Consider the following 69096-nt stretch of genomic DNA (forward strand, 5'->3'; position numbering starts at 1 on the left):
ACCGTGTGAAAAAAAAATATGAAACACCCACCATTTTAATCGGTAGGGCTTTTGCTTTAAAAAAACACTACATGTTTGGGGGTTCAAAGTAATTTTCTTGCAAAAAAAAATATTTTTTCATGTAAACAAAAAGTGTCAGAAAGGGCTTTTTCTTCAAGTGGTTAGAAGAGTGGGTGATGTGTGACATAAGCTTCTAAATGTTGTGCATAAAATGCCAGGACAGTTCAAAACCCCCCCAAATGACCCCATTTTAGAAAGTAGACACCCCAAGCTATTTGCTGAGAGGCAGGTCGAGTCCATGGAATATTTTATATTTTGACAAAAGTTGTGGAAAAAATACATTATTATTATTTTTTTTTTTTTTTGCACAAAGTTGTCATTTAAATGATATATTGCTCAAACATGCCATGGTTATATGTAAAATTACACCCCAAAATACATTCTGTTGCTTCTCCTGAGTACGGGGATACCACAAGTGTGAGACCTTTTGGGAGCCTAACCGCGTACGGTACCCCAAAATCCAAGCACCACCTTCAGGATTTCTAAGGGTGTAAATTTTAGATTTCATTCCTCACTGCCTATCACAGTTTCGGAGGCCATGGAATGCCCAGATAGCACAAAATCCCCCCAAGTGACCCCATTTTGGAAAGGAGACACCCCAAGCTATTTGCCGAGAGGTATGGTTAGTATTTTGCAGACCTTCATTTTTGTCACAAAGTTTTGAAAATTGAAAAAAAGAAAAAAAATATACATTATTTTTTTTTTTCTTCATTTTCAAAAACAAATGAGAGCTGCAAAATACTCACCATGCCTCTCGGCAAATAGCTTGGGGTGTCTACTTTCCAAAATGGGGTCATTTTGGGGGGTTTTGTGCTATTTTGGCATTTTATGGCCTTCAAAACTGTGATAGGTAGTGAGGTGTAAAATCCAAAATTTACACCCTTAGAAATCCTGAAGGCGGTTCTTGGTTTTCGGGGCCCCGTACGCGACTAGGCTCCCAAAAAGTCCCACACATGTGGTATCCCCGTACTCAGGAGAAGCAGCAGAATTTATTTTGGGGTGTCATTTCACATATGTCCCTGGCATGTGTGAGCAATATATCATTTAGTGACAACTTTGTGAAAAAAAAATAAAAGTTTGTAATTTTCCCGCAACTTGTGGCAAAATATAAAATATTCCATGGACTCAACATGCCTCTCAGCAAATAGCTTGGGGTGTCTACTTTCTAAAATGGGGTCATTTGTGGGGGTTTTGTGCCATCTTGGCATTTTATGGCCTTCAAAACTGTAATAGGTAGTGAGGCGTGAAATCAAAGATTTACGCCCTTAGAAAGCCTGAAGGCGGTTCTTGGCTTTCGGGGCCCCGTACGCACCTAGGCTCCCAAAAAATCCCACACATGTGGTATCCCCGTACTCAGGAGAAGCAGCAGAATTTATTTTGGGGTGTCATTTTACATATGCCCATGGCATGCATGAGCAATATATCATTTAGTGACAACTTTGTGAAAAAAAAAATAAAAAAAAAAAAGTTTGTAAATTTCCCGCAACTTGCGGCAAAATATAAAATATTCCATGGACTCAACATGCCTCTCAGCAAATAGCTTGGGGTGTCTACTTTCTAAAATGGGGTCATTTGTGGGTGTTTTGTGCCATCTTGGCATTTTATGGCCTTCAAAACTGTAATAGGTAGTGAGGCGTGAAATCAAAGATTTACGCCCTTAGAAAGCCTGAAGGCGGTTCTTGGCTTTTGGGGCCCCGTACGCAGCTAGGCTCCCAAAAAGTCCCACATATGTGGTATCCCCGTACTCAGGAGAAGCAGCAGAATTTATTTTGGGGTGTCATTTCACATATGCCCATGGCATGCGTGAGCAATATATCATTTAGTGACAACTTTGTGAAAAAAAAAAATAAAATAAAAAAAGTTTGTAAATTTCCCGCAACTTGCGGCAAAATATAAAATATTCCATGGACTCAACATGCCTCTCAGCAAATAGCTTGGGGTGTCTACTTTCTAAAATGGGGTCATTTGTGGGGGTTTTGTGCCATCTTGGCATTTTATGGCCTTCAAAACTGTAATAGGTAGTGAGGCGTGAAATTAAAAATTTACGGCCTTAGAAAGCCTGAAGGCGGTGCTTGGTTTTCGGGGCCCCGTACGCGGCTAGGCTCCCAAAAAATCCCACACATGTGGTATCCCCGTACTCAGGAGAAGCAGCAGAATTTATTTTGGGGTGTAATTTCACATATGCCCATAGCATGTGTAAGCAATATATCATTTAGTGACAACTTTGTGAAAAATTTATAAAGTTTGTCATTTTCCCGCAACTTGTGGCAAAATATAAAATATTCCATGGACTCAACATGCCTCTCAGCAAATAGCTTGGGGTGTCTACTTTCTAAAATGGGGTCATTTGTGGGGGTTTTGTGCCATCTTGGCATTTTATGGCCTTCAAAACTGTGATAGGTAGTGAGGAGTAAAATGACATATGTATGCCCTTAGAAATCCTGAAGGCGGTGCTTGGCTTTCGGGGCCCCGTACGCGGCTAGGCTTCCAAAAAGTCGACCACATGTGGTATCCCCGTACTCAGGAGAAGCAGCAGAATGTATTTTGGGGTACAATTCCACATATAACCATGGCATGTGTGAGCAATATATCATTTAGTGACAACTTTGTGTAAAAAAAAAAAAAAATTTTTTTTTTTGTCATTATTCAATCGCTTGCGGCAAAAAAATAAAATATTCAATGGGCTCAACATGCCTCTTATCAATTTCCTTAGGGTGTCTACTTTCCAAAATGGGGTCATTTGGGGGGGTTTTGTACTGCCCTGCCATTTTAGCACCTCAAGAAATGAGATAGGCAGTCATAAAATAAAAGCTGCGTAAATTCCAGAAAATGTACCTTAGTTTGTAGATGTGACAACTTTTGCGCAAACCAATAAATATACAATTATTGACTTTTTTTTTACCAAAGACATGTGGCTGAATACATTTTGGCCTAAATGTATGACTAAAATTGAGTTTATTGGATTTTTCTAATAACAAAAAGTAGAAAATATCATTTTTTTTCAAAATTTGCGGTCTTTTTACGTTTATATCGCAAAAAATAAAAATCGCAGAGTCAGTCAAATACCTTTAAAAGAAAGCTCTATTTGTGGGAAGAAAAGGACGCAAATTTCGTTTGGGTACAACATTGCATGACCGCGCAATTACCAGTTAAAGCAGCGCAGTGCCAAAGTGTAAAAAGACCTCTGGTCATTTACCAGCAAAATGGTCCGGTCTGAAAGTGGTTAACTCGGTAACTTGTACGATTCTTTAACTCGGTGTACTGTCTACTCCTGGCTCTTGTTTTAAGTTTGTATCCAGTTCCTGAGTGTCACTGTGCTTTGAGTCAGCTGATTGGTTGCAGGGAGGGGCCGAGCTCTCTCACTCTAGGATCATATTACAACTCTGCTGCTCTGCTATGTACTGAGTGCAGAGTGAACTGTTTCAAACGAATCAGTTACTGAAAAGAATCGATTCATCCAGTTCACTAAAAAGAACCGGTTCAAAAGAACGATTCGTTCATGAACTGGACATCACTAATTCTCAGTGTATCTTTGTAACAGGGAAGAGTTATCATGTCTGGTCGCGGTAAAGGAGGGAAGGGTCTGGGGAAAGGAGGTGCCAAGCGGCACAGGAAGGTGCTCCGGGACAACATCCAGGGCATCACCAAACCCGCCATCCGACGTTTGGCCCGCAGAGGGGGTGTCAAGCGCATCTCCGGACTCATCTATGAGGAGACCCGCGGGGTGCTCAAAGTCTTCCTGGAGAATGTCATCCGCGATGCCGTCACCTACACCGAGCACGCCAAGAGGAAGACCGTCACCGCCATGGATGTCGTCTATGCTCTCAAACGCCAGGGCCGCACTCTCTACGGATTCGGAGGCTAAACCCTCATAGACACCTACCCACTTCACCGAAACAAAGGTCCTTCTCAGGGCCACCCACCTTCTCATACAAAGGGCTATCATTATCTGTACATTTCTGGAATTATAACGATTTAGTATGTGGGGAAGGGAGTTCTTTTTAGCTAACCATAAACTATACAATCCGATTGCACGATTTTCTTTAGATGTAATATAACTGATCTGTATTACAATATTATCTCACTTTTGTTTTTCAGGTGGATTGTTCCGCCGATAAACACCACTTTCCATAGAAAATTAAAATCTTGATGTCTGTGGTTCTCATTTTGTCCACATGTTTCACCTGGGCAGTCGTTGGAATAAAAATAGAACATATTTAAATGATTGATTTAATAATTTGAAGTCCTTCCTGTCTGACTGAAATTTAAAATGTCGGATTTGGCGGTATAAAAGGGATGAGTTTTGTCTGTAATCTACACATTTCTGTCGGGTACAATGTGAGATTTTGTCCCCACAGCCAGCAATGTTTTATTGGAGAGTCCAAAAAGTCTCTGCTTTCTCAGAGGAGAAAACACGTGTTCAGGAGACTTTCTAGTGATCTCCACTCTGCAGTACAAACAATACAACGGACCTTACCAATTCCCGCCTATGTATTATTGTTGGGGGATTGCACGGTGTGAAGTGACAGGGGTCTAATATCGCAATTGTCGGATCAATCCATAGAACTCCGGCGGGGGAGTGAAGATGGGATGAGATCAGTTGGGAGAATGATTTGTGATGATCATCGGAAGAGAATGAAGAGTCCCTGTAATGAAAGCTGCCCGTATAAAATCTATCGCCATTTCTTATTAGTAACACGTGTCATCCTGACACATCGTCCCCCATCGGGATCTCACAGGAAACATTTTATTTCCAACATGTAAAAAGAAAATCTTTTTTCGGTTGTCTATTTTTACAATCCGATCTCCCGATAACAATGTATGCGAGTCTTTGTATGGAGAGGTATAATAACACAGCTGAATATTCCTACTGACCCGATCAGGGAGGAGTGTGAATGAATACAAAGTAATTGATTTTAGAGTGAACTTATGAATCCTATTAAAAAACAAAAAACATAGAAGTGAATAGTAAAGGAAGCGATGTATGCGGGGCTCTTTGTATGGGGAGGTGGGTGGCTCTGAGAAGAGCCGTTGTGTTGGGTAATAGAGGCGGGCGGATTGTCGGGATTACTTGGATTTGGCGGCCTTGTGGCTCTCGGTCTTCTTGGGCAGCAGCACGGCCTGGATGTTGGGCAGGACTCCTCCCTGGGCGATGGTGACTCCGCCCAGCAGCTTGTTGAGCTCCTCGTCGTTGCGGACAGCCAGCTGGAGGTGTCGGGGGATGATGCGGGTCTTCTTGTTGTCGCGGGCGGCGTTGCCGGCCAGCTCGAGGATCTCAGCCGTCAGATACTCGAGGACGGCGGCCAGATAGACGGGAGCTCCGGCCCCGACCCGCTCCGCATAGTTGCCCTTCCTCAGCAGGCGGTGAACACGACCGACTGGGAACTGCAGACCAGCCCGGGATGATCGGGTCTTGGCCTTAGCCCGAACCTTGCCTCCTTGTTTGCCGCGTCCTGACATGATATCTGGATGATCGGGTTATTCACTGGTAGAATATCACCCCACAGCCACTCCCCTTCATTTATACACTCAGTGCTCTGACATCACACGCTATGATTGGTCACCCTTGAATCCAGCCAATAGTGTCCTGACTTGTCTCTAAACCAATCTGTAAAGGAGAAAAGTAAGCATGACGTCACTCCCCATCACATGCTCGAATTCTCCAATAGAAGAGTGAGGAGGGATGAGATTCATTTGCATAGGACGCCTATATAAGCAGCACACGGGGGCGGCTCCAGCACATTGTTTCATTCGACAGCGCAGAATTTACAGTTCCCTGAATCATGCCTGAGCCAGCCAAGTCAGCCCCGGCGCCCAAGAAGGGCTCCAAGAAAGCCGTGACCAAGAGCCAGAAGAAGGACGGCAAGAAGCGGAGGAAGAGCAGGAAGGAGAGTTATGCCATCTACGTGTACAAGGTGCTCAAGCAGGTCCACCCCGACACCGGCATCTCGTCCAAGGCCATGGGCATCATGAACTCCTTCGTCAATGACATCTTCGAGCGCATCGCCGGCGAAGCTTCCCGCCTGGCTCATTACAACAAGCGCCGCACCATCACCTCCCGGGAGATCCAGACCGCCGTCCGCCTCCTCCTGCCCGGAGAGCTGGCCAAGCACGCCGTCTCCGAGGGCACCAAGGCCGTCACCAAGTACACCAGCGCCAAGTAATCCCCCATCCCCCCATCATCATCCCAACACAAGACACAAAGGCTCTTCTAAGAGCCACCCACCATTTCCATCAATGAGCTCTCATCACATCGCAATTCTCAGCCCGTTATACATGCAGAATACTCTGCACAGAATTCCATTTACTTAGACACACTGATAACATGTTGCTGGTTTCTAGTTACAAAGAGGAGACACATCTGATTCTTCAGACATGAAATATTTGTTTTATTGATTCATTGTACAAATGTCATGATTTCTACCAGTAATCTCACTGTATAATTCTAGTTCTACTATGGGGGGGGGGGGGGATCTGTAACTGGTACATATCTGATAGAGGTCAGTCCCATCATCCTATACAGATCTAATGATGAAACGTGGAATACTTTATTTCCCATCATATAGAAAGGTAGAGATCTATGAGAGAATTCATCTCGCTATCCTGTTCTGTATGGGGGGAGGGGATTCTGCATTTTGAGGACTTGACATAAAAAGAACACATGGAAATGTTTTACGTTATTCGGTAACATTTAGAATCCATTTCTATTTATTCCAGACTAATCAATGCACATAAAGCATAGATGAGACATTTATCCGAGAAATATCATCTGATCTCCGTGTCGGATTTGGCGGTATAAAAGGGCTGATTGTTTGTCTGTAACGTTCTTCACTATTCAGGCGGGAAGATTTGAAATCTGAGCCAATCAGAGCAGTGGGCGTTTAATAACCCTAATAATAAGGCTCTTTAGATGAGGAGCAGATTGGGAGGGGAATTAATGAACCTTCCTTCTATTCCCATCCCGATTCTTCATGGATTGCGGAGATCATCTCCACATTCCTCTATTCCTCGCCTTGTACTGCACTCACACCCCGTGTTCTACCAGAAATGACCAGGAGGTGGCAGAGCTGAGTAAACACTTATGCCGCACTCACACATTGTTACAATAAAAGATCCTCCACAATCTCCCGCCTTACATTGTTACTTTATCTGAAAAGACACATTGAGACAATCGTGGTGTTCTTAACCTACATCACAATGGAGGAAAGAAACAAGAAAACAAAACATTGTATCTACTCAATCAGCCCAGTCAAACCTTTGTCTATTTGTATCTATTTCAATCATCAACATCAGATCAATGTACAAAGATAAATCCTGCCTGATAGGTAAATAACACAAAATATATACAAAGTATCAGCTACATGGAAATCTGATCACAATATCACCTCGGACAGCACACATTCCTTTATAGAAGGTAGAGGTGGAGAATTGTCCCTAGGGCATTAGACATATTTATCACCGTTACTAATATATAGTGTAAACATTAGCAGGGTCGGGACAAGGGGTGGGCAGGAGGGACAGCTGCCCCTGGCGCAATGGTATATTGCAGGGGTAGGGGGCACCCTGAGCCTAACCCTAAGGGAAAGGGGGAGGGGGCGCTGTTTGGCATCTTTGCCCTGGGCGCTGGATGACCTTGTCCCGGCACTGGATATTAGTAAAGGTGATAAACATGCCCAGTGCCATAGGGACAATTTTAATAATAATAATAAATGTGACAATCTACACATTTATAGGTAGAGGTTGAATTGAGTACAACAAAAACAAGATCTGCATATTGCAATCAATGTGAATGTTTAGCCCTTTATTTATTTATTTTTGATTGCCATTAGGAAAGGTTACAACCTCTGTCAGGTTTTTACGACTTCAACACATTCCATATAGAGGTGCAGGGCTTCAGCTGTAAACTTAAAAACAACAATGTGTGCACCCCATACACTCTACAATCTGATTTCCTCCACTAACAATTACATAGAGCAGCTTACCAGACAGACCTGATATGTTGGGGAGTCAAACAGAGCTTTGGTCTTGATTAGGGATGAGACAAAAAAAACCCGGTTCGGTTTGCACCAGAACCTGCAAAAATGTGCGAAAAACGTAGAACCCCGTTAAAGTTTATGGGACTCGAATGTTCAAAATCAAAAGTGCTAATTATAAAGGCTAATATGCTAGTTATTATCCTAAAAAGGGCGTGGGTACCCGAGTCTTGCCCCAGGGGACATGTATCAATGCAAAAAAAAAAAAAAAAAAAGTTTTAAAAATGACCGTTTTTTTTTTCAGGAGCACTGATTTTAATGACACTTAAAGTGAGAAAAAAAAAAAAAAAAGTTAAATATTCCTTTAAATATCATACCTGGGGGTGTCTATAGTATGCCTGTAAAGTCGTGGGTGTTTCTCGTGCTTAGAACAGTCCCTGCACAAAATGACATTTTTAAAGGAATGAAAGTCATTTAAAACTGCCTGCGGCTTTAATGTAATGTCTGGTCCTGGCAATATAGATGAAAATCAGTGAGTCAAGCGGCATAGGTAAACACCCCCCCCCCCCAGTTCATTACCAGGCCCTTTGGGTCTTGAATGGATATTAAGGGGAACCCTGCACCCCCCCCCCCAAAAAAAAAATGAAAGGTGTGGGGCCTCCAGGCCCTATATTCTCTGAACAGCAGAATATAGGCGGTGCAAGCAAGGCAGGGACTGTGTAGGTTTGTTGTGAAGTGGAATCTGCATTTTTTTAAAGCTTTTTGGAAAACATAGGGAAGGGTTATCACCCCTGTAACATTTTTTTTTTTTTTTTTGCTGTCTATGCACTTCTTCAGAAGATTCCACCTCCCTTTCTGTCCCAATGCCTTTTTTTTTTTTTTTTTTTTTTTTAATTTGGGGTTTCTAGTGAAACAAGAATTGGTGATAAAGCATCAGTGGAGAGTGAAAGGTTATGCTAAGCATCCATCTTGTTTCTGTCAGCCATCTTAATATTCACAAACTTCCATTTCACAATATGTACAGTTTGAACACCCCTTTAACTTCTCAGATAACTGTCTCAACATGAGATTCTTCTAACCCGTGTGTTCTCACACACTTATCTATAACCTTCACACTGTTTCTCAGCATCTTTTTGCTACAAAAGAAATTATGTATCTTTTCTTATATTAATTCAGCTAGCTTAGAACAAAGAACAATAGCGATTTGTCTTGACCAGCTGTAATCGTCTTGATGTCTACTGCGCATGTCTTATTCTGTATGACGTAAAATACACTATATTATTTGCTTTGTAAAATCTCAATACAATTAGTTCTCGAAGGACGCCATGGTGTGTGTGTGAATTTATTTGTCCTTTGAGAATTGATTCCAGAGTACTCTGAATTTATACAATACATTGGATCTAAGGTCTGAGAGGTTGAAGGGACCCCCCTAGACACAGAATTAACCCTAACAGAACTGGGGGCTCGTCCGGGATGGATGTTAACCCTTAATAGACTTGGAAAGCTACTAACGGCTCGGTAAGTGAATTCTATTCTTATTGAGTGAAATTGACTTGCCGCAGTCCAGGTGTCAGGTGTGTGACTTGGCTTTCATCCCACAGAGATTGCTGTTGGGTTATAGAACCTCTCATAAGTATACATAAGTTGACCGGTCATGACCTTGGAGGTCATATAGTGTTTTGGGGACACTTGTAAAGGTTTTGGTGACCTTAAAAGAAAAGGTTTTGGTGACCTTAAAAGAATAGGTTTTGGGGACCTAGGAAAATTTACAGAGTACTCTAGAGTTTTCGTTCTGTTCGGCACAGAACTGGTGACTGACGATCAATGTATTGTGTAAACTTTGTGTATGATTGTATAACTGCTTTGCTTTAAAAGTATCACGCTGAATGAATTGCGCTGAGTGTGTATATGTGGACTGCTATTTTGTTTCCAGAACCAAAAGGCATACTTGGTGAGTAGTATTCCTGGAGGTTAAAAAGTTACAATTTGGGTAAAGCTATTTTGTGAAAGGTAAACAGATCCATGTACATTGCAAAGTGAAATTCATCTGTGGTTTAAATTTGTCTGAAACAAAACAGCAGGTCCATGAGCAAGATTGTGTGTTTATTGTATCTGAAATACTCTTGAACTTGTTCCAAATGTATTCTGTTACAGTCTTGAAGTGATTGTAGCTGTATTAGTATAAAAAAAAAGTATCACGGACAGTACTGATTTCTTTTTGGTAAAGGAATCTAAGTTGAGGTATTGTCTAATTGTCTGATTCACACCGTTGTCTGATTGTCTGCACCGCTAGGTGGCAGTCAAGCAAGTAAATTGTTTTGTTTTCATAGGAACACTAAATGTACGGAGCGTTACCTAGTTAACTCTTAGGTGGTTCATATGGCAGGATGGACAGAAAGCCGGTTTGGGCATTCTGACAACTTTGGATCCATTATTGATCCAGACTTTCCTGAGTAATCTCAAACCCCATTTAGTGGTCCCAGTCAAACAAATGATTACTGAATGGTCAACACTTTCTAGAACTGACTTTGGCAAAGCTCTTTCACAGAAAGATGTCTCCACACAACATTTCCAAGGGAATACGAAGGGGAACTTTAGAGGCAGAGGAAATTTTAGAGGCAGATTTAGAGGCAGAAATGGAAGAGGGATGAGTCGCTCTAGAAACAATGGATGTTTCAATTGCGGTGCTGAAGACCACTGGGTAAGTCAGTGTCCTCACCCCACCCCTTCTCAGACTCCCGATTCCAGTTCTGTCCCTAACCAGACAACAACCACAGGCATCCATCCAACAAGGTCCAACATTTCCAATCAAATGGGGAAATCAACAACAATGATGTTGCCCGGAGGGTAGTGTCCCAGCTTTTCCTTTTGTCTCAGATGATTTCACTGACAGTCCAATGGTTGCTATTTCAATAAATGGGAGACTCCTCCCCTATCTTGTTGATAGCGGGGCCACTAGGAGTACTATTTGTGAAGATCATTTCAGAGGCAAATGGGAACCAGCGGAACCCTCTTTGGGAATTAATGGGATACTGACAAAAACATATAGGACTCCACCCCTACCAATAGAAGATGATGAAGGGTACACCATATGCACACATTCTTTCAGGATAATACCAAGGTGTCCTGTAAATTTGTTGGGAAGAGACTTGTTTGGGCCACTAGGAATCACAATTAGAACCAACTCAGAAGGAGGTCTAGACATTTCCTCAGATAAAATCACTATAGTAGCATGCAAATCAGGTTCATTGATGCTGTCACAACAAAATAGTGAAGAAGATTTTGAGGATATAGACCCCCAGGTCTGGTCTACATCAGATCTGGATGTAGGACTTGTTTCATGCACACCATACAAGGCCACTCTCAAAGAAGGTGCATTTCCTATCTATCACAAACAGTATCCACTCTCTAAAGAAAAGATGGATGGCATAGTGCCAATGGTGAAAAAGTTTCTGCAGGATGGAATCCTGGAGGAAATTATTTCTCCATACAACACACCTGTTAACCCTGTAAAGAAGCCGGATGGCTCCTTCAGATTTGTACAGGACTTGAGGGCCATAACTGACCTCATAGTCCCAATAGCACCCATTGTACCTGATGTTCCATCTCTGCTGTCCTCCATTCCAGCAACAGCCAAATGTTTTACTGTGATTGATTTAAAGAATGCTTTTTTCTCTGTCCTTGTAGACAAGGAGACAAGGCCACTCTTTGCTTTTACTGTGTCGATTGACCAACACAATCGCCAGTTTACCTGGTGTAGAATGCCCCAGGGATATATAGACTCACCTGTGGTCTATTCTATAGTACTCCAAGCCACCCTCAGGCCTTGGACTGCCCCTCATGGTTCTGTACTGTTGCAATATGTTGATGATCTTTTGATTTGTAGTTCTTCAGAGGAGGACTGCCGAGCTGATAGCCTATCCTTATTGAGATGGTTACATACGTGTGGTCACAAAGTGTCTAAGAAAAAATTACAATGGTGTAAACAGGAGGTTGAGTACCTAGGGTTTGTGCTGTCTCCGGGAGTTAGGAAAGTCAGTCACAAAAGAATTGTTGCTATAGTGGGTCTGCCCCGCCCACTTACCAAGAAAGACCTGCTAACCTTTCTTGGAATGATTGGTTACTGCCGCCAATGGATACCTGACTGCTCTTTCTATGACAATATATTGAGACAAGCAACCCTCTCTGAAATGTCTGATATTGTAAAATGGTCTGATGAAATGTTAAATGCTTTTACCATGTTGAAAAGTGCAATGGTTACCAGCCCGAGCCTCGGCCTCCCTGATTTTAGCAAAATGTTTCACTTGTTTGCTAGGGAAAATTGCAGAACCATGGCAGGAGTACTGGCCCAGGAACATGGTGGGAGACTGTGCCCTGTAGCTTTTTTTTCAAAGGTGGTTCCAGTACAGGTGCAAGGCATGCCTGCTTGCCTCAGAGCGTTGGCTTCTTGTTCTATGGTCGCAGAGTTGGCAGCACCATTTACCTTGGGCCATAACACTACTTTATACACCTCACACAACGTTACCACACTCCTCAAAACTTTACATACTCAGCATATGTCAGCACAAAGATTGAGTGGGTATGAAGTCATCCTCCTGTCCAATCCAAACCTGAAAATAAAAAGTTCAAACATAAACTCTGGCCCAGCTCCAATTTTGAATGCCTTATTAGGTCTTAAAGGAGAACAGGATGACTTACCACCACCTCATGACTGTACACAATCAATACATCAGGACACTTCACCTAGAGCAGATATGCTTTCAGTACCAATTCCTACTGCACAAACAGTTTTTGTTGATGGCTCTTGCAGCAGACCGAGTGATAATGTCTATCATGCAGGATATGCTGTTGTCCAACTGCCGGATACTGTCCTCGAGGCCAATCCAATACCCTATCAGTCTGCACAAGCTGCTGAATTGATAGCATTAACCCGTGCATGCCAGCTGTTTGCAGGAAAAGAGGTAAACATTTACACTGATTCCAGGTATGCTCATGGTGTGGTTTGGGACCATGGTGTGATATGGCTTCGCAGAGGATATGTGGCAGCAGATGGAAAGAGCATCTCACACTCTCACCTAGTCACAGCATTACTAGATGCAATTCAGTTGCCTTCAAAACTAGCTATCATGCACTGTAAGGCACATACAGGCCAAATGACTGATATAGCCAAAGGTAATGCACTAGCTGACAGAATAGCTAAAGAAGCTGCATCTACACAAAAGGCAAACATTCAAATGCCCATGCTGACACCTCAGCCATGTTCCCTGAAAGAGACACATTGGCTCACAGAACTGCAAGCTTTTGCCACCCCTGATGATATTGCGCAATGGAACTGTGATGGGATGATACAAAAGGATCCTAAAACAGGATTAATCTTCAAAGAGGGGAAGCCGTGCATTCCTGTTGCTAGCGCCCCCCTGTTCATTGCACAATACCATGGACTGGGTCACAAGGGATGGCAGGCCACATGTGAACTTCTAGATGCAGATTTTTTCATTGCAGGATTACCTAATCTAGTCAAAGCTTTTGTAAGGAGATGTGTCACTTGCATTAGGAACAATCCAACAAACCCAAAGAAATCAAAGCATGAACATCTTGAGTACCCAACAACACCGTTTACCCATTTACAGATAGACTTTACACATATGCCCAAAGAAGGAAAGAAACAACAATATCTTTTGGTTATCGTGGACATAATGTCACGCTGGCCCGAAATTTTTGTCACCAACAATGAAAACGCACAAACTGTAGTGAAGATCCTCACACAGGAAATTATTCCTAGATGGGGGTGTCCATTGCAAATAAATTCAGACAATGGCCCAGCTTTCACAGCTAAAATATGCCAAGATCTTGTAAAAGTACTAAAAATAGACTGGAAATTTCACCTCCCCTACCATCCACAGAGTTCAGGAATTGTAGAAAGAATGAATAGAACAATTAAAGACAGGATAAGGAAAGCTACGGGTGGGAATTTTGGCAAGTGGAAAAAAGTTCTCCCAGCTGTATTAGCTGAAATCAGAATGACCCCTCACAGTGTGACGGGTTATTCCCCCTTTGAGGTACTCATGGGTAGGCCATTCCCCACACCGTGGGCTAATCATCCCTTGATGGTAGAGAAAGGTGATTTGGAACAAATACAGGAGGAATATGTAAAAAAACTGATTGAAACTCTTGATATTGTCGAAAGAAGAGTTGCTCGCACCTCTCCTTCTTCTTCACAGATACCAACCCACCCGTTCCAGGTCGGTGATCAAGTTGTGGTCCAGAGGCTTCAGAAAGGTCGAAAGCCGCAAGAGGTTCCATTCGGACCAGTGACCAAAGTGGTAGCCGTCACCAGGACTGCCATCCTTACAGAGGAAAGTCCTACTTGGATCCATGCCAGCAGAGTAAAGAAGGTTGATCTAAGCCCAGGAATTCAAGAAAGGCTGAAAAGAGGTGAAGCAGGTGTTTTAAGTCCTCAAAAGACAAGCACAGACATAAAGGACAGTGATGTCACTCATTTCACCACAGACTTCTGGGAAGGCCTTTTGCCTTCTGGTGATGTTTCTACTTCTGATCTTTGTCCCAGTGTGGATAATAACTAACTGTATTTTTCATCCTGAAGACTTAGGTGCCTTGAAACTCATATGTGGTAAAAGCGAAATACACACCAACCATACTGACTTTCACCTCAGAAATCGCAGTAAAAGAGATGTCTCTAATGAATTGATCAAAGAAACAAGTTTTTCTGGAAAAATGTTACTGTTAAAATTTAAATATGCTTACGCTAGAAAGTCAGGATATGAAAAATGCTGGATTTGTAGTAAGTTGCACCCAGAAACTGCTAAAATCCCACTCTTAGCTGTCCCTCTGAACCTCAAGTCATTATTGGAAAATACTCTAGTCTTAAGTATTAAGAATGTCTCGGAAGGGTACCGCAATCAGAGTATTATGTTTTACACTTTAGGAAAGACACATGAACCTGAGTGGTGTGTTCAGTTAGGCAATACATCCAACGGAATAGGTATGTGTTCCAAGTCTGTATTTAACATTTCAAAGGGTATTCCCTTCCACACCAGTAACATTATCATAGGTCATATGTGTAGTTACAAAAATCAATCCCTTAACAACACCATTAGTGAACTTACTACATACAGGAACACAACCTCTGGGATACTTGTGAGTAAACTTGTTAGTGCTGCATTTGAGGCTGGAACTGAGCCCCAACGTAGTTCTCTAAGAAGTTTTTCATTGGGAAACAATACATACATTGAGTAGTCCTATATCTTGGGAGTTTTTTTCCATAACATCATTTATTAAACTAGTGTAGTTATTTAATTTGTCCATCATGGTTATGCCCCATCCTGTCCAGGATGGAAACCATGTCCATGATTTATCTGAAGTAGAAAACATAGGTGGGGCTTCTCTCTTGTATTTATAAGTTAACCTATGTACTGGACTTGAAGTAACTTGTATGTGATGTTCCTGATTCTGGCCTAGGGCTGACATGACTGGTACCAACTGTGCTAAAATTTGCTACCCATGGATCCCCGCAGGAGTGAAAGGATGGTGTTATTTAGCACAGTTGGTACCAGTCATGTCAGCCCTAGGCCAGAATCAGGAACATCACATACAAGTTACTTCAAGTCCAGTACATAGGTTAACTTATAAATACAAGAGAGAAGCCCCACCTATGTTTTCTACTTCAGATAAATCATGGACATGGTTTCCATCCTGGACAGGATGGGGCATAACCATGATGGACAAATTAAATAACTACACTAGTTTAATAAATGATGTTATGGAAAAAAACTCCCAAGATATAGGACTACTCAATGTCGAGCTCAAAGCAATTAGAAGACAACTAGAGTTACACGAATTAGCTATTGAAAGCATGAGTGCAGCTCTGACAGGTTTATGCGAAATGACCCAAGATTATGAATGTTGTACATGGTTTCACAATACCAGCCTGGAAATCCCAGACTACTATGATGTTATTAATCAACACCGAACACAGGTAAATGAATTAATGAAACAAGCAAGGGACATAGGTAATTATGGATGGAACCCCTTTTCTAGTTTGGGTTTAGGTGGAATGTTTTCATGGTTAAAGGACATAGTGATTATGATTATCATAGTACTATTGTTAGGATTGATAGGCTACTTGATTTTCAAGCTTATTCTACTTTGTATTAGCAAGTGTACTACACCAGACCAACCTTCTCACGCATATACACAATATCTGCAGCTTTATGTAAAAGAATATAACAAACGTAGCAAGAACCGTAGATTTCAGGAGGCTGCGGATCTGTAGAAGTCATTTCATGACTTAAAGAGGGGGTTGAAAGGTTATGCTAAGCATCCATCTTGTTTCTGTCAGCCATCTTAATATTCACAAACTTCCATTTCACAATATGTACAGTTTGAACACCCCTTTAACTTCTCAGATAACTGTCTCAACATGAGATTCTTCTAACCCGTGTGTTCTCACACACTTATCTATAACCTTCACACTGTTTCTCAGCATCTTTTTGCTACAAAAGAAATTATGTATCTTTTCTTATATTAATTCAGCTAGCTTAGAACAAAGAACAATAGCGATTTGTCTTGACCAGCTGTAATCGTCTTGATGTCTACTGCGCATGTCTTATTCTGTATGACGTAAAATACACTATATTATTTGCTTTGTAAAATCTCAATACAATTAGTTCTCGAAGGACGCCATGGTGTGTGTGTGAATTTATTTGTCCTTTGAGAATTGATTCCAGAGTACTCTGAATTTATACAATACATTGGATCTAAGGTCTGAGAGGTTGAAGGGACCCCCCTAGACACAGAATTAACCCTAACAGAGAGGAGACACATTTTTCCCAGATCAACTCTTACAGGAAAGAATTTCCCTTCCTAGGGGTAGATTGCAGGCTTAGCAGGATCAGGGAGGCCATGCAGCGTAATTTAACTGAGACATTTGGTCCGGAGTCATCTGGGTTACAAAGGACGACATGATTTGCAGCAATCTCCTCCCAGCCACGTACAAGTCCATGGGTTTCTTGGGACTGTAAATGATCCCTTAAAGACTGCTGCTGATGTTGAGTGCTAGGTTCCAAATCCATGCTGACACAATCCTCCTCCTCTTCGTTCTCCTTGTCCTCTTCCTGTGTGATTGGCAGGCCAGCAGGAACAGTGTCTGGATAAGGGGGGGCCTTGAGAGTTAAGGAAGTCCTCCTCTTCCTGCCTCTGTTCTGCCTCAAGTGCCCTGTCCATTATTCCACACAGCATGTGCTCCAACAGGTGGACAAGAGGGACAGTGTCAATTTAGCCAAGCTAGAATTCAATCGCTGGGAATGTCGATGGCTGGGAGTGAACTTCTTTTTGGCGGTGCAGCAGCTGGGGCAGGCAAATTTGCCTGGTACAATCTGATGTTGGTGTACCGATATGTGTGTCACAGCCAAGTACTTGCAGACAATCTACTAATTCTACACCTTCATTCAACTCAGTGCATGTTTCAGAGAGGACTGAAGGTATAGTGGGGTTAGAGATCCCGCTGATGAGGAGCAAGGAGAGGTCTGCTTTTTTCTTTGGTGTGGGTCTTTTAGGTACGCTTGCCAACAAACTGCATGGCAGGTTGACATATGTCTGGTCAAGCATGTGGTGCCCAAGTGGCTGATGTTTTGGCCACGTGAGATACGCTTGAGACATAAGTTCCACATAGCAGTGGTGCGATCTGATGCACTCGTCTCAAAAAAGCCCACACCAAAGAACTTTTGGAATAACGTGCAGAGACAGAAGCACCCTGCACATGCGGAGCTCTGCGGTGTGATGCAGTCAGTGTGCTTCCCTTGGCCCCTGGAGAGCATCCTGCCTCGTTGTAGATGTGCCTCCTTCTCCTCCTCTCTCCTATCAGGCACCCACATGGAGTCAGTGACTTTATCATCTCCTCCCTCCTCATCACTGGAGCAAACCTGGCAGTATGCTGCAGCTGGGGGAACATGACTGCCAGATGACTGTCCTTCTTGGGCACTCCCTCTCTCTGGGCTCACGTTACTGCCTTTGTCTTGCTGGGTACGATCATCAGAGCCTTCAAAATGCTGGGCTGGAGCATGTACCTAACACTGTGGTCAAACAGTTCGGGGGACTCCTCAGGACATGGTGGGGCTAGGGAAGGAGTGACTGATGCTATTGAGCCAAGGAAATAGGCCGCATTTGCAGCTGCTTTGCTAGATAAAGTACCCTGAGCCTGGATGATAGAGGATGAGGACAGCTTGGTCATCCACTCTACCAAGTCTTTGGCATGTCAACTGCCTGCCTGTAGTATTATTAGTATGAGAACACTGGCAATTTTAATTAAAGAGGAGGGCCCTTTAAAAAAAAAAGTCAGCAGCTGCAAACACTGCAGCTGCTGACTTAATAAACACACTTACCTGTCCAGGGCGCCCGCGATGTCGGCCGCCCGAGGCCGACCTGTCCCTTGGCTCTCGGGTCCCAGCGCCGCCATTCCCTCTAAGGGAAACAGGCAGTGGAGCCTTATGGCTTCACTGCCCGTTTCCTACTGCACATGCGTGAGTCCCGCAGCGCTTTCTGAATGGGACGCGCTGTGTTCTGGAACACACAGTTCCCAGAACACAGCGCGACCCATTACCCAGAAGACGCCGCGACGAGGAGAGAAGACAGAAGATCTCCACGGAGGAGGAAGAGGAAGATTAGGATTATGTGCCTAGCAACAGGCATTTCTGGTAAGTAAAAAAAAAATAAAATTCATTTTTTTTTTTCTAGATTTTTTTGTAATTTTTTTAAATTTTTTCTTTTCAGGGTGGCCCTCCACTTTAAGTAAAGCTTTGGGCGCACAGTGTGCAAAGGACACTAAAACAAAATACTGCAGCTCCTGCCTGTATTTGTACGAGAACACCAGCAATTGTATTCAGGTAAGCTTTAGGTGCACACCATGCAAAGGACACTAAAACAAACTACTGCAGCTCCCTGCCTGCATTTATATGAGAACACCGGCAATTGTAGTCGGGTAAAGCTTTAGGTGCACACTGTGCAAAGGACACTAAAACAAAATAATGCAGCTCCCTGCCTGTATTTGTATGAGAACACCGGCAATTGTATTCAGGCAAAGCTTTAGGTGCACATTGTGCAAAGGACACAGTACACTAAGTGAAAATAGTGCAGCTCTGTGCCTGTCAGTGTATTATGAAGAGAATAAAAGGAACAGATCTAGCTAAACTGAATACAGTGCATAAATATATATACAACACACCTGGGATGCATATATATCCTCTAAACACTGTAACTGAAGCAAACTGACTTGCCTGTATATATATCTGTGGTGCGGATTGGAGACCTGCAAGTCATAGACAATTCCTGCACACTGTCTGGGATCTCCCCGGGGAGGGGGGAGGAGGATATGAACATTTCCTCTTCTAGACCATCTTTCTACAAGGAATTCTCACAATTCAATATGGAACGCAGCGACTGCAGATACTTCTGTGATCATTAGTAGGGATGAGCTTCGTGTTCGAGTCGAACGTACGTTCGACTCAAACATTGGCTGTTCAGCAAATTCCGAACGTTTGGGCCGTTTGCGTCAAAATTCGAGTGGCGCGCGCGGACCACAATGCACTGCGGTGGCGCAGTGCATTGCTGGCTCATGATTGGCCAAGCATGCACTGTGACCCCGCATGCTTGGCCAATCGCAGCGCCGGCAGCGAGGAGAGCCATGATTGGCCACAGGCATCCTGGATCACGGAGTGATCACTTGTAAACAAACCGGCGTCATGTTATGACGCCGGTTCCTCCCTCCCCTCTCTGTACCGATCGGTACAGCGGAGGGGAAAGAGATCGGTGTCAGCAGCGATGTGGGCTGCATCTGCAGTGCCCACATCGCTGCTCACCGAATTTAACCCCTCAATTCCCTGCCAATACTCTGCAATACCAGTGCATACTCTGCAGTACCCTGCCATTACTCTGCAGTACCCCGCCATTACTCTGCAGTACCCCCCATTACTCTGCAGTACCCCCCATTACTCTGCAGTAACCCCCATTACTCTGCAGTACCCTGCTATTACTCTGTAGTACCCCGCCAATACCCCGCCAATACTCTGCAATACCCTGCTATAAATTGCCATACCCAGCCATACTCGGAGATACCCAGCCATACTCGGTGATACCCTGAAATACCCAGCCATAGAGGCCCCCCACCCCTCACCGCCCTCCGGTGCTTCTACCAACTCGCCAGTACGATCAAAGCCAGAATCTTTTTTTTATTTTTTATTTCAGGCTTCCCAGCCTAGAGGTGAGATGTGGGGTCATATTGACCCCCAGATTTCACTGTAAAGAGGACCTGTCACCCCATATTCCTATTACAAGGGATGTTTACATTCCTTGTAATAGGAATAAAAGTGATCAAAAATATATTTTTGGGGAAAAAAATGTCAAACTAAAATAAATAAAGTAAAATGAACAATAACAAAAAAAAAAAAAATTAAAGTGCCCATGTCCCCATGTGCTCGCATGCAGAAGCAAACGCATGCCTAAGCCCCGCCCACATATGAAAACGGTGTTCAAACCACACATGTGAGGTATCGCCGAGAATGTTAGAGCGAGAGCAATAATTCTAGTCCTAGACCTCCTCTGCAACTCAAAACATGTAACCAGTAAAAAAAAAATTTAAGCGTCGCCTATGGGGATTTTTTAAGTAGCGACGTTTGGCGCCATTCCACGGGCATGTGAAATTTTGAAGAGTGACATGTTTGATATCTATTTACTCAGCATAACTTCATCTTTCACTTTATGCAAACATTGGGCTAACTTTACTGTTTTTTTTTGTTTGTTTTTTAAGCACAAAACTGTTTTTTCCCCCAAAAAAACGCGTTTGAAAAATTGCTGTGCAAATACCGTGTGAGATAAAAATTTGCAACGACCACCATTGTATTCTCCAGGGTCTTTGCTAAAAAAATAAATATATATAATGTTTTGGGGTTCTCTGTAATTTTCTAGCAAATAAATGATGATTTTTACATGTAGGAGAGAAATGTCAGAATTGGCCTGGGTGCTCCAGAACGCCTGATGGCGCTCCCTGCATGTTGGGCCTCTGTATGTGGCCACGCTGTGTAAAAGTCTCACACATGTGGTAATCACCGTACTCGGGAGTAATAGCAGAATGTGTTTTGGGGTGTAATTTGTGGTATGCATATGCTGTGTAGGGATGAGCTTCGTGTTCGAGTCGAACGTACGTTCGACTCGAACATTGGCCGTTCGGCGAATTCCGAACGTTTTGGCCGTTCGCTTCAAAATTCGAGTGACGCGCGCACGGACCACAATGCACTGCGTTGGCGCAGTGCATTGCTGCCCGATGATTGGCCAAGCATGCACTGTGACCCCGCATGCTTGGCCAATCGCAGCGCCGGCAGCGAGGAGAGCCATGATTGGCCACAGGCATCCTGCCTGTGGCCAATCATAGCTCAGGCTGTGTAGTGCACGCCCCACACTATATAAGGCCGCCTTTAAGGCGGCCTCCTGTAGTGTGTTACTTTGCATCTGAAGCAGTGGGTGTTCTGTGTACCTTCAACACAGTACACACCAATCGTTTTTGGCTGATTTCCTATCTTGCTGCTGTGTAGTGGTTGTTGTCTGTGCCCTGACTGCAGTATACACCACTATATTCACCTCACCTATATAGCTAGTGATCTAGCTTTAACCACTTAACAACTGCCCATTGCCGATTAACGGCTTCAGGGCGGTTGTTTAACTCAGAGAGGCCGTTAATTAACGGCCTCCCAGAATTCTGCTCTCGCGTGCCCCGAGGTGTGCGCACTCGAGAGCATCTGTGACCGCCGGGTCCATAGGACCCGGCGCATCACGGTAAACGGCCGCTCATAGCGGCCGTTTACCACGTGATTGCTCCGTCAAATGACGGAGTGATCACTTGGAAACAAACCGGCGTCATGTTATGACGCCTGTTCCTCCCTCCCCTTTCTGTACCGATCGGTACAGCGGAGGGGAAAGAGATCGGTGTCAGCAGCGATGTGGGCTGCATCTGCAGTGCCCACATCGCTGCTCACCGAATTTAACCCCTCAATTCCCTGCCAATACTCTGCAATACCAGTGCATACTCTGCAGTACCCTGCCATTACTCTGCAGTACCCCGCCATTACTCTGCAGTACCCCGCCATTACTCTGCAGTGCAGTACCCCGCCATTACTCTGCAGTGCAGTACCCTGCCATTACTCTGCAGTGCAGTACCCTGCCATTACTCTGTAGTACCCCGCCATTACTCTGCAGTGCAGTACCCCGCCATTACTCTGCAGTGCAGTACCCCGCCATTACTCTGCAGTGCAGTACCCTGCCATTACTCTGCAGTGCAGTACCCCGCCATTACTCTGCAGTGCAGTACCCTGCCATTACTCTGCAGTGCAGTACCCCGCCATTACTCTGCAGTACCCCGCCATTACTCTGCAGTACCCCGCCATTACTCTGCAGTGCAGTACCCTGCCATTACTCTGCAGTGCAGTACCCTGCCATTACTCTGCAGTGCAGTACCCCGCCATTACTCTGCAGTACCCCGCCATTACTCTGCAGTGCAGTACCCTGCCATTACTCTGCAGTGCAGTACCCTGCCATTACTCTGCAGTGCAGTACCCCGCCATTACTCTGCAGTGCAGTACCCTGCCATTACTCTGCAGTGCAGTACCCCGCCATTACTCTGCAGTGCAGTACCCTGCCATTACTCTGCAGTGCAGTACCCCGCCATTACTCTGCAGTACCCCGCCATTACTCTGCAGTACCCCGCCATTACTCTGCAGTGCAGTACCCTGCCATTACTCTGCAGTGCAGTACCCTGCCATTACTCTGCAGTGCAGTACCCCGCCATTACTCTGCAGTACCCCGCCATTACTCTGCAGTGCAGTACCCTGCCATTACTCTGCAGTGCAGTACCCTGCCATTACTCTGCAGTGCAGTACCCCGCCATTACTCTGCAGTGCAGTACCCTGCCATTACTCTGCAGTGCAGTACCCCGCCATTACTCTGCAGTACCCCGCCATTACTCTGCAGTACCCCGCCATTACTCTGCAGTGCAGTACCCTGCCATTACTCTGCAGTGCAGTACCCTGCCATTACTCTGCAGTGCAGTACCCCGCCATTACTCTGCAGTACCCCGCCATTACTCTGCAGTGCAGTACCCTGCCATTACTCTGCAGTGCAGTACCCTGCCATTACTCTGCAGTGCAGTACCCCGCCATTACTCTGCAGTACCCCGCCATTACTCTGCAGTGCAGTACCCCGCCATTACTCTGCAGTGCAGTACCCTGCCATTACTCTGCAGTGCAGTACCCCGCCATTACTCTGCAGTACCCCGCCATTACTCTGCAGTGCAGTACCCTGCCATTACTCTGCAGTGCAGTACCCCGCCATTACTCTGCAGTGCAGTACCCTGCCATTACTCTGCAGTGCAGTACCCTGCCATTACTCTGTAGTACCCCGCCAATACCCCGCCAATACTCTGTAATACCCTGCCATAAATTGCCATACCCAGCCATACTCAGAGATACCCAGCCATACTCGGTGATACCCTGAAATACCCAGCCATAGACGCCCCCCACCCCTCACCGCCCTCCGGTGCTTCTACCAACTCGCCAGTACGATCAAAGCCAGAATCTTTTTTTTATTTTTTTATTTCAGGCTTCCCAGCCTAGAGGTGAGATGTGGGGTCATATTGACCCCCCAGATTTCACTGTAAAGAGGACCTGTCACCCCATATTCCTATTACAAGGGATGTTTACATTTCTTGTAATAGGAATAAAAGTGATCAAAAATATATTTTTGGGAAAAAAAATGTCAAACTAAAATAAATAAAGTAAAATGAACAATAAAAAAATAAAATAAAAATTAAAGCGCCCATGTCCCCATGTGCTCGCATGTGCCACACATGTGAGGTATCGCCGAGAATGTTAGAGCGAGAGCAATAATTCTAGTCCTAGACCTCCTCTGCAACTCAAAACATGTAACCAGTAAAAAAATATTTAAAGCGTCGCCTATGGGGATTTTTTAAGTAGCGACGTTTGGCGCCATTCAACGGGCATGTGCAATTTTGAAGAGTGACATGTTTGATATCTATTTACTCAGCATAACTTCATCTTTCACTTTATGCAAACATTGGGCTAACAAGGGGTTAATAATAGAGCTTGCAGTCAGTAGTGTTAGGAGATAGTGCGTGCTGTCTGCGTGCTCTGTACCCAGTACATACCGCTATAATATAGGGCAGGCCCCTACTTTCAAACATCCAACTTACAAACATCTCCTACTTGCAAACGCAAGGAGACAGCAGCAAGTGAGATGAAAAAAGATGGACGACAAAACAAATTATACAGGGGTGATAACCCTTCCCTATGTTTTCCAAAAAGCTTAAAGATAGTTTTTTTGACTGGAGCTACACTTTAAAAATGTACCGGTTGAAAATGACAAACAGATTCAACTTAACACAACAAACCTACACAGTCCCTGTCTTGTTTGCACCGCCTGTATACTGCTGTTCTGAGTATATAGGGCCTGGGGGCCACACGCATTTCCTTTTTTTAATATGGGTACGGGGTTCCCCTTAATATGCGTACAAGACCCAAATAGGCTGGTAATGGGCAGGGAGGGCTACCCATGCCATGTTTCTCAATGATTTTCAACCATATTGCAGGAACCAGATATAACATTAAAACCGCAAGCAGTTTTAAATGGTGTTATTTCCGTTTAATGTCATTTTGTGCAGGGACTGTTCTAAACACGGGAAACACGTGGCACTTCACAGGCATACTACAGACACCCCGCAGGCACCATATTTAAAGGAATATTTCACTTTTTTTTTTCACTTTAATCGTCATTAAAATCAGTGCTCCCGCCAAAACGGTAGTTTTTAAAACTTTTTTTTGCAGTGACCCATGTCCCCTGAGGCAGGAGGCAGGTCGCCAAACCCTTTTTAGGACACTATCTTGCATATTAGCCGTTAAAATGAGCACTTTCCAATTCGAACGTTCGAGTCCCATAGACTTCAATGGGGTTCTAACGTTCGTACCGAACGCGGGGGTCGTTTGCAAGTTCTGGTGCGAACCGAACCGGGGGGTGTTCGGCTCATCCCTAATGCTGTGTGTGTGAAATAACCTGATAATATGACAATTTTGTGAAAAAAAAAAAGGAAATAGGCCGTCAGTACTTCAGGTGTGATCAATTTTCAGATATTGGCACCATAGCTTGTGGACTCTATAACTTTCACAAAGACCAAATAATATCCACCAATTTGTACTTATTTTTACCAAAGATATGTAGTAGTATGAATTTTGGCCAAAATTTATGAAGAAAAAATTACTAATCTGCTAAATTTTATAACAGAAACAAAGAAAAATTCATTTTTTCGCAGAATTTTCGGTCTTTTTTCTTTTATAGCACAAAAAATAAAAAACTGAGAGGTGATTAAATACCACCAAAAGAAAGCTCTATTTGTGTGAAAAAAAGGACAAACATTTCCTATAGGTCCAGTGTTGCATGACTGAGTAATTGTCATTCAAAATGTGAGGGCACCGAAAGCTGAAAATTGGTCTGGTTATTAAGGATGTTTAAGTGCCCAGTGGTCAAGTGGTTAATAATAGAGCTTGCAGTCAGTAGTGTTAGGAGATAGTGCGTGCTGTCTGCGTGCTCTGTACCCAGTACATACCGCTATAATATAGGGCAGGCCCCTACTTTCAAACATCCAACTTACAAACATCTCCTACTTGCAAACGCAAGGAGACAGCAGCAAGTGAGATGAAAAAAGATGGACGACAAAACAAATTATACAGGGGTGATAACCCTTCCCTATGTTTTCCAAAAAGCTTAAAAATAGTTTTTTTGACTGGAGCTACACTTGTACCGGTTGAAAATTACAAACAGATTCAACTTAACACAACAAACCTACACAGTCCCTGTCTTGTTTGCACCGCCTGTATACTGCTGTTCTGAGTATATAGGGCCTGGGGGCCACACGCATTTCCTTTTTTTAATATGGGTACGGGGTTCCCCTTAATATGCGTACAAGACCCAAATAGGCTGGTAATGGGCAGGGAGGGCTACCCATGCCATTTTTCTCAATGATTTTCAACCATATTGCAGGAACCAGATATAACATTAAAACCGCAAGCAGTTTTAAATGATGTTATTTCCGTTTAATGTCATTTTGTGCAGGGACTGTTCTAAACACGGGAAACACGTGGCACTTCACAGGCATACTACAGACACCCCCCAGGCACCATATTTAAAGGAATATTTCACCTTTTTTTTTTTCACTTTAATCGTCATTAAAATCAGTGCTCCCGCCAAAACGGCAGTTTTTAAAACTTTTTTTTGCAGTGACCCATGTCCCTTGAGGCAGGAGGCAGGTCCCCAAACCCTTTTTAGGACAGTATCTTGCATATTAGCCGTTAAAATTAGCACTTTCCATTTCAAACGTTCGAGTCCCATAGACTTCAATGGGGTTCTAACGTTCGTAACGAACGCGGGGGGTCGTTCGCAAGTTCTGGTGCGAACCGAACCGGGGGGTGTTCGGCTCATCCCTAATCATTAGAAGGGAACCAGTAGGGAGACAAATCATCCTCTGGACGTGTTACAATGATCAGCGACAAGATCATTGTGTTATGTGGACAATGTACTCTTTACTATACTAAATATCCATTTCAGTTACAGATTTTTTTATTTTTTTTATTTTGTTTTACAATAGAATTTTTTTTATTGAACAATAGAAATAGAAAATACAACATGACAGAACCATAGATAAGGATAATACAGAGTTCCAGATATAGTAACAGGCAATACAAATTGCATATTACAACCATACAGTATATAACTGAACAATGTATTAGATAGGGTCTCTCAACAAAGTCCAGAATATTAGAGCACAAAGTAAGTATAGATCCACAAAAGGCCTAGTTTCTGTTAGCTATAGGGTAGCGAAAGTAAACTAAGAGAAGAAAGGAAGGCGAGGGGGGAAAAGAAAAAAAAAAGGAAAAAAGGGGAATTAAGCCCCTACACAGGAGAATCCGCAAAGTCACACTAGAGTGCCAGGGTGAGGTGCGTAAAACATTGCAAATCTACCTTCCAGACAGGGAAAGGGGTAATACAGGAGCCCCACAGATCCAAGACTAAGCCTCACCCGGTTGTCAACTGTGTATTAGACATGTGCGATTTGTTTCGTAAGAATCTCAAATTCGTACGAATTTCAAAAAATTCGTACGTTCGGGAGGATCCGAAATACGAATTGCTGTGCGTCCGAATTCTGTACGGAATATACGAACTTTTGTTTACGAATTCCGGATTTCGGATCAGTTGTCGTCGAATCGACGACGACTTCAAGCGTTTTTTGTGGTGGTTTTTTACCACGATTTGCAGCGTTTTTTACCGCGTTTTTCAGTCGTTATGCTTATTATGACTTGCAGAAGACTTCTGTGAAAGTCAATGTAAGTTGCCTGAAGATATCAGTGAAGGACTTTCATCCTCTCTGGGCAGGCTGCCAAGAAAATAACAAAATGATACAATGTTTCTTCTTCAATGGGCTGAACTCCATCTGTAGAAGTTCTCAGTTTAACCATTTAAAGACTAAATCTTTTTTGACACGTGTTGCTTACAAGTAAAAATCCAGTATTTTCTACTAGAAAATCACTCAGAAGCCCAAAAAAGTATATATATTTTTTTAGCAGAGACCCTAGGGAATAAAATAGCGGTTGTTGCAATATTTTATGTGACGCGGTATTTGCGCAGAGGTCTTTCAAACGCAAGTTAGCCCTTTTTTTTCGGTCGACCTCTAGGGAGCACTGACATTAGCAGCGTGACATACAGCAATGACACCTACACCGTGATAGAGTGATCTGACACCAGCACCGTGATAGAGAGCACTGACATCAGCAGCGTGACATACAGCAATGACACCTGCACCGTGATATACAGCACTGACACCTGCACCGTGATAGAGTGATCTGACACCAGCACCGTGATATACAGCACTGACATCAGCAGCGTGACATACAGCAATGACACCTACACCGTGATATACAGCACTGACACCAGCACCGTGATAGAGAGCACTGACATCAGCAGCGTGACATACAGCAATAACACCTGCACCGTGATATACAGCACTGACACCAGCAGCGTGACATACAGCAATGACACCTGCCCCGTGATAGAGTGATCTGACAACAGCACCGTGATAGAGAGCACTGACATCAGCAGCGTGACATAAAGCACTGACACCAGCACCGTGATATACAGCACTGACACCTGCACCGTTAGCAACCCCAGGAGGAAGTCAGCATAGCACAGGGATGGTGGGAGCCCCTCATAATAAGCAGCCCCAGGAGGAAGTCAGCACAGCACAGGGATGGTGAACTTTACAAACCTACAGGTCATATTTGCAGCCACAAAATAATTACTAGCTGTGCACACATAGTCCCACCACATGGCCAATGACATAACACATGTATGAGGTGAATCTGGGATCGACAACTACAAGCATTCTTTTTTTATATGTGAAATTCTGAAAATGCAGGAATCTTGAGATAATGGAGGCGAGGGAAGGTCAGGGTAGGCAAAGAAGAGGGTGCAGGAGATGATCACCAGCACCAGCACCGTGATATAGAGCACTGACACCTGCACCGTGATAGAGTGATCTGACACCAGCACCGTGATAGAGAGCACTGACATCAGCAGCGTGACATAAAGCACTGACACAAGCACCGTGATATACAGCACTGACACCTGCACCTTAAGCAGCCCCAGGAAGAAGTCAGCACAGCACAGGGATGGTGGGAGACCCTCATAATAAGCAGCCCCAGGAGGAAGTCAGGACAGCACAGGGATGGTGGGAGCCCCTCATAATGAGCATAGCACAGGGATGGAGGGAGCCCCTCATAATAAGCAGCCCCAGGAGGAAGTCATCACAGCACAGGGATGGTGAACTTTACAAACCTACAGGTCATATTTGCAGCCACAAAATAATTACTAGCTGTGCACACATAGTCCCACCACATGGCCAATGACATAACACATGTATGAGGTGAATCTGGGATCGACAACTACAAGCATTCTTTTTTTATATGTGCAATTCTGACAATTCAGGACTCTTGAGACAATGGAGGCGAGGGAAGGTCAGGGTAGGCAAAGAAGAGGGTGCAGGAGATGATCACCAGCACCAGCACCCTGATATACAGCACTGACACCTGCACCGTAAGCAGCCCCAGGAGGAAGTCAGCATAGCACAGGGATGGTGGGAGTCCCTCATAATGAGCATAGCACAGGGATGGTGGGAGCCCCTCATAATAAGCAGCCCCAGGAGGAAGTCATCACAGCCCAGGGATGGTGAACTTTACAAACCTACAGGTCATATTTGCAGCCACAAAATAATTACTAGCTGTGCACACATAGTCCCACCACATGGCCAATGACATAACACATGTATGAGGTGAATCTGGGATCGACAACTACAAGCATTCTTTTTTTATATGTGAAATTCTGACAATTCAGGACTCTTGAGACAATGGAGGCGAGGGAAGGTCAGGGTAGACAAAGAAGAGGGTACAGGAGATGATCACCAGCACCAGCAACGTGATATACAGCAATGACACCTGCACCGTAAGCAGCCTCATGAGGAAGTAGCATAGCATAGCACAGGGATGGTGGGAGACTCTCATAATGAGCATAGCACAGGGATGGTGGGAGCCCCTCATAATATGCACAGCAGAGGGTGCAGAAGAGTAAGGCTGAGTGAGCCACTCAACCAATTCTGGTGCTTCCTTTGACGTAATCGCACGCACCTTCTGCAATTTCCCACTTTGGCTCAAGCCTGTTGCTCCTGCCCTACCCCCACCACCCTTGCGGAAAAGCCGGCCTCTTCCTCTGCCTGTCATTTTTTAAATGACCCTGTGACAAAACTCTCTAGACAAGTGCAGTATGTATGTGGAAGAAGGTATATAACATCCCGCTTCAATCCATTGTTTTTGGGGGTCACAGGTCTATCACACCAGTTACAATACTTTTTTTTGGATTGCGTTTGTCACTCTTTGTAGTATCGCTGCAGAACCGCTCAGCAGTCACTATGCTGGACAGTGGAAACGCACTATACTAGGTACTGCACACCAAATAGTACACCTATACCAGTCCTTAAGGACCTTTGTGGAACTAGTAGGTTGTGATTAGCAGACTGTACCTCACTCAACCCTATATACTGTAGTATGCTATACCTTACCAGTCCTTAGAAGGACCTTTGTGGAATTAGAAGGTTGTGATTAGCAGGCTGTACCTCACTCAACCCTATATACTGTAGTACACTATACCTTACCAGTCCTTAGAAGGACCTTTGTGGAACTAGTAGGTTGTGATTAGCAGACTGTACCTCAGTCCCTATACTCATAAAGGACTACTGCAGCAGAAGGGCAGAAGTCAGCAGTAGTGCACCTCAACCCTATATATTGTGGACCTATACCAGTCCTTAAGGATTAGCAGACTGTACCTCACTCAACCCTATATACTGTAGTAAGCTATACCTTACCAGTCCTTAGAAGGACCTTTGTGGAACTAGTAGGTTGTGATTAGCAGACTGTACCTCAGTCCCTATACTCATAAAGGACTACTGCAGCAGAAGGGCAGCAGTCAGCAGTAGTGCACCTCAACCCTATATATTGTGGACCTATACCAGTCCTTAAGGATTAGCAGACTGTACCTCACTCAACCCTATATACTGTAGTAAGCTATACCTTACCAGTCCTTAGAAGGACCTTTGTGGAACTAGTGGGTTGTGATTAGCAGACTGTACCTCAGTCCCTATACTCATAAAGGACTACTGCAGCAGAAGGGCAGCAGTCAAGTATAATATTCTTTCTATATTTGGAAGCAAGAATATTATACGTGTACAACCCTATTACCATACCAGTCCTGAAAAGGACCTCTGTGGACCTAATAGTAACAGCTAATGATTAAACTGACTGTCCCTCACTGCTACACACAGCTTCCTGTCTGTCCCTATTTAAACTGACAAAACACAGGCTGCTGCAACAATAACTTGAATAGCACTGCACTCAAAACTATATCCTGTACTACTACACCATACCAGTCCTGAAAAGGACCTTTGTGGACCTAATAGTAACAGCTAATGATTAAACTGACTGTCCCTGCAGCACGCAGCGTCCTGTCCCTATCTGCACTGAGAAAAGACAATCTGTTGCAACAATGACTTGAATAGCAGTGCCTCAAACCTTTATCCTGAACTACACCTATACCATACCAGTCCTTAAAAGAACTTTTGTGGACCTAATAGCTAGCGATTTGTGTCACTGCAGTCTCTCCCTGCTCCACACAGCAACCTCTCCCTATAGTGACAGTAGAAAGAATGTAAAATGGCCGCCGGATCGGGTCTATTTATAAGTTAGGGGGAATGTCCAAGTGTCCAGGTGCTGTAATGTCTCAATTGGCTGTCCTGTACCACATGATGGATGTGTCATCATAGGTCAAAGTTCTTTTACACAGTAAACATGTGGGTCCGCCGGGCGAACAGCGGCAATAGTCTGCCGATTGGGCGAATCGCGAACAGCCGAAATTTGCCGCGAACCGACCGCCGGGCGAACAGTTCGGCCATCCCTAATTACGATTCTTGATATAATTGTTCACAGCAGGGCTCTCCAGCACCCACCAAGAGTCACTTTGAGGGCTTACAGTGTTGTGGCAACACCAACACCTTAGGCGCAAATTTCTGCAGAGCATATAGGGCAGGCCCCTACTTTCAAACATCCAACTTACAGACGTCTCCTACTTGCAAACGGAAGGAGACAACAGGAAGTGAGATGAAAAAAGACGGACGGACAAAAAAATTATACAGGAGTGATAACCATTCCCCTTAATATCCGTTCAAGACCCAAAGGGGCTTGTAATGGGCAGGGGGGGGGGGGGGGGCTACCCATGCCATTTTTCTCAATGGTTTTCATCCATATTGCTGGAACCAGATATTACATTAAACCCCCAAGCAGTTTTAAATGACTTGTTTTCAGTTAAATGTCATTTTGTGCAGGGACTGTTCTAAACATGGGAAACACGTGGCACTTCACAGGCATACTACAGACACCCCCCAGGCACGATATTTAAAGGAATATTTCACTTTTTTTTATTTCCCTTTAATTGTCATTAAAATCAGTGCTCCCGAAAAAAACGGCCGTTTTTAAAAAACATTTTAGGCATTGACACATGTCCCCTGGGGCAGGAGCCGGGTCCCCAAATGTTCGAGTCCCATAGACTTCAATGGGGTTCTAAAGTTCGCACACATTTTAGGTTCATTCGAAAGTTCTGGTACGAACCGAACCGGGGGGTGTTCGGCTCATCCCTAATGAGGAGCAAGGAGAGATCCGCTTTGTTCTTTGGTGTGGGTCTTTAAGGTATGCTTGCCAACGAGCTGCATGGCAGGTCAACATATGTCTGGTCAAGCATGTGGTGCCCAAGCGGCTGATGTTTTGGCCACGCAATATAAGCTTGAGACATATGTTGCAAATAGAAGAGGTGAGATCTGATGCAATCCTCTCAAAAAAGGCCCACATCAAAGAACTTTTGGAATAATGCGCAGAGGCAGCTCCCTGCATAGGCGGAGCTCTGCAGTCTGATGCAGTCGGTGTGCTGCCCCTAAGCTGGCCCACGGAGGGCATCCTGCCTCGTTGGAGATGTGCCGCCTCCTCCTCCTCCTCTCTTCTATCAGGCACCCACGTGGAGTCAGTGACCTCATCACCCCCTACCTCTTCATCACTGGAGCACACCTGGCAGTATGCTGCAGCTGGAGGAACATGACGGCCAGATTGCTGTCCTTCTTGAACATCCCCTCTCTCTGTGCTCACGTTACTGCCTTCCTCTAGCTGGGTATTATCATCAGAGCCTACAAAACGCTGGGCATTCTCCTGGAGCATGTACCCAACACTGTGCTCAAACAGTTCGAGGGAGTCCTCAGGAGGACATGATGGGTCTAGGGAAGGAGTGACTATGCTGTTCTGGAGGCACACAACACCTACTAACTCCTGCAGATGTCTGTAATAGTGAACACCAGCAATAAAGGGTAGATACAGGTGTATATTGTGCTGTGCTGGAGGCACACAACACCCACTAACTCCTGCAGATGTCTGTATTAGAGAACACCAGCAATAAAGGGTAGATACAGGTGTATATTGTGCTGTGCTGGAGGCACACAACACCCAGGGGTCAAGTCCTGGGGAAAAAAAAGTGTGGGAACTCCCACCCAAGATCCACTCCCTCACCAAAAAAAAAAACAAAAAAAAACAAATGGGACACTATTCTTCCCACTGCCACTCTATACACCTAAGCTAGCTGTGTTGGCTATCTTACCAAAGAAACACGTGTGTGTGTCCCTCCACTCAGAAGGGCCACCAGGTACTCACGAGTCTGCCGTTCCTGGCTGCCATAGTCGCCACCGCATCAGTACAGGCTGGAACAACTTCCAATCCAGTCCTCACATTGGCATCTGGCTCTCTCTTCACAGTTCTGTCCTTGCAATTTGTAGAGTGCGCCAATGCTGGGACAAGATCATCCAGTGCTCACTCCTCACCCCCATATGACTCCTTCTATCACACATACCCCCCTCAGCACAAATCCTCACTCCCCACATCCCCCCTACAACATAAATCCACAAACCCCCAATCCCCCCTCTCAGCACAGACCCCTGAACCCCCCATCTCCGCCTAGCAGCAAAAATCCCACCTTTCTGCACAAATCCTCACCCTCATATAAACCCTTCCAGTAGTAACCCCCCTTCTCAGCACAAACCCTTGCCTTTGCCTTCTTTCCTAGCACACATCCTTCCCTATCTCTCCCTCCAAGCACAAATCCTCCCCCATCTCCCCACCCCAGCATTAATTCTCCCTTTCATCACAAATCCTCTCATCTCCCCCTCTCGGCATGAATTCTCTCTCTCATCACAAATCCTATCTCATCTCCCCCTTCCAGCATAAATCCCCCCCTCTTAGCAAAAAACATCCCCCCTCTCCCCCTTCAGCAAACCCCTCCCCCATCTCAAACCTGTTCCTCCTTCTCTTCCCTCCCAGCACAAATCCTCCCCCATCTCCCAATTCCAGCATATATTCCCCCTCTTAGAAAAAATAAAACCTCCCCCATCTCCTCCTCCCAGCAAAAATACCCCCTCTCATCACAAATCCTCCCCCACCCAAACCTGTGCCTCCTTCTCTCCCCTTCCAGTACAAATCCCCCTCCAAGCTCCTTCTACTGTTCTGTAAGAGCAGCCTGATATGCTGGGACTTGTAGTGCCCTAGATTATAGAGGACTGAAGAATGGCAGCCTACTCGGCTGGGACTTGTGGGGGACTGAGGATTCCTCAGTCCCCCCACAGTCTAGGGCACTACAAGTCCCAACATAGGAGGCTGCCATATCTCAGCCCACAACGGAGGGCACTACAAGTCCCAGCAGAGCGGGCTGTCACCAGTCCTCCAAACACAGCATGAGGAGATCGCACAGCCTTTCACCCCCATACACTCCTCCCCACTCTCCCCTTACAATAGTGTCCGGCCCCAGACTGCCCCAGAGTCTGGACGGCATGTCACACTGCATGGTTGGGCAGTGGGAAGAATTTCCCCTTGTCAGATAGGTCCCCCCTCCCAGACTCCGGCGCAGCACACAAGGCTGGAGATCACTCCGGCACTGCTCAGACACCTCAGTAGCTGTGGGCAGCAGTGGCCGGAACTACAGACTGGGCATGGGCAGATGCGGCTGCTGACTTCCTTCCTTCACTGTGTCCTTCTGTCCTTCACTATGTGGCGATGCTGGGCATCGGCGCTTAGTGAAGGATCGGCTCGGGCAGCTCTAGCCCTGCAAAGCTAACGTCGTTCCTACTGTGAAAAAAAAGTGCAGGAACGCCGTTCCCATGCGTTCCCGCAGGACTCGAGCCCTGACAACACCCACTAACTCCTGCAGATGCCTGTATTAGAGAACACCAGCAATAAAGGGTAGATACATGTGTATATTGTGCTGTGCTGGAGGCACACAACACCCACTAACTCCTGCAGATGCCTGTATTAGAGAACACCAGCAATAAAGGGTAGATACAGGTATATACTGTGCTGGAGGCACACAACACTCACTTTAACTCCTGCAGATGCCTGAGAAAAGAACACACTGCCCCTGCCTATCTAGCTCTTTCCCTGCACAACGGAACACACTACACAAGGCCGCCGCGCTGGCGGCCTCATATAGTGTGGGGTGTGCACTAAACCCCCTGAGCTATAATTGGCCACAGGCATCCTGCCTGTGGCCGATTATGGCTCTCTTCGCTGCCGGCGATGTGATTGGCCAAGCATGCGGGGTCACAGTGCATGCTTGGCCAATCATGAGCCAGCAATGCACTGCGATGGTGCAGTGTATTGTGGGCCGTGAGAGCCACACAAATTTGGCTCGAATGGCCCATAACGTTTGGTATTCGCTGAACGTGCGAACAGCCGATGTTTGAGTCAAGCTCATCCCTAATACTGTGGATGCCTGGGCTGGGCTTTCACACTCACACTGTCACTCTGTCCCCGACTCTCTGTATCGCCAGGATACTCAGACCACTATGAGGGCTCCTCCGTTCCACCTGCACAGCTCGCCTCCTGCTCCTGGTGACTATTTTTTAAATTATGACGCACCTGGTGGGATGCGCCATGACATCACTCGCCTTGCCACCAGTAGTAGCCAACCCATCCTCTGTCAAGCTTGCCCTCGGGGCTGGGTGGCCCCACTCGCTGGCCGAATACAGGATCACATGGGACCGCTCCGGAAATTGCCAAAAATACGGGCAGCCACGACAGGCAACACTGCTTGCTGCCCAGCCATTCACAAGCACCACCTTCATATGGTGCCCATGGCACTTGCCATATGTGCCATACCCTGGATACTCTATTTTGTGCAGTACCATGGCAACTGCAGATTAAACAGAGACCAAGATGGCAGCTTCCTTGGATGTAAAAGAGGTTTAGTTCCACTTTAACCATGATATCATTAAAGTGGAACTTTAGTCAGAAAAATGAAGTCCTGCTAGAACCCAAACTTGACCACAGGATGGAGCCAGAGAGTGAAATCATTCCACTCTCTGGCTCCATCCTGTAGTCAAATACAGGTATAACATGGCGCATTGTAAATCAATAAATACCCCAAGCTAAAAAAAAAAAAAAAAAAAAAAAAATGTGATTAGGAAAAAATAAAAACAAAACAACTCGCAAAAGAAATGAAAAGCTTAAAAACACTCCTGGAGTAAAGGCCTAATAAAGAAAATGTATTAGTAAATTGTAGGATTCTAGAGATAAGGATGGAGGTTTGTTATATGAAGGCTGCCTTCTGTTACCTGGGTGGTCATTAGGGGTTCCCGGAGTTATCTGAGGATGTAGAAAAGAGGAGAGCGCCACACCATCCGTGTTTATCGGTTGGTCATCAACCTACTAAAATGATAAAATAGAAGACAACAATACTGTAAGCTAAGAGCATGTATACTGTATTTGTGTTGTATATGCAGTATATATATATATATATATATATATATATATATATATATATATTTAGACAGACATTTAGATCTGTCGTATTAGATCTAGACAAATTGTAGAATCGGACTGTATAGTGTATGTTACAGGAGAAATGTAGACGTTCATCATATTGAGGCAACAACAATCCATCCAACACCTTGATCTCATGTTTATAAGCGTATCTGATTGGAGACTGGTGGAAGGGGGCGTGGTCACAACTATTCTGTCCTGTGCAGACAATGACTTCTATTCAGAGCCTTGTAAACATTTTGCTGGATTTTAGTTACAAAGAAGAAATTGATTTGGTTCTTTTTGTTAAGCCCCATACACGCTATCAGATTTTTTTCCTTTTTTTTTTTCCCCTTTAGATTTACCAAAAACATATAATATGAGGTCAGACTTTAGGAGTTACAATTTGTATGCAATCAGGCAGGCCCTTGCACTACATGGTTTTGGTAAATCTGAAGGAAAAAAAAAAAAGTCTGCAGAAAATCTGATAGTGTGAATGGGGCTTTAATCATTCCTTGTATAGATTTATCTGGCAGTGTCATAATTGCTACATAATGTACTTCCCCATGTCTTTACACATTTCTTTTTAGGAATGTTCTGGTTGGGATAAGGGCAACATCTGTAACTGCAGCATTTGTGAAAGAGTGACAAATACACATCGCTCAGTGACATGATGGAGATCCGGGGATTAAATGCACACTAATCTATATGATTCCGGTGGGAAAATGTGAAGTTCAATTTGAAATCTGAACCAATCACAGTTATGGGCGTTCCATTCATCAACCAATGATATCTTTCTTTTGAGGTTTCCAGAAAGAGAGCTCTCCCCATACTTGTTCAGTAGACTTTTCATTGATCTCTATAGCAAAAATCCTATAGCAGAGCGGATTCTGAAATAAACTCAAAGGGCAGATTTCATTTGATTGTAATATTGATTCTTGTCTGAAATAAAATGTTCTCCGGAAAGTATGGAAAGCTTCCTATCGGATTTGGCGGTTGGAGGGCGGATTGCCTGGAACGTTCCATGGAATTCAGTTTGAAAGTTGAGCCAATCACAGTCAGGGGTGTTTCTCTCTGATATTATTTGTTTTATTCCTCTGAGGAAAGAGAGACGATCTGGGTTCCTTTCCAGTGGGGAGGATGATTGGAATCGTTTGAATGGTTTCTGAAAGAAATGAATCAGAAATAAAAGATGGATGAGAAGGAAGAGGAGTCCCTGTAATGAGATCACATTGTTCTATAAACTGAAAGCTTTATTCTGGTAACATGTGTTGGTATGGAGAGGTGTGTGGTCATTATCACATTGTTCTGCCATGGGGATGAAACTTTCCATTATCTGTATTTACAAATAAATCTCCCGATAACAATGTATGTGGGGCTCTTTGTATGGGGAGGCGGGTGTCTTTGTGTTGTATAGTGGAAATGAGCCTTCCACATACTACACATAATAGTTGTGACTTCATTCTAACCATGCACAAAATGATTCTGGATTATTCGATGGGCTTTGCTAGCCAGGTACATCTATATTTCCCAAAAAAACAAAAAAAAAAACAAACATCAAGTATGTAGATGCCCGCTTGTGTTTCCAATTCACTAGATCCCCAGACATTGTTCTGGTTCAGCTACCAAAGTCTACATTGTAAACACAACTTGGGAATTAGGAAGGAAAACATTACAATAAATCACATTGTATCTCTTCGCAGATCTCAGTACAGATGCCATGTATCATATTCACCGCCAGGTGTCAGTGTTGCACCTTCATTTGGAATAGAGTGGGATCATTTTTTTTTTTATACCTTTTTATTGAATATTATCAGTGATCAGAGTAAATCTCCAGAGGGTCACTTCCAGGTAACTCCCTGATATAAATCAACTTGCAGGACTTGCATAACATCAACATGGTTCATGTGTGGTATTTGTATACCGCAAATATGGAAAATAGAGCAGCTCCTCCAGTCCACAAACTGGATGGTGCCCCAGTTAGATGGGGAGGTCCTCCTTAGCGGTGGTCTTTTCAGCCCCAATGTCTCCCCTCCCCCATATGTGATAGTATTGGTCAGATAACATGTCCTCTTTATGGAGATATTGGTGGAGTCATGATAATTAGGATACAGCGGAGAAGTGCTATTCGGGATATAGAGGAGCGATGCTTTGTACATACGGTGGAGTGGTGCTATTAATGATAGGAAGGAGCGGTGTGCTATATATTGAGTATAAATCAGAATAAAGTTGGGGGAGGAGGCGGACATCATGTGTGGAGTTTCTGGGGATCTATCTATCTATCTATCTATCTATCTATCTATCTATCTATCTATCTATCTATCTATCTATCTATCTATCTATCCTTTTTCCTTTCTTCACAGTGATCTAGTAGTTATTTAGAATTAATATCTGTGTATCTGGTGATTTATTGTATTATGAGATACATGTACTTTCCATGTGATTGGGATCATTGGATCAGGGATATTTTTGGCGCTGTATATTTTCAGGATTAGCCGGGATTCATCCACACTAGTAGATCGGTGCTCTGGGGATACAGAGGAGAGGAGATATTGAGGATACAGAGAGGAGATGCTATCTAGGGAAAGGAGGAGCGGAACTAACTGGGATACAGAGGGGAGATGATAATGGGGTAGAGGGGGTTCAAACTTTTGGTGAGTTCCTTATACTTTTAGTTCTTCTTGGATCTGAGAGGAAGGGAACACCCTGAAAGCTTGTAATGGAAAATGTTAACACAAATGAAATAAGTTCCCTGGTCAGTATGTATCTTTTTATTTATTAGATTTATTTTTTATTTTTAGTAGCCTAGAAATAAATCCGACCCTCACTAACCTACAAATAGCCAATATTTACTATCCAGATTCACCTCAAGCTACACTATATTAGGGTTTTCAGTAAAGTTCTTGTTACAGAAATGATCTCTTGGGGGATCCAATGTTGATGGATTGGCTCTTTAATTACTAAAACAATAAACTATTTACACAATGCCATATTTTATGTGTTATGTATCATTATCTGGTCAACACGATACATAGATTGTTATCCAGATACTTTGAGGGCGTTTATCGATCTCTTTTACTACACAGCTATAGAAGGATTCAAAGCAAACATTATACCTGCGTAGGATGTATAGCTGTGTAGTAAAACAGATCGATAAACGTCCTCAATATCTGCCATCACATCACACAAGGATCTCATGTCACCGGCTGATGTTTTTGTTCCAGGCTCCTTCTACTCAGCTATAGATGAGCAGAGTTCTGTATTAGAGGGAAATGTTTCCTGATGGTCACTCTTCACTCATCTAATGTGAAGATCATTCTAGTGCGAGATGTGAGAAGATTGTTTTCTGTGTAGAATTTGTGTAGAAAAGAAGACAGAAGGAAGAATGGGAGCCACACTCAGGAGGATGGTTGTGTTTGCAGCCTCTGTGTTCAGCCTCCTCAGCAGCTCCTGACAGCTGTGAGTGACCCCCGATAAGTGACAGTCCAGTGAGCAGATCGGGTCCCCGATGACGATCGGACATCGTTCTATTTCAGTATAAAATCGTTTTTCTCTCTGCCCGGGAAACACAACAAGAGGGAGAAGATTCCCCATTACTGAAGTAAGAGTGGGTGGGCGGGTCTAATGTGTAACCAATAGCAGTGCAGACAGCGTGCTGCTACCAACCAATAGAAATGACGATCGTACTGTATAAAGGCAGAGTGTTGGGATGATCGAGTTATGAACGTTTTGTAAACCTTTGTGAAGAATCATGACGGAGACTGAGAGCGCCCCAGCCGCCGCTCCTCCAGCGGAGCCCGCCGCTGCCAAGAAGAAGCCGGCTAAGAAGGCGGCAGCCGGAGGAGCCAAGAAAGGCAGCAAGAAGCCGTCCGGTCCCAGCGTGTCCGAGCTCCTCGTCAAAGCCGTGGCCGCTTCCAAAGAGCGCAGCGGGGTCTCCCTGGCCGCCCTCAAGAAGGTCCTGGCCGCCGGAGGATACGATGTGGACAAGAACAACAGCCGCCTCAAGGTCGCCATCAGGGGGCTGGTGACTAAGGGGAGCCTCGTCCAGGTCAAAGGACACGGCGCCTCCGGATCCTTCAAGATCAACAAGAAGCAGCAGGACGACAAGGCGGCAAGCGCTAAGAAAAGCGCCAAGAAGCCATCGGCTGCGGCCAAGTCCCCCAAGAAACCGGCCGCCAAGAAGCCAGCCAAGTCCCCCAAGAAGAAGGCGACCACCAAAGCCCCCACCGCAGCCAAGAGCCCCAAGAAGGCCGCCAAGAAACCCGCAAAAAAGCCCGCAGCTGCCAAAGCCAAGAAGGTGGCAAAGAGCCCCAAGAAGCCCAAAGCTGCAGCCAAGCCGAAAAAAGCCGCCAAGAGTCCGGCTAAGAAGGCGGCTAAACCCAAGACAGCAGCCAAGCCCAAGAAGGCCGCTCCGAAGAAGAAATAATCCCCACCGGAGACCTCCTTTCATCTACACCCCCCAAAGGCTCTTCTCAGAGCCACCCACCTCCTCCTCACAGAGCTCTACATACCCCGACCAGGGGCACCATTATACCTCCTACCTACCGTCTACTTACAGGTCATCAGAGCCACCTACCCCCTCCTCACAGAGACATACATACACAGATCAGGGGCGCCTCCTACATACATAACACTGACATCGCTAATGGCACACAGGGCTTCCCATGTCATCTCTTCTACTAAAATTATTTATAAATCGGATATGAGCGCCAATTGGCTTCGGAACGGATGATTTTATACGACCTTTCACTCCTTTCATTATTTAGTGCGGCCGCTGTGTGTTCTAAGGATTTTTATTCATTCATTGTTAGAATGATAAACAGCCCAAGTTGAGTGTTATGAGGATAAGGGAATCATATATATATATATATATATATCACCCTCGATTCTACTTTTGTAGTAAACAATTGATCCCCGTGTCTGTCTGCCCCTCTAGACATTGCTATTGGCCGACAGATAAACAGTCCATTCTGAGCCAAAATATTGGAATCAATAGTCGATTCCCCAGATGGACGATCATGAAACACAAAAGGTTTTCGGGGAGTTGACAATCCATCTGTCTGGATTTTCCTCTCCAACCCCGAATCTATTCTTCCCTGTAATGTGTGCCGCCCTGGCGGTAGTATAGTACATCCCATAACGCCATCTCCATGTGGACTGTGTACCCCCCTTCATCAAATAGTCTAACCTGCTGCTCGATCCTCACCCCATATTTCTAAAAACTTGGCAAAAATCGATTTTCCTGGAGCTTGGAATGAGAAATTGTTAAATATGCAGAAAATTCAGTTAGTCTTGTGTGTGAGAATGTCAGGTTTGTGTTAGTCGGCTATATATTGTTACATTGTATATGAAGTTGGAAAGAGATCTGCAAAATACTAAAACATTTCCTACTGCAGCAGAAATGTGAAGTGTTACTATTCTTGGAAACAATGTTACGGCTCAGCTTTGCTGCCGAAGGTCTAGAAAAGGAAATACAAAGATATTTCCTGGGAATGTGCAGAAATCTGGCAGCGGGAATTGCAGTCATATAGTCGGTGTGATGATGCAGTATATGGAACTCTTTCTATAGGAGGATGTGGTGGCTCTGAAAAGAGCCTTTGTGTTGGGATGATGGAGGGAGTAGTAGCTAGGAGTGTGTCTATGCCCTCTCCCCGCGGATGCGGCGTGCCAGCTGGATGTCTTTGGGCATGATGGTGACCCTCTTGGCGTGGATGGCGCAGAGGTTGGTGTCCTCGAAGAGCCCGACGAGGTAAGCCTCAGAGGCCTCCTGCAGAGCCATGACGGCGGAGCTCTGGAAGCGCAGGTCGGTCTTGAAGTCCTGGGCGATCTCTCGGACGAGGCGCTGGAAGGGCAGCTTGCGGATAAGCAGCTCGGTGGACTTCTGGTAGCGGCGGATCTCTCGGAGAGCCACGGTGCCGGGCCTGTAGCGGTGAGGCTTCTTCACTCCGCCGGTGGCCGGGGCGCTCTTGCGGGCTGCTTTGGTGGCCAGCTGCTTGCGGGGAGCTTTCCCTCCGGTGGACTTACGTGCGGTCTGCTTGGTTCTCGCCATCACTGCTCAATGCTTCGCCGATACAAAGAATATGAGTTCATGACGCTCTACAGCGCTATTTATACACATTCCAGCCCTCTGATTGGACAATGAGAGCACGCTCCTCCTCCTCATTGGCTCACTCGAATAGCGCCTTAATTTTCAAATTGCCAGTCTAGATCTGCACGTTCTATTATTGGAATAGATCGCTATTTTGTTTTTCCTAATCCAGAGTGAAGTGTCCGCACATCGCACAATGCTCGGAGATCGGCGAACTCCTTCAGTGTGGATTGTTATACAGGATAGAAAGTGTGAGCGGGGATTCCACACTGAGCAGCTGTTGTCTGTTCCGCCAAATACACAGTGCGATCCGTCCATGCTCACGGTATATATCCGACTTATAAAGAAGACTTTTTCATGTCCCCTATAATGGGGATCAGGGGGATTGTGGGGGGTGAGGCTCTCTGGTCTCAGGACTCCATCACATCTATTGTTCCACTCCGCCACCTAGAGGTCATTCCGGGAACATCTCCGCCTTCATTGTCCTCTGTGGACATCTCCATTATAGAGCCCGTAGGATGACTGTCACTGGAATCCTCTCTATGTTATGGTGACTTAATGACACAATACAAGTGGATGGAGGAGGACCCTGAGGTGTCCCCACATGTGCTTTTGAGGCTGTGGCCGAGATTGTTTCTCACCTGGAAGACTTTTGGGTGAGAGTGCACACCTTAATGTACTCGGTTACAATGGATACTATTCCCTAAAAATGCTCAAATAACTCTCCTAATTTACAAACCGGCTGTCAGCAATTCCAAACATACACAGTATCCTAGATGGGCAGCTAAAATATCTATAGGTAATGCTTGGAAGCCACCTAGGTAGATCTAGAGATTCCGTGTGTATCCGCAATAACTATCTGGATACAATACAACTGATTTGCGACCATGTTGATTCCTATACTCTAATCACGGCTTATTCCTCCTCATGTGTTCATGTTGCTGTGAACTTCCCATCCTCCTGGGGTCCCCTCCCCCACTTTCGAGGACTGGAGAGGTGGCTCATTTTTCCATACTTGCTGTATACAAACACCATACATGATCCATTTAGATGTGTTTGTAAACCCTCTAATAAGTCATTTTATACCAAAGACCTCACTGCCTGCAAGTGGCCCTCTAGAGATTTACTGTTATCATTGACATGCTTCAATAAAAAAGGAATGAAAACTTTCCCCAAATGATCAAACTATTCCACATGAAGGTATAACACTGACACATCGCTTCTGTACGGAGATCTGGGAAGAGTTTCAATGTGATCGTAACGTTTGCCTTCCTAATTCCACTTCCTAATTTACTGTGCGTAACATCATTAATGAAAAATATTGAAAACAAAACAAAAACAAATAAATTAATCAAAGCATATATATATATATATATATATATATATATATATATATATATATATATATATATATTTTTTTTTTTATTTATTTATTTATTTATTTTTTTCCAAGAAATTGCGTTTGAAAATGGATACAGTTCAAGTGATGACATGAGATCTTGTGTGCCTGTCCCCTGACTGAAGGACTTTGTGCCCCTATGATAACATGCGGCGGCTGTGCCTGCTACTATCTCATGGTCAGTGTAGAAGGGATACACGGTGATCAGAGAGCCGTCATTCTGCACTGGGAGGATTGTGGAGAAGTGATACAATGTATTACAAGGAATCTGTTCCGGGACTCCCGGAGATACATCACTGATGTCAGGATAGTTGGAGATTAGAGATGTTGCAATACATGGGTGTAGTGGATGGTCTGAAGGAACACATTGTGGGGACTTTATAAAGTTGACCGGATAGAAAAGTCACCAGTGAAAGGATAAAGTGGCGGCACCCCTATTATAATGTATAACCAGGGGGAGAGATGACTGAAAGGGGGCATCAAATACAGCATGTTTTGGTCATTAATTCTGTATTTATTTATTCAATGCATGTATTGATTCATGGATTCATTAACCAAGAAATACGTTGAACATATTAATTTCAGATTGTTTTGGTCTTTGATTTGACAGAATCTGCTCTGCTATAGAGATCAATGGAAAGTCTACTAAGTCTACTAAGTAAGTATTTTCTTGGATGAAAACATAAAGCGATCTCAGAATACATTTCTTTGTACTCCTCAAAAGAAGATAGAATTACTGGATGATGAAGGAAACGCCCGCAGCTGTGATTGGTTCAGATTTAAAATAGCCGTTTTCAAAATTTGCCCGCCAAGATCGTTACAGACACATATTCATCCCTCTTATACCGCCAAATCCGACACCGAGGAGATCATCGGATGAGACATTTATCGGAGAAATATGATTAGTACTCTTATGTCTTTAGTCGGGAATGATTAGGAAAGAATTCTGTTTGTTACTGAACCATGAGAAAACACTTCTATATGTTCTCAGAATCCGGCATCTCACCACTGCTACACACAGAACACGATAGAGAAATGTCTTCTATTATAGATCTCTGCAGAAAACCAACACGCTGTGACCCCGCCCCTTTCCATTAGTCTCCTATCAGGTCCGCAAGAACTTAAGCCGGTGAAAAAACAAGGGGTTATCCGTGTATATTTTTCATTTTCAGAGAACTATTTTATAGACATGTCATTATTATTGACAATAGTATCTGGTGATTGTGGTTTCTGTTATGAAGAGTCCAAGAAAATTTAATTTTCGGTACAATCTTCGAAGGATAGCTATAAAATCAATAAGAAGGAAGAATCTATTTGTCTTCTCTAGATGTATTTCTGCTGCCTTAATATTTTTCCAAACAGCAGAATGTTTAGGAGCCTAACGTGGAAAAATAAATCTATTCTGTGTAATGAATGGGTGTGACTCCGCCTTTTCTCAGGGTGGTTTCCATCAGGTCCGCGCAGTCTCTATAAAAAAGAGGGCGGACAGACCTTCAGCTATTCTCACTGTATCTTAGTAACAGGGAAGAGTCACCATGTCTGGTCGCGGTAAAGGAGGGAAGGGTCTGGGGAAAGGAGGCGCCAAGCGGCACAGGAAGGTGCTCCGGGACAACATCCAGGGCATCACCAAACCCGCCATCCGACGTTTGGCCCGCAGAGGGGGTGTCAAGCGCATCTCCGGACTCATCTATGAGGAGACCCGCGGGGTGCTCAAAGTCTTCCTGGAGAATGTCATCCGCGATGCCGTCACCTACACCGAGCACGCCAAGAGGAAGACCGTCACCGCCATGGATGTCGTCTATGCTCTCAAACGCCAGGGCCGCACTCTTTACGGATTCGGAGGCTAAACCCTCATAGACACCTACCCACTTCACCGAAATAAAGGTCCTTTTCAGGGCCACCCACCTTCTCATACAAAGGGCTATCATTATCTGTACATTTCTGGAATTATAACGATTTAGTATGTGGGGAAGGGAGTTCTTTTTAGCTAACCATACACTATACAATCCGATTGCACGATTTTCTTTAGATGTAATATAACTGATCTGTATTACAATATTGTTATCTCACTTTTGTTTTTCAGGTGGATTGTTCCGCCGATAAACACCACTTTACATAGAAAATTAAAATCTTGATGTCTGTGGTTCTCATTTTGTTCACATGTTTCACCTGGGGAGTCGTTGGAATAAAAATAGAACATATTTAAATGATTGATTTAATAATTTGAAGTCCTTCCTGTCTGACTGAAATTTAAAATGTCGGATTTGGCGGTATAAAAGGGATGAGTTTTTGTCTGTAATCTACACATTTCTGTCGGGTACAATGTGAGATTTTGTCCCCACAGCCAGCAATGTTTTATTGGAGAGTCCAAAAAGTCTCTGCTTTCTCAGAGGAGAAAACACGTGTTCAGGAGACTTTCTAGTGATCTCCACTCTGCAGTACAAACAACACAACGGACCTTACCAATTCCCGCCTATGTATTATTGTTGGGGGATTGCACGGTGTGAAATGACAGGGGTCTAATATCGCAATTGTCGGATCAATCCATAGAACTCCGGCGGGAGGAGTGAAGATGGGGATGAGATCAGTTGGGAGAATGATTTGTGATGATCATCGGAAGAGAATGAAGAGTCCCTGTAATGAAAGCTGACCGTATAAAATCTATCGCCATTTCTTATTAGTAACACGTGTCATCCTGACACATCGTCCCCCATCGGGATCTCACCTCATTGTCACAGGAAACATTTTATTTCCAACATGTAAAAGAAAATCTTTTTTCGGTTGTCTATTTTTACAATCACATCTCACGATAACAATGTATGCGATTCTTTGTATGGAGAGGTATAATACAGCTGAATATTCCTACTGACCCGTAAGAAGTGTGAATGAATACAAAGTAATTGATTTTAGAGTGAACTTATAAATCATATTAAAAAAATAAAAACATAGAAGTGAATGGTAAAGAAAGCGATGTATGCGGGGCTCTTTGTATGGGGAGGTGGGTGGCTCTGAGAAGAGCCGTTGTGTTGGGTAATAGAGGCGGCGGGCGGATTGTCGGGATTACTTGGATTTGGCGGCCTTGTGGCTCTCGGTCTTCTTGGGCAGCAGCACGGCCTGGATGTTGGGCAGGACTCCTCCCTGGGCGATGGTGACTCCGCCCAGCAGCTTGTTGAGCTCCTCGTCGTTGCGGACAGCCAGCTGGAGGTGTCGGGGGATGATGCGGGTCTTCTTGTTGTCGCGGGCGGCGTTGCCGGCCAGTTCGAGGATCTCAGCCGTCAGATACTCGAGGACGGCGGCCAGATAGACGGGAGCTCCGGCCCCGACCCGCTCCGCATAGTTGCCCTTCCTCAGCAGGCGGTGAACACGACCGACTGGGAACTGCAGACCAGCCCGGGATGATCGGGTCTTGGCCTTAGCCCGAACCTTGCCTCCTTGCTTGCCGCGTCCTGACATGATACCTGGATGATCGGGTTATTCACTGGTAGAATATCACCCCACAGCCACTCCCCTTCATTTATACACTCAGTGCTCTGACATCACACGCTGTGATTGGTCACCCTTAAATCCAGCCAATAGTGTCCTGACTTATCTCTAAACCAATCTGTAAAGGAGAAAAGTAAGCATGACGTCATTCCCCCCCATCACATGCCCGAATTCTCCAATAGAAGAGTGAGGAGGGATGAGGTTCATTTGCATAGGACGCCTATATAAGCAGCACACAGGGGCGGCTCCAGCACATTTTTTCTTCCTAGAGCGGAGAATCTACAATCCCCCGAATCATGCCTGAGCCAGCCAAGTCAGCCCCGGCGCCCAAGAAGGGCTCCAAGAAAGCCGTGACCAAGAGCCAGAAGAAGGACGGCAAGAAGCGGAGGAAGAGCAGGAAGGAGAGTTATGCCATCTACGTGTACAAGGTGCTCAAGCAGGTCCACCCCGACACCGGCATCTCGTCCAAGGCCATGGGCATCATGAACTCCTTCGTCAATGACATCTTCGAGCGCATCGCCGGCGAAGCTTCCCGCCTGGCTCATTACAACAAGCGCCGCACCATCACCTCCCGGGAGATCCAGACCGCCGTCCGCCTCCTCCTGCCCGGAGAGCTGGCCAAGCACGCCGTCTCCGAGGGCACCAAGGCCGTCACCAAGTACACCAGCGCCAAGTAATCCCCCATCCCCCCCATCATCATCCCAACACAAGACACAAAGGCTCTTCTAAGAGCCACCCACAATTTCCATCAATGAGCTCTCATCACATCGCAATTCTCAGCCCGTTATACATGCTGAATACTCTGCACAGAATTCCATTTACTTAGACACACTGATAACATGTTGCTGGTTTCTAGTTACAAAGAGGGGACACATCTGATTCTTCAGACATGAAATATTTGTTTTATTGATTCATTGTACAAATGTCATGATTTCTACCAGTAATCTCACTATGTATTATTCTAGTTCTACTATGGGGGGGAAATCTGTAACTGGTACATATCTGATAGAGGTCAGTCCCATCATCCTATACAGATCTAATGATGAAACGTGGAATACTTTATTTCCCATCATATAGAAAGGTAGAGATCTATGAGAGAAGTCATCTCGCCATCCTGTTCTGTATGGGGGGGGGGGGGATTCTGCATTTTGAGGACTTGACATAAAAAGAACACATGAAAATGTTTTACGTTATTCGGTAACATTTAGAATCAATTTCTATTTATTCCAGACTAATCAATGCACATAAAGCATAGATGAGACATTTATCCGAGAAAAATCATCTGATGATCTCAGTGTCGGATTTGGCGGTATAAAAGGGCTGGTTGTTTGTCTGTAACGTTCTTCACTATTCAGGCGGGAAAATTTGAAACCAGGAATTTGAAATCTGAGCCAATCAGAGCAGTGGGCGTTTAATAACCCTAACAAGATGGCTCTTTAGATGAGGAGCAGATTGGGAGGGGAATTAATGAACCTTCCTTCTATTCCCATCCCGATTCTTCATGGATTGCGGAGATCATCTCCACATTCCTCTATTCCTCGCCTTGTACTGCACTCACACCCCGTGTTCTACCAGAAATGACCAGGAGGTGGCAGAGCTGAGTAAACACTTATGCCGCACTCACACATTGTTACAATAAAAGATCCTCCACAATCTCCCGCCTTACATTGTTACTTTATCTGAAAAGACACATTGAGACAATCGTGGTGTTCTTAACCTACATCACAATGGAGGAAAGAAACGAGAAAACAAAACATTGTATCTACTCAATCAGCCCAGTCAAATCTTTGTCTATTTGTATCTATTTCAATCATCAACATCAGATCAATGTACAAAGATAAATCCTGCCTGATAGGTAAATAACACAAAATATATACAAAGTATCAGCTACATAGAAATCTGATCACAATATCACCTCGGACAGCACACATTCCTTTATAGAAGGTAGAGGTGGAAAATTGTCCCTAGGGCATTAGACATATTTATCACCGTTACTAATATATACTGTAAATATTAGGGTCGGGACAAGGGGTGGGCAGGAGGGACGGCTGCCCCTGGCGCTATGGTATATTGCAGGGGTAGGGGGCACCCTGAGCCTAACCCTAAGGGAAAGGGGGGGGGGGGGGGCAGTTTGGCATCTTTGCCCTGGGCGCTGGATGACCTTGTCCCGGCACTGGATATTAGTAAAGGTGATAAACATGCCCAGTGCCATAGGGACAATTTTAATAATAATAATAAATGTGACAATCTACACATTTATAGGTAGAGGTTCAATTGAGTAAAACAAAAACAAGATGTGCATATTGCAATCAATGTGAATGTTTAGCCCTTTATTTATTTATTTTTGATTGCCATTAGGAAAGGTTACAACCTCTGTCAGGTTTTTACAACTTCAACACATTCCATATAGAGGTGCAAGGCTTCAGCTGTAAACTTGAAAACAACAATGTGTGCACCCCATACACTCTACAATCTGATTTCCTCCAACAATTACATAGAGCAGCTTACCAGACAGACCTGATATGTTGGGAAGACAAACAGAGTTTTGGTCTTGATTAGGGATGAGACAAAAAAACATCGGTTCAGTTCGCACCAGAACCTGCAAACGGACCGAAAATGTGCGAAAAGTTTAGAACCCCGTTAAAGTTTATGGGACTTGAATGTTCAAAATCAAAAGTGCTAATTATAAAGGCTAATATGCTAGTTATTATCCGAAAAAGGGCTTGGGTACCCGAGTCTTTCCCCAGGGGACATGTCTCAATGCAAAAAAAAAAAAAAAAAAAAAAAAAAAAAAAAAAAAGTTTTAAAAATGACCGTTTTTTTTTTTTTTTTTTTTCAGGAGCACTGATTTTAATGACAAAGTGAGAAAAAAAAAAAAAAAAAGTTAAATATTCCTTTAAATATCATACCTGGGGTGTCTATAGTATGCCTGTAAATTCGTGGGTGTTTCTCGTGCTTAGAACAGTCCCTGCACAAAATGACATTTTTAAAGGAATAAAAGTCATTTAAAACTGCTTGCGGCTTTAATGTAATGTCTGGTCCTGGCAATATAGATGAAAATCAGTGAGTCAAGCGGCATAGGTAAACACCCCCCCAGTCCATTACCAGGCCCTCTGGGTCTTGAATGGATATTAAGGGGAACCCCGCACCCTCCCCCCCCCAAAAAAAAATGAAAGGTGTGGGGCCTCCAGGCCCTATATTCTCTGAACAGCAGAATATAGGCGGTGCAAACAAGGCAGGGACTGTGTAGCTTTGTTGTAAAGTAGAATCTGCAATTTTTTTAAAGCTTTTTAGAAAACATAGGGAAGGGTTATCACCCCTGTAACATTTTTTTTTTTTTTTTTTTGCTGTCTATGCACTTCTTCAGAAGATTCCACCTCCCTTTCTGTCCCAATGACATTTTTTTATTATTATTATTTTTTTTTTTTTTTTTTTGCTGTCTATGCACTTCTTCAGAAGATTCCACCTCCCTTTCTGTCCCAATGACATTTTTTTATTATTATTATTTTTTTTTTTTTTTTTTAATTTGGATAAAGCATCAGTGGAGAGGAGACACATTTTTCCCATATCAACTCTTACAGGAAAGAATTTCCCTTCCTAGGGGTAGATTGCAGGCTTAGCAGGATCAGGGGGGCCATGCAGCGTAATTTAACTGAGACATTTGGTCCGGAGTCATCTGGGTTACTAAGGACGACATGATTTGCAGCAATCTCCTCCCAGCCACGTACAAAGTCCATGGGTTTCTTGGGACTGTAAATGATCCCTTAAAGACTGCTGCTGATGTTGAGTGCTAGGTTCCAAATCCATGCTGACACAATCCTCCTCCTCTTCGTCCTCCTTGTCCTCTTCTTGTGTGATTGGCAGGCCAGCAGGAATAGTGTCTGGATAAGAGGGGGGGGGGGGGCCTTGAGAGTTAAGGAAGTCCTCCTCTTCCTGCCTCTGTTCTGCCTCAAGTGCCCCGTCCATTATTCCACACAGCATGTGCTCCAACAGGTGGACAAGAGGGACAGTGTCAATTTAGCCAAGCTAGCATTCAATCGCTGGGCATGTCGATGGCTGGGAGTGAACTTCTTTTATGGCGGTGCAGCAGCTGGGGCAGGCAAATTTGCCTGGTACAATCTGATGTTGGTGTACGGATATGTGTGTCACAGCCAAGTACTTGCAGACAATCTACTAATTCTACACCTTCATTCAACTCAGTGCATGTTTCAGAGAGGACTGAAGGTATAGTGGGGTTAGAGATCCCGCTGATGAGGAGCAAGGAGAGGTCTGCTTTTTTCTTTGGTGTGGGTCTTTTAGGTATGCTTGCCAACAAACTGCATGGCAGGTCGACATATGTCTGGTCAAGCATGTGGTGCCCAAGCGGCTGATGTTTTGGCCATGTGAGATACGCTTGAGACATAAGTTCCACATAGCAGTGGTGCGATCTGATGCACTCGTTTCAAAAAAAGCCCACACCAAAGAACTTTGGGAATAACGTGCAGAGACAGCAGCACCCTGCACATGCGGAGCTCTGCGGTATGATGCAGTCAGTGTGCTTCCCTTGGCCCCTGGAGAGCATCCTGCCTCGTTGTAGATGTGCCTCCTTCTCCTCCTCTCTCCTATCAGGCACCCATATGGAGTCAGTGACTTTATCATCTCCTCCCTCCTCATCACTGGAGCAAACCTGGCAGTATGCTGCAGCTGGGGGAACATGACTGCCAGATGACTGTCCTTCTTGGGCACTCCCTCTCTCTGGGCTCACGTTACTGCCTTTGTCTTGCTGGGTACCATCATCAGAGCCTTCAAAATGCTGGGCATCCTCCTGGAGCATGTGCCTAACACTGTGGTCAAACAGTTCGGGGGACTCCTGAGTACATGGTGGGGCTAGGGAAGGAGTGACTGATGCTATTGAGCCAAGAAAATAGGCCGCATTTGCAGCTGCTTTGCTAGATAAAGTACCCTGAGCCTGGATGATAGAGGATGAGGAGGATGAGGACAGCTTGGTCATCCACTCTACCAAGTCTTCGGCATGTCAACTGCCTGCCTGTAGTATTATTAGTATGAGAACACTGGCAATTTTAATTAAGTAAAGCTTTGGGCGCACAGTGTGCAAAGGACACTAAAACAAAATACTGCAGCTCCTGCCTGTATTTGTATGAGAACACCAGCAATTGTATTCAGGTAAGCTTTAGGTGCACGCCATGCAAGGGACACTAAAACAAATTACTGCAGCTCCCTGCCTTCATTTATATGAGAACACCGGCAATTGTAGTCGGGTAAAGCTTTAGGTGCACACTGTGCAAAGGACACAGTACACTAAGTGAAAATAGTGCAGCTCTGTGCCTGTCAGTGTATTATGAAGAGAATAAAAGGAACGGATCTAGCTAAACTGAATACAGTGCATAAATATACAGTGGTGTGAAAAAGTGTTTGCCCCCTTCCTCATTTCCTGTTCCTTTGCATGTTTGTCACACTTAAGTGTTTTTCGGAACATCAAACCAATTTAAACAATAGTCAAGGACAACACAAGTAAACACAAAATGCAATTCGTAAATGAAGGTGTTTATTATTAAAGGTGAAAAAAAATCCAAACCATCATGGCCCTGTGTGAAAAAGTGAACCAATAGGGAGACAAATCATCCTCTGGACGTGTTACAATGACCAGCGACAAGATCATTGTGTTATGTGGACAATGTACTCTTTACTATACTAAATATCCATTTCAGTTACAGATTTTTTTTTTTTTTACAATAGAATTTTTTTTATTGAACAATAGAAATAGAAAATACAACATGACGGAACCATAGATAAGGAAAATACAGAGTTCCAGATATAGTTACAGGCAATACAAATTGCATATTACGACCATACAGTATATAACTGAACAATGTATTAGATAGGGTCTCTCAACAAAGTCCAGAATATTAGAGCACAAAGTAAGTATAGATCCACAAAAGGCCTAGTTTCTGTTAGCTATAGGGTAGCAAAAGTAAACTAGGAGAAGAAAGGAAGGCGAGAGGGGAAAAGAAAAAAAAAAAAAAAAGAAAAATAGGGGAATTAAGTCCCTACACAGGAGAATCCGCAAAGTCACACTAGTGCCAGGGTGAGGTGCGTAAAACATTGCAAATCTACCCTCCAGACAGGGAAAGGGGTAAGACAGGAGCCCCACAGGTCCAAGACTAAGCCTCACCCGGTTGTCAACTGTGTTTCTCAAAATTCGTACGTTCGGGAGGATCCGAAATACGAATTGCCGTGCGTCCGAATTCTGTGCGGAATACGAACTTTTGTTTACGCATTCTGGATTTCGGATCGCTTTTCAGTCATTATGCTTATTATGACTTGCAGAAGACTTTTGTGATAGAAGTCAATGTAAGTTGCCTGAAGACATCAGTGAAGGACTTTCATCCTCTCTGGGCAGGCTGCCAAGAAAAGAACAAAATGATACAATGTTTCTTCTTCAATGGGCTGAACTCCGTCTGTAGAAGTTCTCAGTTTAACCATTTAAAGACTAAATCTTTTTTGACACGTGTTGCTTACAAGTAAAAATCCGGTATTTCCTGCTAGAAAATCACTCAGAAGCCCCAAAAATTATATATATTTTTTTAGCAGATACCCTAGGGAATAAAATAGCGGTTGTTGCAATATTTTTTGTGACGCGGTATTTGCGCAGAGCTTAGTTAGCCCTTTTTTTTTCGGTCGACCTCTAGGGAGCTGTTAGGGTCCTGGTGTTGAAGCCCGACTTGTAGGAGGAGACCTCTCTTACAACGCTGGTTCAGGAGCCGCTGGAATGGGAACAGCGGTCTCGAGAGCACAGTGGGTAGGAGTGCCTGCTGGATAGGGCCGCTGGAACTGATAGCAGAGCGGAGATTCCTTGGAAGTCTTGAGCGACTGATGGTTACTGGAAGGCTGAGAAATGCAAGTAGTAGTTTCAGAAGCTGAGGGCTGAACAGACAGTAGGCTGGAGCAGGGTCAGACGGTCCGGGTCAGTAGGCAAGCAGACAGGTGATAACAGTAGGCAGGAGAAGTGTCGGTAAAACTGGCAGAGGTCGGCAACGAAATCACAGGCAGTAGAGGTAGCGAGGTCAGGCAGGCCCGGGTCAGGTTTGGAGAAGGCAGAGAGGTCAAGCGAAGCCAGGTCGGTAACGGTAGCAGGTAATCAGGTTCAGGATCAGGTATTCAGAAACACAGGAGCTGAGACGAAACAGCGCCGCACCGGCGCACTTGGGGAACCTTTAAGTGTTCAGTGGCGGCAAGTAGCGCACGCACGCCACTCACGACCGTGCAAACGAGCGCGCGCACGAACGCTCGCGCGAACGTGCACACTAACGCACACGCGAACGCGTACGCGAACGCGCAGGAAACACGCGCCGATGCCTGTGTGCACGCAGCTGTGCCTGTCCATTGCTGGTAAGTTCCTGACATTGCCCCCTCCCAAGGGGCAGCCTCCCGATGCCCAACAAGTCCCTCTTCTCTGGGTGGGCAGATAAGTATGCACGAATTAACCGCCTGGCATGGATATTGCTGTCAGGTTCCCAGGAATTGTTCTCCGGCCCAAACCCCCTCCATTTAATCAAAAACTGAATACGTCCCTGTCTTCTTCTGCAATCGAGGATGGCCTCCACCTCATACTCCTCGTTTCCATCCACTAAGATGGGCTCTGGAGGTCTAGTTCCTCTATCAGGAAAAGGATCAGGGACGGCAGGTTTCAGCAGTGACACATGAAATACAGGGTGAATCCTAAGCGACTCAGGCAGGGTTAACTCATAGGAAACTTCATTGATTTTCCTCTTTACCGGAAATGGTCCCATAAATTTAGGTGCCAGTTTCCTGGAAGGACAAGCCAATTTAATGTTATTGGTAGAAAGCCATACCTGGTCGCCAGGTTGTAGGGTCAGTTCCCCTCTTCTTCTCCGGTCAAAGGCTCTCTTGCTGTCTGCCTGGGCTTTAGCCACTGCCTCCTGCAACACCCGGTTATTGTGGCTGAGGAAGTCCACTGTCTCCTGGACCGCTGGAACTGAGGTTTCTGAAAGAAAGTCAGGCAGAAAAGTTAAATGAAAGCCATAATTAGCGAAAAAAGGGGACTGACCGGTGGCCGAATGACAAGCATTGTTGTAGGCAAATTCTGCCAAAGGCAGCAGGGACACCCAATCATTCTGTACGAATGATGTGAAGCACCTAATGTACTGTTCAAGAGTCTGGTTGGTCCTTTCTGTCTGCCCGTTTGTTTGGGGATGATAGGCCGAGGACAGGGCCAGCTCGATTTTCAGGATCTCACACAGGGCCCTCCAGAAACGTGAGGTGAACTGCACTCCTCTGTCGGAAACTATATTTGCTGGAATTCCATGTAACCTCACAATCTCCTTAATGAACACGCGGGCAGTCTCCACAGCAGATGGGGTCCCTTTTAGGGGTAAAAAATGGGCCATTTTGGACAGCCGGTCTATAACCACAAAGATAGTCGAGCACCCCTCAGAACATGGGAGCTCGACAATAAAGTCCATGCTAATCATTCTCCAGGGTCTGTCCGGCACAGGTAAGGGTTTCAGCAGTCCCCAAGCCCGATTCCTTGGCGTTTTGTTCTGAATACAAACAGGACAGGAACTGACGTACTTCTCGCAAAAGTCCTTCAAATTGGGCCACCAGAACGTGCGTTGCACGAGCTCAAGGGTCTTACGGACCCCAAAGTGGCCTGCCAGCGGGTGGTCGTGATGAAGGGACAACACCTTGACTCGAACATTCTTGGGGACAAAGATTTGACTTCCCTTCCAGAACAAGCCATCTCTGGACATTAAGGTGATCCCGGGGGGTTTTGAGGAGTCAGAGGATGCTTCCTTGATCAACGAGAGAAGGTCTGACTGTAAAAGTAAAAAATTTCCGGCAGGCAGGATGGTATCAGGGACAGATGAGTCCTTTGGATTGTCATACATACGTGACAGCGCATCCGGTTTCACGTTCTTCGATCCGGGCCGGTACGTGATATGGAAGGAGAAACGTGAGAAGAACAGAGCCCAGCGGGCCTGTCGGGGCCTCAGTCGTTTGGCAGACCTTAGGTACTCTAAGTTCTTATGATCGGTATATATTAGTACCGGGTGAGCAGCGCCCTCCAATAGATATCTCCACTCCTCTAAGGCAGCTTTAATAGCGAGCAATTCTCGGTCGCCCACATCGTAATTTCTCTCTGCGGAAGAGAGTTTCCTGGAGAAGAACCCCACAGGGTGCATTAGGTCCTTGTTACCTCGACGTTGGGAGATGACTGCTCCTACAGCCACTTCAGAAGCATCTACTTCGAGGATGAAGGGTAGAGACGGGTCCGGATGGCTGAGAATTGGGGCAGACGTGAAAAGTCTTTTAAGTTCCTCAAAGGCACTCTGGGCTTCCTGAGTCCAGCAGAAGCGAGAGTTTTGTTTGGTCAGTTGCGTGATGGGCGCAATTATAGCTGAAAAGCCTCTTATGAATTTCCTATAGAAGTTTGCGAAGCCGATGAAGCGTTGTACGCCCTTCTTATCCAGAGGCGCTGGCCAGTCTAGCACAGCAGACACTTTCTGGGGATCCATCTTGATGCCCGTTGGGGAGATCACTAGTCCCAAGAATCGGATGCTCTGTAACTCGAATTCACATTTCTCAGCCTTTGCGTAGAGTCGGTGTTGACGAAGACGGTTTAGGACCTTGCGGACATGTTCCCGATGCTGATCGAGAGAACTGGAAAATATTAAGATGTCGTCCAGGTAGACAATCACGAATACATCAAGGAAATCCCTGAATACGTCGTTAATTAGGTGTTGGAACGTGGCCGGGGCGTTGCAGAGGCCGAAGGGCATTACCAAGTATTCATAATGCCCGAATCGGGTCCGGATGGCTGTCTTCCATTCATGCCCGGCCTGAATGCGGACTAGGTTATACGCTCCTCTCAGGTCAAGCTTAGTGAATATGATAGCGGACCTCAGTCTCTGGAAGAGTTCGGGTATCAAAGGTAAGGGGTAGCGGTTCTTAACCGTAATCTTGTTTAACTCCCTATAGTCCACACACGGTCGGAGGGTCTGATCTTTTTTAGAGACGAAGAAGATTCCGGCTCCTGCTGGGGAAGTTGAGGGACGAATGAACCTCTTCTTTAGGTTCTCATCCAAGTAGGTCTTCAGTGCCCCCTGCTCCTTTTCTGATAGAGGGAAAATGCGTCCGAAAGGGATCTCGGCCCCAGGGAGTAGTTCAATCGGACAATCATAGGGGCGGTGAGGAGGTAGAGTGTCTGCTCCCTTCTTACTGAAAACATCAATAAATTCGTGGTAGTGCTTGGGTACGGTCTGAAGTAGATCTTGATCAGAGTCTACACATAAAAGGGTGGCAGAAGGCTTGGTGGAGTCTGTTAGGCAGTGTTTCAGACAGTAGGAAGAAGGAAACGTGACTTCTCTAGTAACCCAATTGATGTAGGGGTTATGTGCTTGGAGCCAGGGTATGCCCAGAATGATCGGAAACATTGGAGAGGAAATTACGTCTAGGGTCAGGAATTCCTTATGCTGAGAGGAGATGATAACAGGCAGGGGAAGAGTCTCTTGAATCACCTTCCCAGAACTGATGCTAGACCCATCAGCCAGGAAAACTAAAAGTCCAAGAGCCTTGTCTCGTAACGGGATGCCCTGTTGGCCCGCGAAGGTGGAATCAATAAAGCAGCTGCACGCCCCGGAGTCAATAATAGCGTTGACTGTCACCGTCCTTCCTTGGAGCTGTAGTAAAAGAGGAACAGCAAGGTGGGTTGAATTGGCAGACAATGCAGAGAGACTGGTAGAGGCAGAAGATAGACACTTACTTGTCTTGACAGGGCAGTTAAAGACATAGTGACCCGAACCACCACAGTAGAGGCAGAGATTCTGCTGCCGGCGACGTGCACGTTCTTCTGGGAGTAAAGCAGGGCGCATTAGTCCCAATTGCATGGGCTCAGAGGTGTCAGGAGCCGTGCATGGCGGAATAAAGCTGGGTGGAGATACATAACGGGAAGCAGGCATTGGAGCTTTCGATGTCATCCAAACTGGGCGGGTTTGCTGGGCAGAGCGCTCTGATCTTCGCTCCCGGAGACGGCGGTCAATCTGGATTGCCAAGGAGATCAGGGCCTCCAGGGTTTCTGGTATGCCGACTCGAGCAAGTTCGTCCTTAAGCCCCTCGGATAACCCCATGCGGAATTGATGCTTCAAAGCCGCATCATTCCATTCCGTGTCTGCGCTCCAGCGTCAAAAGTCCGTGACGTAGTCCTCGGCCGGTCTGCGGCCCTGCTGGAGCGCAAACAGGGCAGATTCGGCTGTGGCAGTCCTTTGGGGGTCCTCGTAAAGCTGGGCCATGGCCTCAAAAAAGGATTGCAGAGAGAAGGTCGAGACTGAATCTCCTTCAAGTAGACGGTGGGCCCAGGTCTGGGGTTCTCCTTGTAGGAGGGAGATTACAAATCCTACTTTAGTAGCTTCCAAGGAGAAAGTCCGTGGTTGTAGGGCAAAATAGAGGTGACAGGCGTTCCGAAAAGCCCGAAATTTGGTTCGATCCCCAGAGAACCTCTCTGGGATGGGCACCCTTGGTTCAGGTGGAAGCATGACAACGGATGGTGAGGCGGCAGGCTGTACTGGTGGGGGGGAAGGAGCAGAAGCCGCGTAACCAGTATCAGTAAGGTTCTGGACCTGTCCTTCAAGCTTGGCTGTCACGTACCTGGTGGTGAGAGCCCGGAGTGCAGGGAGCGGCCTCTCGTAAGCCTCTGGCTCGAGACCCCCTGGGAGTGAGAACAGGGGTTCTGGAGGGCAGAGGGCACAAGTGCCAAGTCCGTGTAGGTGGGCCTGGTCCAGGAACTGGCGTCAGACAGTAGTGGAAGAAGACAGGTGACTCTGGAACGGCTGGAGATCAGCAGCTGGCAGCAAGCAGGTGGGCACACCGGAAGAGCTGACAGGCAGGCGGCAGGCAGCGGTGGTCACAGAACACGGACTGGAACAGCAGGCAGAAGCGGGGTAAACACAAGCCGGGTCGTCAACGGGCTGGCAGCAGAGGTACCGAAGGAGCAGGCAGAAGAATAGTCAGGAGGTCCGAAGGTCAGGGCTGGCAGCAGGCAGGATAATCAGGAACAAGCCGAGGTGGATCAGAGACAGGAACAATCAGGTAATCAGAGGCAACTCTCAGGAACGCTGTAGACAGGACAGCAACGGGCCACTAGAATGAATCACTTAAGAAGCCTTCTGGGCGCCAAGGGCGGTCGCACGGCACGTCCGTTCGCGCCCACGTCAAACCGTGCAACCGACCGTGACCCCGCGCACCCGCGTGCGCACGTTTGCAACCCTGCGCACCCGCGTGCGCCCGATCGTGGCTGCTCGCACCCGCGTGCGACCGTTCGCGTTAACGCGCGCCCGGGAAGACCTATCAGCGCTCAACGGACCAACATTGTGGGTAAGTCTTCCACGGGCTGCTGGGACTCGGGACCGACCATGACATTGCCCCCCCCCAAGGGGCAGCCTCCGGATGCCCAATTGGGCCATTTTACCAGGATGGGCCCTTCTGAAGGCGAGAATCAATCTACTGGCATGAAGGTTGGATTCAGGTTCCCAAGAATTCTCTTCAGGTCCGTACCCTTTCCACTTTACCAGGAATTGGACTTGATTCCGTCTACGCCTGCAGTCCAAGATAGACTCCACCTCGTACTCGACTTCACCGTCGACGACCACAGGTTCAGGTGGGACAATCCTCCGACTGACGAAGGGGTCCGGGACGGCTGGCTTGAGTAACGCCACATGGAATACGGGGTGAATCCGGAACGACTCAGGCAATTTCAGTTCAAAAGCTACATCGTTAATCTTTTTTACAATAGGGAAGGGACCCACGAACCTTGGCCCCAACTTCTTAGTAGGGCAGGCCATCTTCAGGTTCAATGTGGAGAGCCACACCTGGTCCCCAACCTTAAGTTCAAGCTCCCCCCTTCTCTTCCTGTCAAAAATTTCCTTATTACGTCTTTGGGTCTTGGCCATGGTCTCCTGCAGAAGCTTGTTATTGGCACTAAAGAAGTCGATATTCTCCTGGACTGCTGGTACCGGGCTTTCAGGCAGGTCTTGGGACAAGAATGAGGGGTGGAAGCCGTAATTGGCGAAGAATGGAGACTGACTAGTAGCAGAGTGGATGGAGTTGTTATAGGCGAACTCCGCTAACGGGAGCAAGGAAGTCCAGTTGTCCTGGGAAAAGGACGAGAAACAGCGTAAGTATTGCTCCAGCGTCTGGTTCGTCCGCTCTGTTTGCCCATTGGTCTGTGGATGGTAGGCCGACGAAAGACAGAGATCAATCTTCAAAGCCCTGCAGAGCGCTCTCCAAAACTTGGACGTGAACTGCACACCCCGATCCGAGATAATGTTTGCGGGGACACCGTGCAGCCTCACGATCTCTTTAATAAAAACCTCAGCGGTCTCTGCAGCGGACGGGGTGCCCTTCATCGGCAGGAAGTGGGCCATCTTGGTTAGCCTATCCACCACCACGAAGATCGTGGAGTGGCCTTCTGATGGAGGAAGCTCTACGATGAAATCCATCGAAATCATTCGCCAAGGCCTCTCTGGAACAGGTAATGGTTTCATCAGACCCCAGGCCCTGGACTTGCTGCTTTTATTACGGATGCAAATGGCACAAGCCTCCACATACCTCTTGCAGTCGGATCTCAGCTGGGGCCACCAAAAGGTGCGCTGGACCAACTCAGTGGTCTTGAGGGCGCCGAAATGGCCGGCCAACGGGTGGTCATGACATGCACTGAGGACTGGCACCCGAGCCTCCTGGGGGACAAAAATTTTGTCTTCATGCCAGAGAAGTTCATCTTGGGTCAAGAGTGTGACATTAGGTGGAGGAGTGGCACCAACGGAGACTTGCTTAATCAGGGACAACAAATCGGCCTGAAGAAGAAGAAAGTTCCCTGGGGCCAGGATGGTATCCGGATGTGGAGAGGTCTCTGGCTCATTGTACATTCGGGACAGGGCGTCCGGTTTGGTGTTTTTGGAACCCGGACGATAAGTTATGTGGAACAGAAACCTGGAAAAGAAAAGAGCCCATCTGGCCTGGCGTGGTTTCAACCTCTTGGCGGACTTCAAGTATTCCAGGTTTCTGTGATCCGTGTAGATGAGGATTGGATGTGTAGCTCCCTCCAGTAGGTAATGCCATTCCTCGAGGGCCGCTTTAATGGCCAATAGCTCTCGATCTCCGACATCATAATTTGCCTCAGCTTCAGTTAGCTTGCGGGAGAAGAATGCTACTGGGTGCAAGCGGGCCCTAGGCCCATGTCTCTGGGAGAGAATCGCCCCAACCGCGATCTCAGAGGCATCAACCTCTAAGATATAGGGTCGGGTTGGATCAGGGTGTTTGAGGATGGAAGCCGACACAAATAAGTCCTTCAGGGTGGAGAAGGCTTCCTGAGCCTCTGGAGACCATTGAAATTTCAGGCTCTGCCTGGTCAGTCTGGTGATGGGGGCTATAATAGTAGAGAACCCCTTAATAAATTTCCTATAGAAATTTGCGAATCCCACGAAACGCTGGACCCCTTTTCTGTCGGTGGGAGCGGGCCAATCTCGGATAGCGGAGACCTTCTGAGGGTCCATCTCGATGCCATCTACAGAAATTATCAGCCCCAGGAATTGAATACTTGATTGCTCAAAGGTACATTTCTCCGGCTTGGCGTATAACCCATGCCGACGAAGTCGGGATAGTACCTTCCTGACATGCTCCGGGTGTTCTGCCAGAGAAGAGGAAAAGATCAGGATGTCGTCCAAGTAGGTAATGACGAACAGGTCTAGATAGTCCCTAAAAATATCATTGATAAAGTGCTGGAACGTGGCGGGAGCGTTACATAAACCGAAGGGCATGACAAGGTACTCGAAGTGCCCGAAGCGAGTACGAAAGGCAGTCTTCCACTCGTCGCCATCACGGATGCGGACCAGATTGTAAGCCCCTCTGAGATCTAATTTTGAAAATACTGCCGCTGACCCCAGTCTCTGAAACAGCTCCGGCACGAGTGGTAGGGGATAACGGTTCTTGATCGTTATTTTATTAAGGGCCCGGTAGTCAACGCAGGGGCGCAGGGTCTGGTCTTTTTTTTCTACGAAAAAGATCCCTGCTCCCGCCGGTGAAGTGGAGGGACGAATAAATCCCTTCCTGAGATTATCGTCCAGGTAGGACTTCAAGGTCACCAACTCAGTCTCTGATAGCGGGAAGATCCTCCCAAAGGGAATTTCTGCCCCAGGAAGTAATTCAATGGGACAGTCGTATGGCCTGTGAGGGGGTAAGGTCTCTGCACCCTTCTTGCTAAACACATCTAGGTAATCATGGTAGGCAGCAGGTACAACTTGGCGGGTTTCTTCGTCAACTTCCAGACAGAGCAAAGAAGAGGAAGAGGCCTGGTCGGCTCCCGACAGGCAGTGTTGGAGGCAGTAAGGTGATGGAAATCTCAGCTCCCCGGTGGTCCAGTCAACAAGGGGGTTATGTGCCCTCAGCCAGGGCATGCCGAGAATGATAGGGAAGAGAGGAGAAGTGATAATGTCCAGACAAAGTAATTCTTGATGGGTTCCGGCAATAGTGGTTAACAGGGGCTGAGTCTGCTGGGTAACAGGTCCGGACTTGAGGGTAGAACCATCGGCCAGATGTATAGAAAGTCCCCTTGCCCTGGGCCGAAGTGGGATGTTATGTTTAGAGGCAAAGGTTAAGTCCATAAAGCCACTGCAAGCACCCGAGTCAATAATGGCGTTGGTCAGGACGTTCCCTCCTGGTAGCTGCAAGGAAATGGACACAGTCAAATGGGAGGCAGCACTAGGACAGTCTAATGTAAGGGCAGGAGAAACGAAGAGGGACTTACGGAGCTTAGCAGGGCAATTGCGCACGAAGTGTCCAGACCCACCACAGTAGAGGCAGAGATTTCCTTCCCGGCGGCGCTGGCGTTCTTCAGGCGTTAAGGAGGGCCGGAGTAAGCCCAGCTGCATGGGCTCAGGGAGGTCTTGACTGGTCGTGGTGACAGCAGGAGGGGTGAAATGAGGAGAGCTGGGGACTCGAGGAAGCATCCATACCGGACGGGAAGTGGTTGAAGACCGCTCCAGGCGGCGTTCTCTCAGCCGTCTGTCAATTTGGATTGCCAGCTCCACTAAGGCTTCTAGAGTCTCTGGAATGCCCACTCGGGCGAGCTCATCCTTCAACGGTTCCGATAGGCCCATCCGGAACTGATAACGTAATGCTGCGTTATTCCAGTCCGTGTCAGAGCTCCAGCGTCGGAACTCCGACATGTAGTCCTCTACAGGCCGGCAACCTTGCTGCAGCGAATGCAGGGCAGCTTCAGCGGTGGCGGTTAGCTGAGGGTCTTCGTATAACCGCGACATGGCCTGGAAGAAGATGTCCAAGGTTTCAAGGGAATGATCCTTCTTTTCAAGTAGACGGTGGGCCCAAGACTGAGGTTCACCGGTTAGCAAGGAGATCACATAGCCCACCTTGGTGGCCTCGAGGGAGAAGGTCCTCGGCTGTAGAGCAAAGAACAGTTCACATGAGTTCCGAAAAGACCGGAATTTCCCTCGATCTCCGGAGAATCTCTCGGGTGTAGGCACCCTGGGTTCGGGTGGCAACATAACTACGGCAGGAGGAGCGGAAGATCCGGAAGAAGCAGGAGAGGAGGCGGACAGGGCCTGGACCCGTTCCTCCAGTTGACTGTAGCCCTCCTGTAAACTCTTCACTGCTTGAGTGAGGCCTGCGAGATGGTGGCAAAGTTCGTCCATTGGAGACGCTCCCTGCGTGGGCTCGGACATGGCTGTCCTGTACTGTCACGTACCTGGTGGTGAGAGCCCGGAGTGCAGGGAGCGGCCTCTCGTAAGCCTCTGGCTCGAGACCCCCTGGGAGTGAGAACAGGGGTTCTGGAGGGCAGAGGGCACAAGTGCCAAGTCCGTGTAGGTGGGCCTGGTCCAGGAACTGGCGTCAGACAGTAGTGGAAGAAGACAGGTGACTCTGGAACGGCTGGAGATCAGCAGCTGGCAGCAAGCAGGTGGGCACACCGGAAGAGCTGACAGGCAGGCGGCAGGCAGCGGTGGTCACAGAACACGGACTGGAACAGCAGGCAGAAGCGGGGTAAACACAAGCCGGGTCGTCAACGGGCTGGCAGCAGAGGTACCGAAGGAGCAGGCAGAAGAATAGTCAGGAGGTCCGAAGGTCAGGGCTGGCAGCAGGCAGGATAATCAGGAACAAGCCGAGGTGGATCAGAGACAGGAACAATCAGGTAATCAGAGGCAACTCTCAGGAACGCTGTAGACAGGACAGCAACGGGCCACTAGAATGAATCACTTAAGAAGCCTTCTGGGCGCCAAGGGCGGTCGCACGGCACGTCCGTTCGCGCCCACGTCAAACCGTGCAACCGACCGTGACCCCGCGCACCCGCGTGCGCACGTTTGCAACCCTGCGCACCCGCGTGCGCCCGATCGTGCCTGCTCGCACCCGCGTGCGACCGTTCGCGTTAACGCGCGCCCGGGAAGACCTATCAGCGCTCAACGGACCAACATTGTGGGTAAGTCTTCCACGGGCTGCTGGGACTCGGGACCGACCATGACATTGGCGTAGCCATCCTGCAGCGATTTTACAGCCTGGGTAAGGGCCGCCAGATGCGTGCAGATCTCCTTCATGGGAGAGGTCTCTCCTGCGGGCTCAGTCATGGCTGTTTCGTACTGTTAGGGTCCTGGTGTTGAAGCCCGACTTGTAGGAGGAGACCTCTCTTACAACGCTGGTTCAGGAGCCGCTGGAATGGGAACAGAGGTCTCGAGAGCACAGTGGGTAGGAGTGCCTGCTGGATAGGGCCGCTGGAACTGATAGCAGAGCGGAGATTCCTTGGAAGTCTTGAGCGACTGATGGTTACTGGAAGGCTGAGAAATGCAAGTAGTAGTTTCAGAAGCCGAGGGCTGAACAGACAGTAGGCTGGAGCAGGGTCAGACGGTCCGGGTCAGTAGGCAAGCAGACAGGTGATAACAGTAGGCAGGAGAAGTGTCGGTAAAACTGGCAGAGGTCGGCAACGAAATCACAGGCAGTAGAGGTAGCGAGGTCAGGCAGGCCGGGTCGGGTTTGGAGAAGGCAGAGAGGTCAAGCGAAGCCGGGTCGGTAACAGGTAATCAGGTTCAGGATCAGGTATTCAGAAACACAGGAGCTGAGACAAAACAGCGCCGCACCGGCGCACTTGGGGAACCTTTAAGTGTTCAGTGGCGGCAAGTAGCGCACGCACGCCACTCACGACCGTGCAAACGAGCGTGCGCACGAACGCTCGCGCGAACATGCACACTAACGCACACGCGAACGCGTACGCGAACGCGCAGGAAACACGCGCCGACGCCTGTGTGCACGCAGCTGTGCCTGTCCATTGCTGGTAAGTTCCTGACATTGCCCCCTCCCAAGGGGCAGCCTCCGGATGCCCAACAAGTCCCTCTTCTCTGGGTGGGCAGATAAGTATGCACGAATTAACCGCCTGGCATGGATATTGCTGTCAGGTTCCCAGGAATTGTTCTCCGGCCCAAACCCCCTCCATTTAATCAAAAACTGAATACGTCCCTGTCTTCTTCTGCAATCGAGGATGGCCTCCACCTCATACTCCTCGTTTCCATCCACTAAGATGGGCTCTGGAGTTCTAGTTCCTCTATCAGGAAAAGGATCAGGGACGGCAGGTTTCAGCAGTGACACATGAAATACAGGGTGAATCCTAAGCGACTCAGGCAGGGTTAACTCATAGGAAACTTCATTGAACGCGAACGCGCAGGAAACACGCGCCGACGCCTGTGTGCACGCAGCTGTGCCTGTCCATTGCTGGTAAGTTCCTGACAGGAGCACTGACATTAGCAGTGTGACATACAGCAATGACACCTGCACCGTGATAGAGTGATCTGACACCAGCACCGTGATATACAGCACTGACACCAGCACCGTGATAGAGAGCACTGACATCAGCAGCGTGACATACAGCAATGACACCTGCACCGTGATAGAGAGCACTGACATCAGCAGCGTGACATAAAGCACTGACACCAGCACCGTGATATACAGCACTGACACCTGCACCGTAAGCAGCCCCAGGAGGAAGTCAGCATAGCACAGGGATGGTGGGAGCCCCTCATAATAAGCAGCCCCAGGAGGAAGTCAGCACAGCACAGGGATGGTGAACTTTACAAACCTACAGGTCATATTTGCAGCCACAAAAGAATTACTAGCTGTGCACACATAGTCCCAGCACATGGCCAATGACATAACACATGTATGAGGTGAATCTGGGATCGACAACTACAAGCATTCTTTTTTTATATGTGAAATTCTGAAAATTCAGGAATCTTGAGATAATGGAGGCGAGGGAAGGTCAGGGTAGGCAAAGAAGAGGGTGCAGTAGATGATCACCAACACCGTGATATAGAGCACTGACACTTGCACCGTGATAGAGTGATCTGATACCAGCACTGTGACATAACACATGTATGAGGTGAATCTGGAATCGAAAACTACAAGCATTCTTTTTTTATATGTGAAATTCTGAAAATGCAGGAATCTTGAGATAATGGAGGCGAGGGAAGGTCAGGGTAGGCAAAGAAAAGGGTGCAGGAGAGGGGCGTGGCCTGTTGCGCGGAGGAAATGGTAGCCTGAGCGCTGAGCTCCGAGAGACCCGCGGCTCCTGAGCGGATTACCGGCATTCCTCGCTATCTAAAATGAGCGGATCGAGCAGGCACAACCCCGGGAAATCAACTCGCCGCTCGTTAGCAGCCCTACCAGCACGAAGCATCCCGGAGATCTTCCATAGCAGGCCCCGCTCCAGCCGTGAGACACCTCTGAAGATGGCGCTGGCTCATGGTGAGGAGGATGAGCTGAGTGAGGGATCCCAGTCAGCAGCAGAGGACACGGTAAGCGGAGCGGAACAGGCCAACAACCCCTTGACTCTGGGAGACATGACGACAATAGCGTCAGATATTAAAAATACTCTGTTTTCAGCTATAACTGACCTAAAAGCTGACATCCTATCACTAAATGAAAAGATGGCCGCTCTGGAAAGGGCTGAGGGCAGGAGGGACAGGGCTGTCCACAGACTAGAAGCTACTGCTGCCTCACATTCTGAACATCTTATTGCCATCAACAGACACCTCGAGGACCTTGACAACAGAGGACGGCGTAACAATCTCAGGGTGCGGGGGGGTCCCGAAGTCTGTGAGTGCTGACTAAATACCCTCAGCCCTCAGGTCGATCTTCATTAAGTTGCTTGATAAGCCCCCAGATTCCCCCATCGAGTTTGTGCGGGCACATAGAGCTCTCCGGATGAAACCCCCAGATGATGCACTCCCGAGGGATATAATCTGCTGCTTACAGAGCTTTCCCCTAAAAGAGGACCTACTAGCCCATGCCAGGAGGAATGATCAGATTTTCTTCAATGACAACATATTAGCCCTATATCAGGACCTCTCACCGATCACCCTACAAAACAGGAGAGCTCTTCGCCCCTTGCTGGAAGTACTGAGAGGGAAGGGAATTGTGTATAAGTGGAGGTTCCCTTTTGCGCTGCAGGCGAAGGTGGGTGGTAGGCAACATATCCTACGGCTACCGGATAACCTCCCTGGCTTTTGCTCGAATTTACACATTCCTCTCACCGACCTTCCGGAGTGGTATGCGGAGTTCAGGGATCCCCCTATGGAGCGCAGTCCGGACAGCACTCCTCACACCACCTCCACCAAGCCACCGTCAAAGAAGAGCAAGTACGGCAAGCTGTCTAATACCGATACGGGCCGTCCGCCACATACACCTAGACAGTCCAGGCACCGAAATCAGACCTGACTTCTCCCATCGTACTTCTGCAGTATGACCCAGGAGCAGGAAGGTTGTTTCATCGAAGGATAGCAGCGTATTTCTCTTTGATTGACTTGTGATCCCCCTTTCCAATTTTTATTTTTTATTTTTGCCTCCGACCTTTGGCTGCAAGGTCGCTCAGAACTAGTGTTTTGTACTGTCCACCCCCCCCTCTCTTATTTTTTTTTTTATTTATTTATTTTTTTTCCTTGTTTCTGCTGGGCTCTCTGCTCCTGAGCGACGGCCACCAATACAGGATGTATGCCTTTTTTTTCTTTCTTTATATATCAATGGCCGATTGCTCTTCTATACAGCCGAAATGCCAGTAATGACTGTGTTGTTTGCATTCATTTGCCTTTCACATTGTTAATTTGCACCTGTTCTGTTGCTCAAAATAGGCCCGCGGGTCTCTAGATGTCTCTAGCTGTAGCTATACTGTTTAGGTTATATTTCTATTTCATATTAGGTATTAGCATAGTTTACTTTGGTGACGCTTCCTGGGCGTGCCTCCCACGTTTCCCCAAAAGTGGGTGCTGTGCTGTTTAGTTTGGCGCAGCTAATACTCGCAAGATAATTTTGTGCTTGCAGTCGGCAGACTGCGAGCAGAATTCTCCCTCGATTTGGTCAGTGCTCCATACTAGGGACCTTTCTCTTGTTTCTCTTACTTCCCTCTCAATCTGTTCTATTTTAACTCCGGATGCAAAAACCAAAGGGGTCTCCATACTCATTAACAAATCAGCGGGCTTTGAG

The 69096-nt window shown here is 46.3% G+C and overlaps 8 protein-coding genes across 8 annotated transcripts; 5 read left to right on the forward strand and 3 right to left on the reverse strand.

Annotated features, from left to right (window-relative positions):
- The first annotated feature begins 3613 nt into the window (after window positions 1-3613).
- LOC143926889 (histone H4) lies at window positions 3614-4296 on the forward strand. Its single transcript, XM_077450929.1, has one exon. It carries the CDS (start codon window positions 3614-3616, stop codon window positions 3923-3925), a length of 312 nt encoding a protein of 103 aa, XP_077307055.1. The 3' UTR covers window positions 3926-4296.
- Window positions 4297-5003: 707 nt separating this feature from the next.
- Window positions 5004-5551, reverse strand: LOC143926890 (histone H2A type 1). The gene has a single exon (XM_077450930.1). It carries the CDS (start codon window positions 5518-5520, stop codon window positions 5128-5130), a length of 393 nt encoding a protein of 130 aa, XP_077307056.1. The 5' UTR covers window positions 5521-5551; the 3' UTR covers window positions 5004-5127.
- Window positions 5552-5843: 292 nt separating this feature from the next.
- On the forward strand, window positions 5844-6290 carry LOC143927273 (histone H2B 1.1). The gene has a single exon (XM_077451277.1). It carries the CDS (start codon window positions 5844-5846, stop codon window positions 6222-6224), a length of 381 nt encoding a protein of 126 aa, XP_077307403.1. The 3' UTR covers window positions 6225-6290.
- Window positions 6291-36598: 30308 nt separating this feature from the next.
- LOC143927276 (histone H2A type 1-like) lies at window positions 36599-47548 on the reverse strand. Its single transcript, XM_077451280.1, has 2 exons — window positions 47135-47548; window positions 36599-37748 (listed from the first exon to the last, which is right to left on the reverse strand). Exons 1-2 carry the CDS (start codon window positions 47521-47523, stop codon window positions 37673-37675), a joined length of 465 nt encoding a protein of 154 aa, XP_077307406.1. The 5' UTR covers window positions 47524-47548; the 3' UTR covers window positions 36599-37672.
- On the forward strand, window positions 40322-41068 carry LOC143927274 (uncharacterized). Its single transcript, XM_077451278.1, has one exon. It carries the CDS (start codon window positions 40335-40337, stop codon window positions 41007-41009), a length of 675 nt encoding a protein of 224 aa, XP_077307404.1. The 5' UTR covers window positions 40322-40334; the 3' UTR covers window positions 41010-41068.
- On the reverse strand, window positions 42099-42647 carry LOC143927275 (histone H3). The gene has a single exon (XM_077451279.1). The coding sequence runs from the start codon at window positions 42630-42632 to the stop codon at window positions 42222-42224; it is 411 nt and encodes a 136-aa protein (XP_077307405.1). The 5' UTR covers window positions 42633-42647; the 3' UTR covers window positions 42099-42221.
- On the forward strand, window positions 45335-46181 carry LOC143927277 (histone H4). Its single transcript, XM_077451281.1, has one exon. The coding sequence runs from the start codon at window positions 45606-45608 to the stop codon at window positions 45915-45917; it is 312 nt and encodes a 103-aa protein (XP_077307407.1). The 5' UTR covers window positions 45335-45605; the 3' UTR covers window positions 45918-46181.
- Window positions 47549-47818: 270 nt separating the features above from the next.
- Window positions 47819-48292, forward strand: LOC143927278 (histone H2B 1.1). The gene has a single exon (XM_077451282.1). It carries the CDS (start codon window positions 47850-47852, stop codon window positions 48228-48230), a length of 381 nt encoding a protein of 126 aa, XP_077307408.1. The 5' UTR covers window positions 47819-47849; the 3' UTR covers window positions 48231-48292.
- The last annotated feature ends 20804 nt before the right edge of the window (window positions 48293-69096 follow it).

Source organism: Lithobates pipiens, unplaced genomic scaffold (genome assembly GCF_037356315.1).
Source record: "Lithobates pipiens isolate NorthernLeopardFrog02 unplaced genomic scaffold, aLitPip1_a1.2 Scaffold_23, whole genome shotgun sequence".
In the NCBI taxonomy this organism is placed as follows: Eukaryota; Metazoa; Chordata; class Amphibia; order Anura; family Ranidae; genus Lithobates; species Lithobates pipiens.

Excerpts from the sequence above, each read along its gene's own strand:
- LOC143927274 (XM_077451278.1), top strand. The coding sequence starts at position 40,335 with ATGACGGAGACTGAGAGCGCCCCAGCCGCCGCTCCTCCAGCGGAGCCC.
- LOC143927277 (XM_077451281.1), top strand. The coding sequence starts at position 45,606 with ATGTCTGGTCGCGGTAAAGGAGGGAAGGGTCTGGGGAAAGGAGGCGCC.
- LOC143926889 (XM_077450929.1), top strand. The coding sequence starts at position 3,614 with ATGTCTGGTCGCGGTAAAGGAGGGAAGGGTCTGGGGAAAGGAGGTGCC.
- LOC143927273 (XM_077451277.1), top strand. The coding sequence starts at position 5,844 with ATGCCTGAGCCAGCCAAGTCAGCCCCGGCGCCCAAGAAGGGCTCCAAG.
- LOC143926890 (XM_077450930.1), bottom strand. The coding sequence starts at position 5,520 with ATGTCAGGACGCGGCAAACAAGGAGGCAAGGTTCGGGCTAAGGCCAAG.
- LOC143927275 (XM_077451279.1), bottom strand. The coding sequence starts at position 42,632 with ATGGCGAGAACCAAGCAGACCGCACGTAAGTCCACCGGAGGGAAAGCT.
- LOC143927276 (XM_077451280.1), bottom strand. The coding sequence starts at position 47,523 with ATGTCAGGACGCGGCAAGCAAGGAGGCAAGGTTCGGGCTAAGGCCAAG. Across the intron at positions 37,749-47,134 it reads CACAAGGCCGCCAAATCCAA|AAACCATTCAAACGATTCCA; the intron begins GTAATCCCGACA and ends CATTTCTTTCAG.
- LOC143927278 (XM_077451282.1), top strand. The coding sequence starts at position 47,850 with ATGCCTGAGCCAGCCAAGTCAGCCCCGGCGCCCAAGAAGGGCTCCAAG.